The 72,089-nt window shown below is 37.4% G+C and overlaps 1 protein-coding gene across 1 annotated transcript; it reads left to right on the plus strand.

The window, feature by feature from the left end:
- Positions 1-23,190: 23,190 nt before the first annotated feature.
- On the plus strand, positions 23,191-31,015 carry dctd (dCMP deaminase). The gene is given in 6 exon segments (NM_001016265.2): positions 23,191-23,231; positions 24,358-24,469; positions 25,551-25,686; positions 26,975-27,091; positions 28,363-28,459; positions 30,566-31,015. Coding segments are annotated over 6 exon segments (573 nt in total). The 5' UTR covers positions 23,191-23,202; the 3' UTR covers positions 30,648-31,015.
- Positions 31,016-72,089: the final 41,074 nt, after the last annotated feature.

Below are 72,089 nucleotides of genomic sequence, written 5' to 3' on the forward strand. Positions count from 1 at the left end.
CCAATATACAAAGGATTCACAGTAGACTGCTAATTTGTTTTAATTGTGCTTGTAAGAACAGTAGAATGTGGCTTTCAGTTTCAGATTTTGCCATTATGGGACCTGTTATCCAGAATGCTCGAAACCTAGAATTTTCTGGATAAGGGATCTTTCTGCAATTTGGATTGCCATACCTTAAGTCTACTAAAAATTATTTAAACATTAAATAAACCCAAAAGGACTATTTTGCCTCCAAGAAGGATTCATTATATCTTAGTTGGGATCAAGTACGAGGTACTGTTTTATTCTAAAAAAGAAAAAGGAAATCATTTTTAAAAATTAGAATAATATGCTTATAATGGAGTCTACGGGTGATGGCCTTCCCGTAATTCAGAACTTTCTGGATAACGGGTAAAGTCATGACATTCCTAAAAAAGACCTCACCTGGAACAGACTACACAGCAACTCAACAAAGTCTGACTTTGGCATAAGCAGACTACAGGCAACTACAGGTTCACAATAAAAAAAGGGAAAGTTATCTGCTGTGTATATATATATATATATATAATTTGTCTATAGGCCAGAACCCTTCTACCAAGACATGCCACCCAGGATATTTTAATAAAACCTTGAGATATAAACTAAAATGTTCTTATGGATAATTCATGGCATTCTTTTGCACTGCACATATTTACTGAGGACTAGATCCCCTCAATCATATGAATTGTGATACACAGAGCATACTGATCATGGTGGTATTTCTACACCTTTTAGTCACAATTTTTAATGAAATCATTATGTTTTGAGCCATAAAGGATTTTTGTTGTAAGGCTTTGGAAAATGACTGATTGATATATGTACGTCAAATTGATCGCTGACTTCAGAGAACAGATGATAGAAATGTAATTGAGAACGTGTGCAGTAATGACGAGCAGTGCAGAATTTTGACAAGATTATTGTAATGATTTGTCAAAACTGCTTATTAAATCTCCAGAAAAAACTATAATAAAAACAAGAAACAGATGTTCATATGTTAGCTATTTGTTAACTGTTCTTACTTTGAGAAGTGTTTTTTTTGCCCGTGTATAGCACAAGGCAAGCCTTCTTTTCTATTCAACAAGCAGTGATTAAAAATGAACATGAATTGCAAGATTTTTTTTTTATAATTTTTCTCTCTATTCAGTTATAAAGGTTTGTGAGACTTGAGTGTCAGGGGGCCGGTGCATTATTCCCTAACCATGGTTATTAGGGACACCTGCCAAATGTCATCTAACAATTGCTTTTAAGTAGTTGGTTAGTATAGTCATAGGCATCACAAAGGTCAACATTTTGTATAACAGCATGACACACCATGAGAACAATTTTTTATATAAACTTTGTCATTAAAGGGTTCAGTATACCAGATTACTCAGTATATAGTGCAACAAAGTGCCCTTTGTGATCAGCAACTTCAAAATATAGTCAGATGGATCTGTATTCCTATATAATGACATATATAACATAGCCACTATATTATGTTTAATTAAAAGGATACTATCATGATTTTTATGGGATACTTTTTATTTCTAAATTACACTGTTTACATAGCAAATAATTCACTCTACCATTTAAAATATTATTCTTGAACCAACAAATGTATTTTTTTAATTATAATATTGGTGTGTAGGCGCCATCTCAGTGCATTGTGCCTGAGTCTGAGCTTTCAGAAGGAGCCAGCGCTACACATTAGAACTGCTTTCAGGTAACCTACTGTTTCTCCTACTCCCATGTAACTGGAGGAGTCCCAAGCCGGACTTGGATTTATTACTATTGAGTGCTGTTCTGATATCTACTGGGAGCTGCTATCTTGCTACATTCCCATTGTTCTGCTGATCGGCTGCTGGGGTTGGGGGTTATCACCCAACTTGCAGCACAGCAGTAAAGTGTGACTGAAGTTTATCAGAGCACAGGTCACATGGCTGTGGCACCCTGGGAAATGAAGAATATGGCTAGCCCCATGTGAAATTTCAAAATTAAATATAAAAAAAAATCTGTTTGTGTTTTTGAGTACCTAATGCGTTTTGAAAAAAACAAGTTTTCCCATGACAGTATTCCTTTAAATTCAAGTTAAATTTATGTCATTTGAGAGAATTCTTTTTTCTGGAATCAGTTTCTATTCATTTCATTCATTAAGCCTACACCTAACTCAATCCCCGTGTATATATTTTCAAGAACTTAAACAGCTGCAAGGTTTGCACGCTGGGTGAAAGCCATATTTATTAAGCAGTGAGATGTTTTTACAAGATCATAGTTAGGTGGAGCGTCATTATTTTTTTTAACTCACCCCATATGGAGTTATATAGTGGGCAATATACCCTATATTGCCTGGGTGCCAGAATGAAAAAAACTATATAACATCATATAAAACTGCAAAAGTGATAATTTATCGAACCAATGTTAGGTCTCAGCAATGTTGGTTCAATAAATTACAACTTTTTTCACGTTACAAGACCTCTGAGTGCAGTTTAATATGATGTTATATATAAGTGTGATATTACAATTTATTCATTTTTCCAGTACATTATACAATATATAACATGTAACAGTAACAAACTGATAATATGAAATAAAAAGCCAAAATAATATAGTGCTTTATAGATACATTTATCTGCCTAATGGACTGATAGGATAATATTACATGTAGAGAAAAACCTTATGAGGGGCAGGAACACTCATTTTGTTTATGAACAACTTACATTCTAGCATTGTTTATGACCAAAAGTGCAAGTTAGATATTGCTAAAATCAATGCAAATGTTGAACATATTAATGTCATTTATTAAATATACTTGCATTTAAGTACACACCATGCACTTCTCAATATATATATATGCATTCGTCCTGCCTTATCTGAAGAATCACCAAATGACACAGGGAACCCAAGAGCCACCACCACCTTTGGATGTGCAACTAATTCCCACAGAAGGTGGGTGGGAAGGTGGGTTCCCACAGAAGGTTGTGTGAATAGGTGCAGCAGCCTTATGCCAAAATAATCACCCCCTAATAGCATCCCACTCTGCCAATTTTGACCACAAAACATGTGGTCATAACATGCACAGTTGTGTCCATTTGTGTAGACACTTTGTGCTCATTTACTATTACAGTAAAATTGTGGGTGAAAAAAAATCTGCATTATGGGACTAAACATGGTGATTTGTGGCCAAAATTTGCACTTAGTATACTGCACTGCTTTTTTGAATGAGCCTTTCAGTGTTAAAGGGGCATTATACCTGTCAGGATCAGGAACCCTGGAACTGCTTAAAAGACTGCACTCATTAATGAACAGGAGTAAGGGTTGGGTAGTGGGGATGGGACAACCCTTTAAACCAAAAAGGGCAGCAAAAGAGAGTAAGAAAACAGTGCTGGTATAACAGTGTGGCATCATGATGTTTGCAAATGACCCTCGGAACCCTCATGTTACAGACAGAGGCACCCTGGTCTCCCAGGGCACTACCCCCTTGTTTAAAATGAGTTCAATAAATAGGACTTTTGCAAAAGGGATTTTAATCACTAAAAACACTGAAACACTCCACGTTTGGTCCTTGCAAGGGATAATCCCCTGCATAATGGACTCCTACAAACAAAACATGATTAAAAGAAAAGTGTGTTTATCACAAGCCATATTCATTGGACTCATGTCAAACATGGAGGCATACTGCTCCTTTTAACTGCTGTATACTGCTGAAAAAAAATTGTATGGTGAAAATTCCATTATCAGTTGGCAGTCTTTCTTTTTATTAGAATGGAAACATGATACAGATGGCACAACACAGTAGCACTGAGGTGAGTAGCCAAAAACAGTAGCTGTCTCAAGTTAAAACACCATAAACCCACTTCCATATGAAAACTCATGCAGGGATGAAAAATATTACATTAGTCATTGTTATGGATGTGTGTTTTTTTCAGTTACAGTAGCAGACAATGGTGCCATTAAATTAAACAATAAACAATATATATTTCTATGGGAATACTCAATTCTCCTAGTGAATAATATTTTGTTCTTTTCAAATAATGAATTAAGTTGTATGCCTTTAAATGGGGGAATGAAATACCATATGCAAAGTTTGTAGCAAGCAATCAAGTTTTTTTCAAAATCCTAGCATCTGTCTGACTTGGTCAAAAGTACATTCTGTTTTACTGCCATTGACTAGGAATATATTCTCTATGTAGCCTAAAACAGAATTATACCGTTTTCTATGTTTATGTCTGATATTCTCCGACTCCGCTCGATACATCCTTTGGGCACATGATCCTATCAGCTCCTAGCATGGCCTTATCCAGGCATATGTAAAATATCCGCTGATTTCTACTACTGATCCTGTTGGAACTGAACCACAGGTACAGGCACCTGACTAAAATATAACAAAGCACAAGGCGAGTTTAGAGAATGTATCTGCAGAAATGCTAAGGATCGGTACTTCAAAAGATTTATTGAGAAATCTTTGTTCAGGCAAGAGCTAAAGAAAAGTAGAAAGGCAATGTGTAGGTGGTGATAATGAGCCCAGCAACATTTGATCTCTTCCATCTAGAAGGAGCACCATTAGTGTATTGGCAAAGCAGATATCATTCTTATGTTTCTGTTGTAAGTGAAACAGAAAACTTTTCTTATTCTGTAACCTAGCTTTAACAGTGTGAAGAAACCCACAACGGTGACACATATTCATTTCTGACCATCTGGGATCAATTTATCAAGCTCTGAATTCTCTTAATGATATAAAGTCTCACAGCTTGACTTTTATTGGTACATTGCAAAATGGTAGACCTGTGGCAAGGATTTCCATATTAGCACAAGCTCTTATGGTGATAATTAATTTGCTTTACAACTTTTTACCCTTCCGCAGAACAATGTGAATGAAATGTGCAGTAAAGTTTCAGAAGGAAGAAAAAATCACAGAAAGCAACACTTTTGCCTGTGTGCAATGCTCTGCAGTTATATCTCTCTACAAACACTAAGGTGCAGATTTACCAAAATGTAAAATTAGAACTCACCACAGTAAAATTTACCCACTCTCTAATCATTGCTATGGTATTGTATTGCATCGGTTTGTTTATGTGGTCCCCGAACCGACAGAACGCCTATACTTGTTGTCCTAATTTGATTGTTTGGCCCCAGGGCCAAACGACCAAATTAGCCCGATATCACCCACCCATAGGTGGGGATATCAGGAGAAGATCTTAGCATGTATGGCCACCGTACGAGTTCACAAATTTATTAATACACTTCCTAAAAATTCCATAGGAATGAATAGAGAATGGACAGATTTTACTGTGGTGAGCTCTAATTTTATACTTTGATTAATCTGCCCCTTTGAACTTAATGAACTCATGGACCCAGGTCCTTCTTCTTTCTCTAATATACTTACAGTGTATTTGCTTGGCATGTTTCATTAATTATTTTTCACACACACACACACACACACACACACACACACACACACACACACACACACACACAATGTCATCTCTCCATCACCAAAACTGCAGAGAATTTTGGTCTATAGTTTTGGCTTTAGATTTTTGGCAGAGATGATGCCAGATGTTCTACAAAGTAGTTGCTCACACTGCCAGCCGCATTAGACAGTTCACAATACAACCACCACAAAACTGAACTGAAGGAGTGGTTCAATTTTTATCTCTCTTACCATCTTTGTCACTACTGTAAGCCCTCTGGGTGCCAGGGCTACATTGGAGATTACTTTACTTCATCCACATTATAAGTTCAGGATTGGTGTGAGCAACTAGAACATCTAGAATCATCTGTTCCAAAAGTGTAAAGCCAAAACTCTATGGAGTTATAGTGATGGAGAAATGATACATTATATATGGTAAAAAGGGCCAGTGATAGGACTCAAAGAGAGCTATGCATTCTTTTTTTTTTTTTTTTACAAATCATTGCAAAGTTCTTTATAACTTGCTGGTGCTATATAAATAAATGATGATATTAATTAGAAATAGATGTCCTGGAGTCAGTATCAGACATGTAGACTTCAAATAAGTGTCTATATTCACAGGTATGGTTGCTACCTCCTGACGAAGGGAAACTTGGGCAGGGCAGTCATGTCATAAGGGTTTGATGATTGACGTTGGGGATGGCGTTATGGTGTGTTGATTGGCCAATCGTCCCTTCAATCTAAGAGAGTTTTGACTGGAAAAAAACGGGCTGTCCGGGTCAAAACCGGATAGGTGGCAACCCTACTCACAGGGCTTTAATGGTGTACAGTTGCTTCTGAATAAACGAAGAAGTCAATGCCCAGGTTCCTGGATTCTGTCCACTAGATAAGGATGGACCATCTCTGTCTCTGCTGTAAGCCCTCTGGGCACAGGTATAAGGGTAAAAGACCTCTGGGTGCAGCTCCTGGGATAACCTCGTAAAAGGACCAATGAGAAGTCACTGCTTATGTGCTGGCTACCCAGGGCTATATTGGAAATAACTTTACTCCATTCACATCATTAGTTCAGGATCCATTGCAAGAGAAGAAAGCATACACAAAACCTCTTCCCAAAAACAAATTAGAGGTGATAGATAACAACCAAGTAAATAGCATTAATGTTGTGGAGAACTTTGCCCTAATTTTAATAACAACAGAGCAAGGGAATACTGTCATGGAAATACTGACTTATGGTCAGCCTCTTCAAAATACTGCTTTTACTTTGGTACCTGCTTGCAATATGTTTCTCACTTCAGCTACTGAGCTTGTCACTGGTGTCAATGAGTCTGCCAAAAGTCAATGTGTGTTCACTGAATGCCAAAGCAGATTAGCTGCTTGCTTGGTTTTGTTGTTTTTGGCTGGAAGGCAGCACACTGCAATTACAGGAGGAAAGGAGTGAAAGAGTGTGTAGTACATCTACCTAACATTTCTCTAAAATCCACCATTGCAAGAGTAAATTCAGTTTACAATGTACAATGATGCTTTTCTTGCCAGAAGATATCAACTTGAAGGATCAGGCCCTAATATTTTTTAACCATGTGCCATTTCTCTATGGGTGCACAAATGTATATTATATATATATGTTCTTCTGAAATACATTTTGTACAATTCATATAATTATCTCTTTTTCATAAGAAAATGCCGCTAGTTTTCATAATGATGCTCTGCATGTTTCTTCATTATGGAAAATACATGTGACCCCTGGTGCTTAGCTGTAAACAATGATAGTTACTAGCCTCATTAGAACTACAGCAGATGGCCTATTAAGTTATCGCTGACGTTTTCATCCATTTTTGGCTTGCTGAGTAAAATTGTCACCTTTACACATCATGCAAACATTTCAAAAGAAGCAAGAGCAATCTACATTTTATTGAAATCCATGATCAGAATATTTTCTTTGTTGTTAGGTTCATATTAAATATTCACACGTTTGATTTTGTCCCCAATTTATGTTCTTTATAAACACAAATGGCTCAGGCGAATTAACCTGGGATTTCCAATTACAGCATGAAGGAAGATTTGTTTTTCAGAATGTATCTGGCTCTACTTTGTTATATTGCACTTTGTTTTAGGACCAATCTTCATTCATCTTTGTCTTGGCAGCACATTTACAACTCATGCAGTTTGACCACAGGAAATAAAAATAGAGTTGCCTTTAATAAATATATATATATAACTATAAGTCAGCCTGGTCCAACTTTTATATACATTTGAAAAATCTCTATTGACATCTTTCTGTGTATAGAATTGTGTAAGTATCACTAGTAAAGAATGGATGTACTTCTATGGGCTGGAGTACAAATGTAAACAGATGTTTGGCCTTTAGAAGATTTTACAAAATAATAGTATGTCCCTTTTTTACTAGTGACAGTGACACAAACATATAAATTAGAGAACTGTGTAATACAAAGAAGTTAGTAGAGTTCTTGGGAAGGACGTACCCAACCATTACACCAACAGAATGAGGGTCTGTTGGTATCTAACAATTCCTGGAAGGCCATTGTCCTGCCACTAGCAATACACAGGCAAACTGGAGTTAAATTGTATGTATAAATGTATTTATTTAGCACTATTAGAATATGCAGCATTGTAATTCCAAATAACTGAAATCCAAGGGGTCTGTTAAAACTGCCACCAAATGACATATGCCACAGGGCTAGCGCTATAATGGACAAGTCCAGTTTGTAAACATTAGTGATGAGCGAATCTCTTCTATTTCACTTCACCAAAAAAATCACAAAACTTTGCAAAGATTCGCAAAACAGAGAAAAATTGGCAAAACGCTGAAAATGTTGCACATCAAAAAAGAAAAGCACGCGTCTAATGCATATATCGCATCTGTCACTGACCTATAACTTATGACATAAGCCCTGATTATTGGGTTATTTAGTATTCATTCTTCATTTATCTTTCATGCATCAATGCCCTAGGCTTTTTTCAGAATGCAGTCCTATGCAAGCAAACAGGTTTAGAGTGCCAGCCAACAGAGAGGGGGTGCCCAATCACATGCAAAGGCACTAAAATGGCTAAAATGGGCATAATGTCAGAAACAGCAGGAGTACAGAGGGCAAGTAAAAGGTATGACCAAGATGAGCCATGACCCAGAGGGATAGAATGTTTAATGAAAAAGTTTGCAGTTTATATGGGATAGTGCACAGCAACCCTATGCAGCTAAACACACATACACATTTTTAGTTCAGTTCTTTACCTGTTACGAGTCTTTAAATATGCGTGTTGCCATTACATAAGAGCAATCAACATCCTATTTAAATATACATAGCAATGATGTGATCATTTGCCAGTGAGCCTCTATGCTGCTGAACAAGCTAATTTTCTTCCTAAATTAGTAATTAAAACACATTAAACTTGGAAAACGCAGTGTTTTTAAATGACTAATCCTCCTGGCAGTATGAAACATGTTTTTCTGAAAAAAAAGAAAAATATGTTCGATAACTGAAGTAATGGTTTACAATTCTTGTGTGGTTAACAAGGAGAAAAACTGGTATGTTCTTTGAGAAACAGGATATAAGCATACCACGACTATCAGTAAATCAGGACTAGATAGAGAAAACTATAAGGCAATAAATGTTCTGTTTTATTTTATCACGTTGAACACAGCACAGCTCATGAAATTATGCAGCAATATTCCAGGGCTTGGATGTCAGGAGCACACATGCTGTTTTGGGACCAGATCAACATTCACTGCGTGCCTATTACCAAGCTTGTTAGGGATTTTTTTTGTATCGTATTATTACGTTGAATTCGATAGATCATTCAGTCAAGCACATAATTGGTGATTTAAAATGCAAACATGTTCTATTATACAAACACTGAGTTATAAGTGACTAAATATAATCTAATCATGCTACCACAATAGGACCAATTATCTAAAACACTGTGGTAAAATAAAAATGTTGCAATATTCCAGTGTTTGTAGATCAAAACCAAGTTATTTAAAAACAAAAAAGTTACTGTGAATGTGGGCACATTTCACAGCATGTTGTGTGCCATGCTATATAGAAACAAAGCTTATTTCTGGGGGATCTGTAATAAAAAACAGGGGTTTCATTTGATGATTGACCACGCAATGTTTAGTGCCATAATTTCAATCTATGATTACTATATCACCCTCATAATGTTTTGGCTTTGTATTAAGTGCACTTAATGCCCACTGTGCACCAAAAGTCATGTAAAATGTTACATATAATATCCTTGTATTTTACAATAGGGTTGATGTTATTCACTATATATTCACTACTTAATATTTCCATTTGATATATACAAAGGGGAAATAAAAATAAAGGTATTGGGCCCCTTTAGAGCTGATACCTACTAAGTATTTTAATCAAAACACATTGTTCTGCTCTTGTTGCCACTGGGGCTAGCGAGTTATGATTATCAATTTTTTTTCCTTAGACTTGGGTCAGGGTCAGGTGGGCAAATGTAATCAATGGGTTTTACCAAGAATCCGCTATTTGTGTATGTTTAGATTCTATAGGGTTTATTTACTACAGCAACATTAGTGGAATTTGCAAAAAATCAATGCAATCCAACATTCTTTCCCAACATTATAGACAGTGGCATACACCGTGCCAGCCCCCCCCCTACAATAAATATATTTGGAGGGGTTTGGCGCATTCTGCAACCATATCCCCCACCCACCTGCTACTGTCCCCCAACCCCAGCTGCTCACTCTAGGGTGGGGGGGGGGGGCGTTTCTCTACAGCTACAGAGGAATCAGACCCCTATGTCTTTAGTTATGCCATTGACTACAGGGTAATTTGTAATTTAGTGGACCACAAAAGGCGGAACAGAACAAGGCTCCTTTGTGGCCTTATGCATCAAAGCAGGTGTAACAAGCAGATTACTAGAAATGCAACAAATCCAGGATTCGGTTCGGGATTCAGCCAAGATTCTGCCTTTTTTGGCAGGATTTGGATTCGGCCAAATCCACAATCCTGGCCGAACCGAATCCAAGTCCTAAAAATGGCATGACTTTTTGTCATGTAAACAAGGAAGTTGCAAAATTTTCAAGCTAGTGTAGTATAATTTGCTTGTAAATGGGGTCTAACTGACCAAAATTTCTGCACCCATTTTTATATGCAGCGTATCTAACAATTGTAATTGAGCCATTATATCTCAATCAAAATTAAGAGTGAATAAGAAAATTTTATGAGTAGCAAGAAATGTACTCTTCCCCTCCCAAAATCGACTATACATTTCCCACACTTTAGCTTATGATTGTTGTAATATGATATAGTTATAGTTACATATTTTTTCCAGCCATAAATAAAACATTTCATTTTTATGACAGTAAATAAATATTACAGACAATAAATATTAAGTAAAATCTCAATTCATACTGAGAAAGAAAATAAGAATATATTTCTTCCACTGCAGCAAAGCCTTGGGTATAATCAAAGAAATAAGCAAGAACATACAGTTCTGCAGGTAACGTGGGAAGCGGCAACCTGCAAGGAGAGAATATTTTCTGCATCTTTCTCTGACTATGTTTCCTACCGAATAAATACTAATTGCAATGGACGTCTGCAGTGAAGACGAATTTGGATTTGGATATGATCTCTTATCCATGGAAACAAAATTGGTGGATGATTTTGATGTCTTAATGACATATAATTACTTGATTCATTTATCCGTGCACTTAAGAGATTTAGTAAAGAATATGCTAGTGTGGTTTCCTTGGGTTTTCAATAGATGGGGAAGAAAATAGAGGCAGAAAATGTGGCAAGGTAAACAAATTATTTGGAGCAGGATGATATAGTCTGAACTATATTGTTCTAACATATTTGGTTCTGTTAAAAGAGCCAGATTTCAGAACCCCAGGCATCTAACTAATAAAGCTGCTATCAGGTTACAACTGGCAGAAGTTTAAGTTTTGTTTCACTTATGTTGGAGTTGCTACTATTTAGCAAAGAATTGGTACTTTAGGGAGAAACGGTAGAGGCAGTATATTGTAAATAGTGGATATAATTTGTATATCAGTTGCCATTTTTACTTCCAATCACTAGTTGGCAGTGTGAGGCAGAGAATTCCTTTCAGAAGGTTCTTAAACAGGTCTTAAAAAGGGATTGTGCTAGTTAGGATATAGAAGGGATGAGAGCAGTGGGCCACTTTCTTTCTGGCTGATGTAACAAGGTAAGAGTGGATGATGCCAAACAGCCTGAGGTCAGTCACCTTAGATAGTTGCCAAGATGAGCCCTATAGCTAGGTTAGCTAGTGGCAGATCAGATCTGTGGAGTTCATTGTAGCTTGGAGATATAGGCCATATAGGTCATGTGTGGAGCTTCAGTTTAATCAATACTAAGGGGCACATTTATCAAAGTACAATTGTACAAAAAAAAAAATTTTTTTCTGTTTTCGTACTGTGCTTTTTTTGTGTGACTTTTTAGGTAATTTTACTTTTTCGTACTTTGTGACAATTTGCGCAGCAAAATTGTATTTGTCGTGCCGAGTACGAAAGTTTCGGATTCATTAAAGCTTCGTTATCGTGACTTTCCTTGGGCCAGGTTGGAGCTGCAGAGTGCCATTGAGTTCAGAAAGGTTTTCCCGCCGTTTACGATCATTCGGATACGAAAATTTAGTGACTTTCAGATCGCCAATACAATATTATGGTGACTATTCCGATTTTTTTTGTAAGCATATTCGTGACATTTCCGATCATCAGAAATTATCGTATCTAATACGAATTTTACTCATTTCGGGATTCAAATTCGTATTTTGATGAATCTGCCCCTAAGTCATGGTACACCATGTTACACAATGTCTCGCCAGACCACCACATAAATCTCTCACCTGACAGCCAGCAGATTTCTAGGAGTATAATCACATTTACAAAAGGTTTACAAAAATATGCTTCCTTCGACCAAGTAGAATATTCCATGTTCACAGTCCAAAAACCTATTAGCTTTATATGATGGAAACATAATATTGCCTCCATACATCAATGCTCCCATATTAATGTATGGTCTCCCTGAAGGCCCCTTTTGTCAATGAATGCTGGTAGCTGGAGATACCATATATATAGTTGCAATTGCTTAGACAGGTAGGCTCTGGAAGCTTTAAAACGTTTCCCTTAAAATACTGCTAAGTTCACTTTTGATATCTTTTAGGGCTCTTGCACACGGGGAGATCTCCCTTGTCTCGGACGACTAATCTCCCTGAAATGCCATCCCACTAGCGAAAATGTAAATCGCAGGTGAGATGGCATACGCGGAGCCGCAATTTCCACGAAAAGTTGCGAGAAAATCGCGGCACCGCATATGTCATCCCAACGCCAATTTACATTCTCGCCGGTGGGAAGGCATTTCGGCGAGATTAGTCGCCCGTAACATGGGAGATTTGTCGCAGGCGACTAGTCTCCCTGCGTGCCAGAGCCCTTAAGGGATTTAAGGTTTAAAGTTTTGCACAGAGGAAGCCTGATTTGGCCAAATAATTTGTTGAGTTTGCACGAGGGTGGAAAAATTACTTAACTAAAAGTCCTGCTTATTAAAAATAAGTCCTTTATAAATATAAAAATCTAAGCATCATAAACCTAAGCAACTTATCATTAATTGTATAGTAATTATTATAGTTATTTGTATATGTATATCAACTACTGAAAGCAGCATTTCTATGTGCCTTTTCTTTTCTTTGCCGTAGTGGTTCTGTGGTTTTTAAACAATGCAGCAGAAGCCAGCTGATTAACAAGACCTGGTTCAAAAGACAGAGCCAGCAGTGCAGAGAGGGACAATCAACTGCTTTCAATTGCAATTACAAATAACTCAATAAACCATTGAGAGTTTTTAATGAATGTATATTGAAAAGTTGCTTAGAATTACAGTTTCTTTAAGGCAAAATGTTATTTTTGGTGTGACATACTATTTAATGGATTTTATGGCCCCAGCTTGCCAAAGGTTTTATAGATTTCAATGTTTGTCAATCTTTGTGGACAAAAAAGCTGCAAAATATTGATCTACACCAAAAACTGTTTCTGGAGATTCCTTCAACCTCTGACTTCAAACTCTCTTTTAACCTGTTGTTTCCAGCGGCCTTTTCTTGTTATACAGATATGGGATCCATTATCCGCAAACTCATTATCCAGAAAGTTACGAATTACAGGGAGGCTATCTTCCATAGACTCCATTATAAGCAAATAATTCTAATTTTGAAGCAGATTTCCTGCTACCTCCAAGTGTACATGCGCAAGCAGGTTCATATCGGCGAAGAGACCCAAAGTGTCTTCAGTTGGTAAAAAGATGTCGGCCAGGTATGCTGCTGCGCTACTCTGCATTTTTAGCTAGGGGTTAGCTATAGGGACAGTGTTTAAACTTAGGAACTATGCGATAAGGGAGAGGTAAGAAGGGTCAAGGCAGTGATAGTTTCTCTTTTAAGGTATGGAGATACAAACTATGGAAAGATCCCTTATTCAGAAAACCCCAGGTCCCAAATATTCTGGATAACAGGTGCCATACCTGTACTCTCTCTTATTTCTTTACTCCTGTTAAACAAGACCCCTCTGATTGTTATGATCATTAAATACTTTTAGGAGAACCACACTACTCTAAAAAGATCATGAAGATGCATCTACTTATCTGACACAGAGGGATTATAACCCCAGAAATCCCCTGAGCCCCTTAATACCATTACTTGGTGGTTCTCTATAAACCACCCATACAACATGAACATGAGTTTACCCCTATATTTATAGCAAGATCACCTGAAGAAGAAGTGAAACCAACTAATTGATCAGTTCTACCTAGATAGTACCTGTATATGAAGTGTATATGAAATATAAAGATATAAGCTCACTTTAATTTTAGTTTAAACAGCAAAGGAACAGCCCTTCAATTAAAGTACACAGCACCTCTCTAGAAACAATTAGTCATTACTAATGGAGAGTACAGTATTCTACAAATAGCCCCATATTTTATAGAGAGAATTTTATATACGTCTTTGTAAACTGCATACTGCTTTTACTGTAAGCAGACATATATAAATCTGCTAACTGGAAGATATTTTGGTTCTTCAGTCAATCAGCTATAACATCTTCCCAGCACTGATATATTGATCACTCATAGTGCTCAGCAAACTACACCCTGGGTTAAAACACAGAACTAAATTATGCTAAAAGTTGTCAGCTCTGACAATGCTGAGTGATAAGTGGTTTTTACAATAAAACATTTACTGCAAAATACTGGGTCACACAGTACAGATATGGGACCTATTATCCAGAATGCTTTGGGACCCCTGGATAAAGTTGCCTTGAAAGGACCTTTCTGTAATTTGGATCTTCATACTTTGTCCACTAAAAAAAATCATTTTTAGGATTGTTTTGTTTGTAATTATCATTAATTATATCTTAGCTAAGATCAAATACAAGGCACTCTATTATTATTATTATCGAAAAAAAGAAATCATTTCTAAAAAGCTGAATTATTTGCACGTCTGAATGAGTAGTCTGATGGTTTTATACAGCCTTGTGCTTTTATATGGTTATATGGTCACATAACTTCTTGGTGACTTATAATATGTTTTTGAATTGCAGTAGGGGGTACATTATATAAACCTTGTCCCTGAGGAAGAGCACTGTTAGTGCTCGAAACTTTGTTTCACTTTTTGCAAAGCCTCTGTGTGTAGATCTCTGCCTTTATGTATATATATATATATATATATATATATTATATTTCCTTGCTTTTGCCAGCACCCATTTGAACTACAATAGGGTGTGCTCCGTTCATTCTTGTGTGGTTCTTTCTTTCTTTCTTTCTCTCTCTCTCTCTCTCTCTCTCTCAAACATGTTTATTGATAAGCTAAAGTATATAAAAAGTTGTAGAGAATATATAAAATATATCAAAATAATCTTTGTCAAATATCAATGCTTATTTTGTGGTATTATTTATAAAATGACATTTTTCAAATGCTCTGTATATATTATATACATGATTTAATACAGTAAAAATACAGAATTAGAAGAAATTAATATTCATTTTTATTTTTGCAGGAACAGCTGTTTTAGTTTAAATAAGGTAATTTATACATTTTTTACAGACAGGCCTCATAAAGGAGGACAAATTAATGTTGTGCATGAGGTGGCACAATTGGCGGTCACTGCAGTAGAAGAGCCGAAATTCTGATTTAAAAATTTGAATTTTGGCTCTTAAAGTTACCAGGAGGAGCTTTTTGCCACACCTGGTAACCCTCTGGGCACTGCCATCTTAGACAAGAATCTCACAGCAGCAGAGCCCTGTCTGGGAAAAAAGGTAAATGAACTCATCATAGGCATGCCAAAGGGGCATCACCAAATGTGGGAGCTTGTGTGGATATGTTCCTTAGAAGCAACTGTAAAGTGCAAGTGCTCCATGTCCTTGCAAACACTTGCTTTCATTCTGAATATTAAGTCAGAACTACTGCAGTTGTTAAAAGGCAGTGCTAAATGAGGCCTTACAGTACAGATAATTTCAAAACCTGACAGACTGACCACAGATCAATGCAAATATTTGTCTGCACATACAGCCCAATGCCTGTAACTACCTGCCACCTTAAGAGCTAAGATTCAGGGTATTCACCTCCATTATCCCTGTATGCACTGTTGTTTAGATTATCATGGGCTCTCTTTCTGTGTATATACCGCATTAATAATGAATGAAAAGTTAAACGTACATGTCTTTTTTTTTCTTCTAAATGAGATCTCAGTGGTTTCAATTTAACCTTCAGGTCCAACATTGGACGACTAAGCTAATGTGCATTATGGGGTCAAGCACTATCCGGCTTTGTTTTTTTTTCATGTTTTAAGGACAATCGAAAGTTGAAGCAAGTATGGCTTATTTGCAAACTCTTCAACTCTGACCCCCTTGACTTTGTAAACTCAGTATTCTATTTCACCAGTAAATTGTACAACAAAATGATTGAAGGCTCACCTTTAAGCCTTAGAGAGAGGAAATCGTCTGCTTCATACAGAGCCGTTGGCTCACAAACACATCTTAGTTCCTATGCTTTTTATCTGCTTCCTTAGAGTCATTTCTGTAAGAATAAAGACTGATCACTATGTGTATGTGAATTACTACTGTGATATGGTGCTGAGAGTCAAATATGGATCACCAAGGGAATGGACCTAATCACTGATCAAGGGGAAGAGAATAGAAGCACAGTGCTGCTGTGTGACTCCATTTTAAAACTCCTTCATGTGTGAAAAAAAAACCCTTTGGTAGCAGTACTTACATATGATCTGAAATGGCATCCCAGGGTCTGTATAATCTTTTGAGATGTACCATGTGGTTATAATGGCGAATAAAGTCAGAAGTGAAGGTTTTAAACAATAAGAACTGGAGGGCATTTACTACTAGGATAATGACTACAGCAGCGCTATATGCCAGAGACATGTAGAATAAAGCAGCGTTTCCAAGGTCACTTTTCATCTTGTAGCCTACATGCGCCGGGTAAGACTGAAATTACTAGATACAGAAGGAAGGCATAATGAATGGAAAATAGTTTTCAATACTTTGCAACACCATGGGACCTAACAAAACATAAAAGTATTGTGATGTTTTCTATGGATTTCTGCTTAATAACTTCCCTATTGCTATGCCTTCTCTGCTGTTCCTCTTATACTGTGCATTGTGCCCCCCTTACCCACCCCCTATTACTATCATCACCACAGCACTTTCCCACTGGGAGGAAATGGCTTCTCTAAAGCTTGTTTGTGATGTGTGGCAGGGATGCTGCAGCTATACAATTTAATAACTTCTGCAGTTAAATGGGAAACAGACAGTAATTATACACAGATTTATTTTCAGTAGTCTCAGTAAGGTATACACAGTCATGGATTAAATTAACTTTAATCCCCCCCTACTCCTCCAGGTCCTAACGTGTTTTGACTTTGCACATGTTATACACTTTGCACACTCCTCCTGTAGCACTGATTGGTCATTAAAAGATTAATGGCAGCAACAAAAGCAGGAAAGTGCAGGGCCCGTTGCTTACTTTTAGGAGGGTATTAATGCAGTGCAATTATCAGATAAATATCATTTAGATTGTTGGGGGGTAATGTTAATGCTGTGCAGGCATCATTAAATATTCATTAAGAAGGTGGCTACAGATATCGGTCAGATATCGATCAGACAGGTTTAAAAATCCAGCCAGGCTGCATCAACCGTATCAGTTCAGTATCAAAGAGCCAACACATTCCTCGTCTTGACAGCCTGAGTTGTGATCCGATATTGCACATTGGCATATTGGTAAGAGATTGACGAGTGCCAAACAACCGGATCTTTAAATGTATGACCAGCTTTAGATGCTAGTGTAATTCAGCACTTGATATAGGGATACAGGGACTACTGGCATCTCCATCATATTACACAATATGGGAAGGAGGAATGGCATCTTTAGCAAATTATACAATAAAAAAAATCAAAAGCAACCTGAGAACATTGGACAATGGAATGGCATCCTCCTATGCATGATTTAGTTACAGCACTAGGTAATAGCATTCAAAAACATTATTTTTATCTAGTGTCATTGTTTCCCTCAAAGCTTTACATAGTAAAGGGATACAAATACAAGACAGATGTGCAGACCGATGGCTAAATCTGGGGTGTAGTTGGTGCTTAGGGTGTTATATATCAAGGTGTGGCACATTATACAGTAAAAGCAATTGAAAACAAGATAGTATGCCAAAAACCCAATTTACAAGAAATTGAAAAAAATATTCAGTGAGAAATATGTCATCAGATCTATATTATATGATCAGAGAAGTGTGTCCGGCAAGAACAATATGCAGTATATGTCATTATATACTGAGAAGCAGTGGACACCCCAAACTCACTGTAAAGTGAGTGCTTCTAGCACTCCAAGAAAATTGTATAATGAAAGGTAGTGGCTACTGGCATCCCAAGTACATTATAAGAGCAGTTGCTATAGTGAGAACCATTGAACACTGGCACCCAAATACATAGTAAATGATAGATTCTGGCATCCTAAGCATACTATACAGCACAAGGTAGAGGATACAGTGAAAGCCACTGGTTATGGGCACTTCAAGCATTATATACATGGAGAATTAGTTGGGTATTAGCACCTAACAACATTATGTATTAAAGAGACAATGTTAATACAGCAAACACATTTTAAAGTTCTGGTGCCTAAAATGCATTCAGCAATGACAGGCAGTGGGTACTGACAACCTATGTTAAGTATTATACACTAGAGGCCAAGAGTTTTAAGACACCTGCCTGTCCAACATCTCGTTCCCAAACTAAAGGTATTAATATAAAGTTAATCATTTTCTTTGCCATTAAAGCCTCTACTCTTCTAGGAAGGCTTTTTCACCAGAATTTGGAACACTGTTAGTGGGATTTGCTTCCATTCATTGACAAGAGCATTCATGAGGTTCGCCACTGATATAAGGGGCCAGACCGGTTTACTGACGTCTTTCAGTTCATCTGACTGCCTTTGTGGCCTCCTGCTGGAGAAAAAATGCCAGTAACAGCTTCCACTGGCTCCCTTTGACTTCAACTGGAATTGGGTGGTGAAAGAGTGAAAACATTCTGATGCATTCCCTTATTTGTGTGCATTTATTTGCAGGGGTACTGACACCCCATTCTCATTATACAGTTAAAGGCAGTGGACACTGACACTCTAAGCACATTATATAGTAAGCGGTAGTGGGTTCTGGGAGAGGCAGTAGTTACTGGCATATCAAAAAAATCCAAAACTTTTTTGATATGGTGGTTTGATTTGGCCTTTAATCTGGGGGCTATATCCCATTAACTCTGGCCCTGACAGTACATTTAGGACCATTGTGTACCAACATATATTATTGTTCTTATTATATTAGAGTCTACTTCCTCCATGTCTTTTTTTGATCCTCTTTTCCCACTTTTTGTGCCAGTCTGTGATTTCAGGGCTTACTGAAGTTTCAGACTCATGCAGTGCTTATGTATTGTTCCTTGGATAACCTTGTGAGCCAGTTCAACAAAGTTGGACAGCTGGCATTCACTTGGCATTAAATTGCAGCATGACAAGTGCCTAAATATAAGGGCAATTGTGTTCTGTGAGGTAGTAATGTGCAGAGCAGGGCTACAAACTGGCCAGGGGGTCAAAAAACTGCAAAGGAGACTAGTGTAGTTTATTTACCTAGACACTAGACACATCTTCACCTGACCAACCAATCAAATGTATGCTTTCATTGTTCTACCTGCACTCGACTGCAACCTATTTGAATGGATGTTCCCAATCACTGCTCAGTGTACTTTACAATCCATTCCCTTAGCAAGCAAATTACTTTGTATTGAAGGTTTAGTTTTTTTATTGCACGTGATTGAGCAAGAAGCTAGAAAAAGCAAATCACTGCGGATTTCTAGTTACCAGTCTGGCTTTCTCTGCACTCATTCAATGCTTTGCAGCTCTATGTACAAAGTTGTTGCTGTCCTGCACCTTATCAATAGGGTGGATTTGCAGATTGAATAGTAGGGTTGAAACTTTATATACATTACTATTATGTAATACTATGCAATAAACTGTAGGTATAAAAACTTCATTAATGATGTGTGTTTGGAAATGCTGGCACCGGTATTTGAGAAACACTTAGTGGGATCAAACAATAAACTAAAGAAATAACCTGCATTATAATAAGCATAATGTTATGGAAAGAATAAATGGACTGAAAAGGCAGCTAAATAGATTTTGTCAACTCTATAAAGCTTTGATTATTTTTGTTATCTCAGACGAGTCTTCTACTACAAATAAAGGGCGTCATATTTTATGAGGTCATTCTGCTGTAAACCCGAAAATCTCATTTGAAAATTAATGAGGATTTGTTCCAGACAACACCGAAAAGGTGCTTTAAAGAATGCAGAGATGATTTGCTTCACACGCAGGAGGAAAAACAGAAATGCAGTAGGTGGCAGTGCGTGACTTCTCTGTTCCGAAGAACGCAAGCCTCTCACTGAGATTTCTGTGGCTTAAAAGTATTCCGGTGTTCTCTCTCAGAGAATGACAAGTGGCCTAAAAGAACTACAGGGTTAACAAACTAAAGCTAAATAGGGTCTGGTCAGGGTAAACAGAACAGACATATTTTAACATTAACACTTCTATTATTGTCCAAATCTATACCTTTTTCATTCTTCTTTCTCATATCTCCTTTCTCTTTTTTATCCCCAACTAGGGGGCTGATTTACTAAGACACGAATTCGAATCCGAATTGGAAAAATTCAGATTGGAAAACGAACATTTTGCGACTTTTTCGTATTTTTTGCGATTTTTTCGGCGCCTTTACGACTTTTCGGAAATTATCGCGACTTTTTCGTTACCAATACGATTTGCGCGAAAAACGCGACTTTTTCGTAGCCATTACGACTTGCGCAAAAAAACGTGAGTTTTTCGTAGCCATTCCGAAAGTTGCGCAAAATCTGGCGATTTTTTCGTAGCGTTAAAACTTGCGCCCCTAAGTACCAACATATTGCACAGTGCTGTACAATAGAAGGGCGTGTACAGTATATTAAACAGGGATGGACTGGGCCAATGGGACACTGGGAGAAATCCTGGTAGGGGTTGCTGCCTACCCAGGCACAGGGGGAATGTCTCGCTTTGCAGCAGCTGCAAGAGGTGGTACACGGTCGGTTGGTGGGGTTTCATCGCTGGGGTGGTAGACCATTGGGTAAGGTCCAGTGGGCCACAAACACCCTAGTCTTACACTGATATCAGACATACAAATTCTGATCATTAAAGGAGAAAAAGAGGGCCCTGCATATGTGAGCTTATTGTTTTATTTGTTACTTTGTTTGTTAATTTGTAACTCAAACATGTGCTCTGGTTGACTATAAGAATTAAAAGGACGTATTGACTCTTTTGGTGTTATGGTCGGGCGCCATAGAAGGCGCCTGACCAAAATCTGCCTTCAGCGCTGAATCGGCAGAAGGAGGTAGAAATCCTATTGTTTCTACCTCCTTATCTGCCTGTTTTAGCCCTAAAGGTTAGTGACGGATCTGACGATCTTTCGTGCGACCGATGGTCACATGAAAGATCGTCAGATCGCCACATGTGTGGCCACCTTTAGTGTCTGCCAACTATTTTATGTTCAGAACATTATCTCATTTGTATTTTAAGGGCTTTATCCTACAATTTCAGTAAATGTTCAGTTTCAGATTGTTGCATTTAAACGTACGGCGAATATCTGAATGCTTATGGGAAGAAGGCTAAAATCTGAATGTGTATGGCCACCTTTACACTAGCCCCAGCAGTGTGCAGCACAAACAGACCCCTACACAGAAGTGCAAAATCCACACCCCCCAACTGTCCTGCTTTTCGCGGGACAGTCCCGATTTTTATGGCGCGTCCCGCTGTCCCGGATAGTTCCATGAATGTCCCGCATTGCCCAGCACAGCGGGATGCGCTGGCTGGAGCTGGACGTTCCGACTTCTCCTGCGGCTTCTCTCCATATGCGGCTCCTTATACAGCGCGACAGGCCCTTTTATAAGGTTGCGTCCCTGGGTATGTGTGACGTCATTACGCACGGGCGCAACCTTATAAAAGGGCCTGTCACCGCTGCACAAGGAGCTGCATAAGGAGAGAAGACGAAGGCGGAGCCCTATGGGGGGTACTGTGTATAGGGGGCTACTGTGTATGGGGGCTACTGTGTATAGGTGGTACTGTGTATAGGGGGCTACTGTGTATAGGGGTACTGTGTATAGGGGGCTACTGTGTATGGGGGGCTACTGTGTGTGGGGGGCACTGTGTATGGGGGGGCTACTGTGTATGGGGGGGCTACTGTGTATGGGGGGTACTGTGTATGGGGGGGTACTGTGTATGGGGGCACTGTGTATGGGGGGGTACTGTGTATGGGGGCACTGTGTATGAGGGGGGCAAAACTGGTACTTAGTTATAACTCACTTATAACTGACTGCCTTCTCTCTATATTTGTATTTTAATGTAGGAGTTGCTATATTGTTTTCCTTAGGTCGTTCAGTATGAGGGTATAGCACATTTGCGTCTGATCCTGCCATTTCATCTATATAAAAGGAGTATTTTTTTTAAAATGGGGTGTGGTAATTGGGGCGTGGCCACAAAAGTGGGCGTGGTAACAAATTGCTGCGCTGCGTGCACCAAATCTTTTTGTCCCTCTTTTCATTTTTCAAATGTTGGGAGGTATGAAAATCACACACAGGACTCAGCAGCTATCAGAGAGGGAGAGCCCTGTATTGCTGGGCCCAGGGGCTGGGCAGCAGCTGCACATTGAAGCCATGTTCACTAAATACATTCCAGCTTCACTCACATGCACCACCCGGTTCCACTGCATGCTGGTATCGTAATCTTATTTAACAAGTGGGGCACACAAAAGCTAAAAGAACTACGTTACCCAGCAAGCAATAGGCCATTCGGCTGGGAAAGGGCAGAGGAGGGGCTGCTAAGGCTGAGCACAAGTTGTCCACTTGCAGTTTGCGTAAATTATTTTTGGCGCGCTTTTAAAGTCGAAACCAGCAGCAACTTCCAAAACTATCCCAAATATGTACACCGGCTCATTTGGACTTTCAAAACCCGCCACCCGATTTGAAAAGCTGCCCAATTGGGCTGGAAACCCACCCACCTGGCGAGCCAGCGTCTGGGATTAACGGGTGGGAGGGGCCCCGTCTGTGGAGCGAAACAGCAGCCAATCAGCATTAACCCGGGATAAAGTGAGGAAGTCAAGTTGCTGCTGGTTCCCTGGGTGCGAGGTTGTGCGGATACTGACAGAGCCCGGAACACTACAATTCCTTAGCGGCAGGATGAGCGAAGATTGCGCTTCAACCAATGGGTAACGGGACCGTGCGCCTCTCTTACCCACCTGAGCGCTTTGTAAATTGGTGATTTTGCGCATGCCAGTGGTTATTCAGGAGTCAGTAGATGTTGTGGCTATTGATATAGTCAAACGATCAGCCGCCCCTAAGAGGACTGGTGTCTCATAATAAAAGACAATTGACATTATGACCCAAGGCTCATAATAAGAGCCTAGGGTTGTTTGCCAATACAGCCATCATAGTGCATTGTGCCTGATTCTGAGCTTTCAGAAGGCTACACATTAGAACTGCTTTCAGCTAACCTATTGTTTCACCTACTCCAATGTAACTGGAGGAGTCCCAAGTCTGACATAGATTTCTTAAGCTGGCCAAACACATTAAGATCCGCTTGCTTAGCAAGGTTGGTCCCAATATCCAGCTTATTCGGTTGTTTGGGCCTAGAGCCAAACAGTTGAATTAAAATGGTGGGTATAGGCGCCGTGGCTGATGCGGTCCCCAATCCGACGGAGAAATCAAACCTGCCCGATCAATATCTGGGCGATTTTAGGCCAGATGCTCGTTGGGAAGCACTTTGTTTGTGCCTATACACGTCAGATGAACTACCAAATCGGTCTGAAGGACTGATATTGGCAGGTAAAATCGGCCTGTGTATGACTACCTTTACTATTGAGTGCTATTATCATATCTGGTGGATGCTACCTTCCCATTGTTCTGATCAGGAAGGGAGGGGTGATATCACTTCAACATGCAGCTCAGCAGTAAAGTGTGACTGAAGTTTATCAGAACACAGGTCACATGGCTGTAGCATGGCTCTATTTATTAAGGGCAATAACATATCATTTATATGCCCTTTTATTTTTTGGTTATTGGGCTCCAATATGGAGAAAAGTAATAATAACAAGGACCAATAGTGTTTTGGCTGCCAGTGTCTTCGACCCCAATCTGAAAGCTGAAAAGAGGCATAAGAGGCAGGCAGATAAAGCAAACTATAAAAGAAATAAGACCAATTTAAATTGCTTAAGGTAGGCTGCTCTATAACATACGAAAAGTTAACTTAAAGATAAACTATCCCTTTAAGAGAGTGGTGCAAGGAAGTGCTGGTAATGTGTGTTCGTGTAAATTTCTTTTCCTATTTGTTTTTAGAATGGCAGCTAATTCTCTGTCTAAGAAGCGAGAAGACTATTTGGAATGGTGTGAATATTTTATGGCTGTAGCATTTTTAGCAGCTCAGAGATCTAAAGACCCAAACTCACAGGTAAGAAGATACCAAAGGCTTTTATTTTTTTGCTGCCTCTATCAAGAGTGCAAACTGGCAAACATTTTGGATGTTTTAAACTATTCACACTCTTAAAGGACAAGGAAAGGCAAAGTCACCCCCAAGTGACTTTAATCGCTTACCTCGTACCCCGGGCTGGTGCCCCTGTACGGAGAAAACAGCACCGGGGTACCTGGAGCGCAGCACTTCCTGCTTCCTTTCTGAAAATGCCAGCGGTTGGCGCATGCGCAGTAGAGTTAAATGCCGACTTTTCTGTTAAAAGTTTGGCTTTTCACTCTACTGCGCATGCACGCGCAGGGAACCCGGAAGGAGGAAGCGATCGCTGCTACCCTGGGCTGGTGCGGTTTTCTCCGTACAGGGGCACCAGCCCGGGGTATGGGGTAAGCGATTAAAGTCACTTGGGGGTGCCTAATATTTTGTCACCCCCAAGTGACTTTACCTTTCTTTCTCCTTTAAGAACATGCCCACTCGTGTTAATGGCTGCCTGCCATCAAAACAAAGCTACCTCTTGTTGTTTTGTCAAGCGCCACATCTGGCATCTTTAGATTTTTTCTTTGATTTTAGTGTAGAGGGGAGCACAAGCAGAGGGCTATTATGACAGCTGGTCACATGGTTGGAGCAGGCTGTGGTTTTGAGGACATGTTTTGGTTTTGGTCATAAAGCAAAGATATTTCACCTTTTGAGACCTCCTCAGTAGCCAGACAAGCAAGCTCCTCTCTGACTACTAATAAAATTCTATTTTATATTAATCCCCCATGAACATATATTCTCTCTCTCTCTCATATAAAGTGTGTGTGCCTGTATAATATAGATACTCAGTAGAATAAACAACATGGCACTTTTTATTCATATGCATCAATACACATGCAAAAATATAAATGTTTGCAGTCTATCTACATGTAAATTCTTTTTGAACATATCTTACACATAGATTATATTTTTCCTTACAATGAGAAATTTCTGTCATATGAAAGAGTGGCTAGTATATGACCTTCCCTAGCTTTAATTAATTATACCTACATGTTAAGTTTTGTAGTATAGCCAGTTCTATTTATTTCAGGTCGGTGCATGCATTGTGAACTCCGAGAACAAGATAGTTGGAATTGGATACAACGGTATGCCTAATGGCTGTCACGACGATGTGCTCCCATGGGCCAGGACTGCAGAGGATAGGCTTGATACAAAATACCCTTATGGTAAGTACAGCTAGCACCTAATTGTCCTTGTGGCTCTCTTTGCCATCTATTAAAGAATATGCGCTAACCTATAGTATTAGAATAGTATGCAATGCTATTTGTCTTTCATGTTCTATACCTTTTATTGAAAAAGGCACAGAATATAGGTTTGCTGTAATTTTTATTCCAAAGAAATACATTTCCTGCCAAAATGATGGTTTATAGAAAAAGGGAGAAAGTCCCAAATAGATGTACCTTGTAGGTACCAAGCTACATGGTCATACTTTCACTATTTGTAGGCTTACCAATAGGCATTTGAACACAGTCACAGCTGGGTGACATTTTTAAACATTTGAAACCTGGAAAGACTTTAACGAAGTTTGATTTTGTCCACAGAAATTACAGTAAGTGATTATCTTACATAATTTTTATCTTGCACAAATTTTCAGGAGATAGCACAGGCTTTCTGGTTCTGCTTTAATGTCATCTTGATGACTAGAAACATGTAGCTCTTTGCCTATATACATTTTTGGCATATGTATCTTTTTATTTATTTTAAGTAAATCTCAGGTTTGTTTCCATACATTGGGCTAATAATAATAACACAATGTATAAGGCAGCATTTAAAGAGGTACATAATAATGCTTCTGGTGAAGTATTAGAATTGTTTGGATAGGGACCACTCAATGTACTATGCATAGTAATAATATAGACACTGATTTTCAGTTTAAGTATAAATTGTGTTTTGTTTTTATTTGTCTTTCAATTATACCTCTTACCTAAAATGTAATACACTCTGTTTTGCAATTTCTGAAGCAGAATTTTTTTTTCTAACTACTACTATATAATACTGGTCCTTTTATAGAACTGGTACTACCCATTAATCCTGTCTCCTGCAAAATTATTTGTACTTTTAATATATGTATCATTGGCCTTAGAAGGATCTTGCAAGAAAATGCTTTCCTCCTAAAATACAGGTAACTCGAAGCACACCCTTGTGATTGGGGCTCAATCAAGTGCAAATATTCGCTTCTAAGTTGGTCATTCTTGGCAGCCCATTCATTGAGAAAAAATGGGCAAAATATCCCATCGGCCATGAATTAGATGTGCTCCTCATCTGAGATGCCTCCTTTCTTGTGGCTCCAGCCTATCTGGAATTTGCCTTTCTAAGCAACATCCTTGCTTGTTGACTTCCAAAGATATTTGCCATGTCAGAGTATATGAGTTGTTACATATATAATTTCATTAGTTTAAATGCTCTTGAATTGTCACAAATTTTACTCTTTAAAATGTCTTTCCTTTGTTTTAGTTTGCCATGCTGAGCTGAATGCCATAATGAACAAAAACACTGCTGACGTGAAAGGCTGCACCATGTATGTTGCTTTGTTTCCTTGCAATGAGTGTGCCAAACTTGTCATTCAGGCTGGTAGGTGCCACTCTATTCTAGTCTACATTATTTGCAGTCATATTTATAAAATGTATCCATTCGCACATCACTTAAAATGTAAGATTGTAAAGCTGTATTTAGTTTGCATTAAAGTATTATTTGTGATATGGTTTCTTTAAAGGGATAAGGTCTTGAAGCAAGAAGTTTTGTGCCTTGTCCCCTAAACATTAGACTCAAGTTAAATATGAGTGATTGCCCCTTTATATCTTAAGTTTAAGAAAGTAAGTTCAACAGGAAATTCAGCCAGAAACGTTGCACATTATGCTATGGGCTTTTGTACCAGACTCTGCAGCCTTTAGATTTGGAGATCTGTGGCTATGAATGTAGCTCTGCCTTCTGCTTATTTACAGTGTGTGCCTCAAAGACCGACCTGCAAGTTACAGAAATATACAAAATTAGAATCCCTACAAGGCTGATCAGTTATTAATTTAAATTCATATTACATGGCATCATAGAAACAAATCGGCTGATTTAAGTTCAGTCCTGTAGCATCCGGTCCAGACGGGCAATCTGTGGATTCTGGCGGATGCCCCAAAGGGGCTGCTGTAAGATGCCATGGACAGTCACTATTAATTGGGCAGGTGGGGGATGTTTGGCCTTTGTTTGCTTGAAATGCCAGGGCCTATCTTGAATCCCATTTCAGACCTGGTAGTTTGTGCTTTTATTACAGATATAGCTGCACATTCTGCTAATCTTTTGAAGATTTCCGAAAACACCCAAGATTAGCTTCTCAACAGCAGCCCAGAGCACACTAAAGAGTAGCACTGATGCTCAACAGATGGCTTTACAAGACATAGGGAGCCCCTAATGTGCAACTTTGAAGACATGGGTCATTACTGTCGTAGGGATGTTAGGGAAATTTACTGTTGCCCTGTACTGGTGAAAGTTGCGTGTGTGCTTCAGAAAGACTACTTATATAAATAAGATGCTGTGTAGTCACAGGGAAGCCACTCCAGTTGAGGAAAAAGGAGAAAAGGCGCGGGTTACATAACAGATAAGCTCTGTAGAATACAGTGGTGTTTTTACTAAGCTTTAGCCCTATTTCAATTTTGAATTGGGTGATTTTAAATGATCTGCTACTTGATACACAGAACTTCTGTATTCTGTAGCTAGGTTAAAGAAATTCTAATGAGCAGGAAGCTGAATTTTATGCGAACACTGTTTTCATTATCTGAGAGACTGAATTGATGTACATACAAAATACAAAACTTTTGCTGTACTTTGCTTATGTAGATATTTGTTTTCTTTAGGTATAAAAGAAGTTATTTTTATGTCTGACAAGTATCACGACAGCCCAGATATGAAAGCTGCAAGACACATGTTTGATCTGGCTGGTATCAAATACACGTAAGGCCAGGAAATCAGATTTTAATAGTGTTTTATTTGGCAAAACTTTATTTGATACATTCTAATAGGGTCTGTGCATAGATTGTGTTGTGATAAACATTATGGGATAAAAATAATGAACTGGGATTAAGTGTTTTCATAGAAGTTTGCACTGCCTGGGTTTAACCAGCTGCTACAAAGGTAGTTTCTGCAGTATCGGCCAACCTTACATGTAGGCAGTGTTTCCGGTCTCATGTCCAGCTGTTTGTGTTTAATATATAATACACATACACCGCTAGACGTACACAATATATATATATATATATATATATATATATATATATATATATATATATATATATATATAATATAATATAATATAATATAATTATATAGACTATACTTTTAATAGTCAAATACAGCTCATTGTCTCTGGCTGGACATTACTGAAATAAAATATACCAGCAATACATTTTTGGGGAGTACTGGCTTTGCCATTTGCTTGTCTGTTGACTAAAAAAAGCTGCTCTGGTTCTTTTTCGACCAAAAGAACTGTAGCTAATGGACATCATGACATGTTTTTCCAAATAAAACTATGGATAACTTTTAAATAAAATAATCATGCTTTTTAGAGACTGTTGAAAAAGTCTAGGCAATGGTTAGAGGAGAAGGAAAGGTTAAAAACTAAGTAAGCTTTAACAGAAAGGTCTATATAAATACTACTGCTCAGTCCTCCGTGGGGAAAAAAAGACTGCATTTCTTTACTTCTATTCTGTATGCATAATCTTCTTTGCCAGACTTCCTTCTGCAGGAAGTGAAATCAGACCAAGCTAAAATGGCAGCTGCTTTCTAAAAGGAAAAGTAACACTAAATTTAGGGTTTGTTTGTTTTTTTGTAAGGAAAAAATGTATTCTACCCTGCACAAAGTTTTTTATTTTCAATGTTTTTAAAAAAACCCTTCTAAAACACCACCATGCGATGCTCCACATCTCCTCCTAGCCTTCTGCTTACTGCCAAAAAATGGAAGTCAATTGCTGCTGTACAAAGATATATATATATATAATATATATATATATATATATATATATATATATATATATATATATATATATATATATATATATATATATATATATAATTTTTTTTAGCCTGCCTTTTAATGTTCTCTATCTTAATATAATAGCCAGAGCACTTCTCTTTACAGCTCTCTAAGCTGTTGGTAGTCCGCAACCAATTAGGAACTTATGGGACATAACTTTTCATTTAGTTTGCATTTGAATCTGACTTGAGTGCTCACAAGCTGTGTGACCCCCCCCCAAATTCACTGACTGACTAATAGCTTAGAAAGCTGTAAATGAGGAAGTATTGTTCTGGCTATTATGTTAGACATCTGTCCACTCCAGCCTTTATATTACATTTTTGCCTAAATATGAGAAATATTTATTTTGCGCAGTCTATATATTTTAGCCAGTTTCATTTTGTACACTAAACTGTCCCTTTAAATATTCTTGAGTATATTCACATTCGTGTATTTTGCTGTGTTTTTTCTTGAATTGTGAAAAAAAGCTAACTCAAATTTTGATATGTATGCTCCTCTTTAACAGTACTTTACATTTAAATGCATATGAAAACTTTTTGGATGTTGCCGGCCCTTGTGAACATTTTGTTTTGAGAAATGCCAAATTTTTATTTTGCGTGCATAATTTCAAATCTAAACAAATCGTTTCTATGGCAGGGAAGCATTAGTCCTGCAAATTTCTACATGTAAAATTTTTCAAACATCAGTAAAGAAAAAGTGAGAGAGGGAGAGAATACATTTAACACAAAGGGAAAAACTTTAGCAATGAAACCAGCTCCTGGTGCTAAGTTGTTTAAAAAAAATCTTCCATTCCTGATGATAATTTATGATGTCTGTTAGCTGAAAAACACACAGCCTCAGCAGCTCCATGTGTCTTTTTGTTTCAGTCTATCCCTTCTAAAGATTCTCTCTGCATGGGGCACTGTAATTGGCTCCTCCAGAGAGCGCTTGAATCCTTGAAAAATATATCCATTTTTTTCCAGATTCTACTGTTTTAAAATGAGTTCTGCAACATATTCTAACATTTTCCCCTCTGTTTTTTTTTAAAGGAAATTCATCCCCAAACACAGAAAAATTGTCATTGACTTTGATTCTATCAACAGCAGCGGGCCGAGTCCGAAGCCACTGTGAACTGAAGTCTCTTGCATCTCTGAGTTGCTTTTTGCAGAAATAGGTGGAAATTGTATTAAATGGTTTATTGCTTTCTTATGCAGGGACGCTTATACTTCAAAAGGATGCTTTAGAAAGTATTTCGGGTACTGTCCTCCTGTAGATCTTAGTTTATACTTGTGGCTCACTCTGCTGGGGGGCTTCTGTATCCTGTTGATTAGTATCCTTTTTTTAATATGGGAACAATATTATAAAAACTTGTTAAGTTTGTGCGTTATGCTTCCAAAAATAGAAGTAGGAAGTAACTTGTACAGTTTTTAATGTATTAAAGATGTGCTGTAAAGTGCTCTTTGCAACCTATGCTGCTATTAAACATAGTTTTAAATTGAGTCCACAAGTGCTCCCTCATTATTATACAATATACCATTTTCTCAGTTTTTATTAATCATCTTGGTGGCCAGTTGGTGATTAATGCAATTTGGCTACCCATGTATAATAGTAATATTCAACCAATTGGATGTCCTGAAATGAGGGTTGCCGCCTTTAACAGGGAAGATATCTCCTGGGGAGGATCCATAAAGGGGTGGGTTGTGACATAAATGGGTTGCGTTTTGGTTTTGGGGCATTGTTATGACATCAAGGGGCAGAGCTGTGGTGTCGACACTTAATCAGAAGTGGATTTTGTGGGAGATAACAAGGGGGGAATAGGGCAGATCAGAGGAGGGTGGGGTGGATTAACAAGTTATTACAAATTTACTGGCATCTACATTGCTGGTAAATTTATTCAGTATCCCATAAAGGAGGTAATCGGCAATCATTCAAAGACTCAACAAAGATATGTTTTTAATAAAGCAAGATTTCACTTAATTTATGGATACATAGAAAGAACCTATATGAAATGATGCCATCAAAATATACTTGGCTAGCTATATTAAAAGTGAAGTTGGAGGCGATCCTGCTGTTTACTATCATCGGAATGAGGTGTTACAAGGGCAAAAATGTTTCTTGACCACATCTTTACCCTCTGCATCCATGCAACAAAATGTAAATGCCTAGTCACATTTTGGATTAATAAACTGATATTTTGCTTGAACTTGCAGCAGTTTATTTTCTATAGGTTGGAATGGTTTGCTCTAAGTTGCAGGAGCTGCCAGTACAATGTGCTTTTTCTAATAGATACTTTATTACTCTGTATAAGGAACAGACAATGCTCAAATATATACAGTAACTGCATTACAACAATAAGCACATTCAAGTCAGGCGCATAGGGTTTTTAAATGATAAATAACGCTGTGGCTTTCTTAACCACTACCTGTAATCCGAAGAGTGTGCACCTGATTTGAATGTGCTAATTGAGTTCTCCCCTTGCTGCAGGTTTGGTTTAATTTATTAGGAATCATTGCAGTTGATTTCAAATGATTGAGGTGCTTGGGCACCCAAACTAATACTGTAATCTGGTGAGCATTGGTTTAGAACACCCCCTTTTGTTTAAACAAATTTCTCTAGTTGCGATGTGATTATGCAATTGTTCAAATAATATTTGAGCTGGAAGTACCCAAAACTGACCCAAAACTAGCATTGAAATGTTCAGTAATATAAACATTATATACAATAAGCTGCTGCCTTGACCACTTATTTTTTCAAAATTCATTAATCGATTTCTAAATTCATTAATGATTTTCTAGAGCTGGTTCAGAAGACATTATTAGTTCTTATAACTGAAGTGCATAGTGCATTTTTAGCAATAACAATGTTACACCTTGTTCAACTAAGACGGGCCCACTTACCCACATTCTTCTTCTTTTTTTTGAAACCACAAAAAAACTCATTTTCTCTAAAACCACAAATGCCAAGTGATTGGTTAAAGTAGCCTTCTAAAAAAAAAAAAAAAAAGCACGAATGGAAAAACAATTTTTTTCCTTTTGACGCACAATGAAGGTGTAAAAAAAACCCCCAAAAACCTCTAAAATGAAGAAGCAAAGAAAGATTAGCCAATTGAAAAAGGAAAACTACCATTGACTTCTACATGACATCAACAGTTTATAGATTTGTTGCAGTTTTGATGCATAATGCTTTTTTGCAAAAAAATACTAATTGTGAAGAAAAATAACATTCACACGTTAGCAAATGCCCCCATAGTTCTTGCAGAGTGAGATAGTTCAACAATTAAATGCAACTGCTTAAACTCAAAGGTCAACAACCACAGATGCTAACCCAAAAGTGATAAGATGCTCACAGAGATTTTTCTGGTGGAGAGGCACAAACTTACAATAATGTGTTATAGATTCTGATATCCAAAACATGCAGTTTTTTACTTTTTACAGTTTATTTAACTTGCCATCTTTGTAGGTAACAAATGTGTGTCCAGCATTATATTTAGTGGGAAGTTACATGTGCTCTTTAAGAAATTCCCTTGGACCTGGGCTCAAAATTGTGCTGGATGATAAGGGGGTAATCTAACAAATGGTCTTAAACTTGCTACTTGTATTGTAACTTATAGTAACCAATCGAAAGGCAGAATTTACTGGACAGCTGAACCGTTCCCCCATATCTGGCACCTTGATAACAGTGCAATAGAATAGAGGCAAGCCCCCTGGCATTTCAACAGTGAGGAAGGAGACACACTACACACATGGTGGACCTAATCACTGATATCCATAATGTTGAAAGAAATATTTGGATTTATGAACACACTATTACAAAAGATATTCCTCTAGACCCTTGGCTAGCATTACTATTCCCCAAACCTGAGGGAGAGAAAATATGGTGAATTTCCTCCATGGAAAGACTTTCTGCTTTACTTCATCACAAACTGGATAACTATGATGAGATTAGATCTGCATGTACAATCTGGTGTGAAAGTCACCCTGTTCTGTTCTGCATCATATCTCAATGGTATTATATGTGTATCTGGATATACAGTGAATACTGGACAGGAGCCCCCCTCCCTCCCCACCTTGGCTTTCACGGTGCACAGAAACAAATCAAGGGCACACATACATATTAGATATATCTTAGACATGCCTCAACTGAGGGCAAAAGTATGGCTTCTTCTAAGTTCTTAATTGTCTACTTGAGAGTAAATACATTTAAGGTGATATTATTTATATTTCCTTTTAAAGATTTCAAAGTCTCAAGAGAAAATTGAAAGGTGAGGAAGTTTTTGTTCAGATTAAAGAAGAAAGCATGTATTGGGGATACAGTGATGATTTCTGGTCCCTCAAGCTAAGCTACATTTTTAATCCTATAACTGTGATATGATAAGTCTTAAGAAGCTTAAAAAAGGGCAGCTCAGAAGTGATACACATTTTTATTAACCATTCAGGAAAAGTTGGCTTTACTGATCTCTCTTTCTTTCTGTTGATGTATACTGTCTTCACAGCCTGGCTCTTTTCACTGAAGGATCTGTAGATTTAAAGAATAAGCTTAACAGAAAAAGGCTAATCAAAGAAAATTATTTAGACTTTATAGCGCTCAGAAGCAGATGCAACACTAAGAATTTATTAAAGAACCCTGAATATATTTATCAGGGCTTAAGAAGAGGAACCTTTGAGCCCCCTGTCCAAAGCTCAAATAATGCATTTTTTATCAAGGGTGAATTAAAAATCTTCAGACAATGTCTACAGTAAAAGTGTAACAATCTTCAGGTTGGCACCAAACAGCTACTGTTGTCCACAGGAGCTAGATAGTATGGCATCTACTAAGTGGCCAATAGTGAACAAGGATTGCGCTGGGAGGCCTGCCCCAGGATGTCACAGCTGGGACCCTGACTAAACACAGCAGGCTACACTTAACTATTACATGGCAGACCAATTGCCATTTCTCTTGGCCCCACAGTTCAACAACTGAAAACACATTGGGGCACATTCAACAAGTACGAGTTCAAATCCCGAAATGGGTAGAAATCGGATTGGATATGATCATTTCTGATGATCGCAAATATCACGAAAATGCTTACGAAAAAATCGCATTAGTCACGCTAATATCGCATTGGCAATCCGAAAGTCACAAAATTTTCATATCCAAATGATCCTAAATGGCGGGAAAACCTTTCTGACTTTGAACCTTCAGTGCATGATTTTGGAAGCCTCCCATAGGACTCAATGGCACTCTGCAGTTCCAACCTGGCCCAAGGAAAGTCACGATACCGAAGCTTGAATGAATCCGTAACTTTCGCACTCTACGCAGCAATATGATTTAGTCACGTAATTTTTGACTCACAGTACGAAAAAGTGCAAATTAGTGAAAAAATCGGCAAAAATACGCAAGGTAGGAAAAAGTCAGAGTTGGACCGATCATACTTAATATAATACTTAATAAATCTGCCCCAATGTGTATCCTTGTCAGAGAGCTTCCCTATGTTTCTAGATAATATGCAAGGTCCATGGTGAATTCCATTCAGATGATTACACTTATTAATTGGAATGGAAGTTTTTCTTCTAAGCAAGAGGTTGTTGATCAAGCTCTTATAAAAAAATGTTTCCCATGTTTACTTTACCATGCCTGCTCATTTTTAAGGGGGATGTATATTTCTTTCTAGTATTTCTACTAACAAATATATGAATGTCTAATACAAACAAAATATTCATGTTGGGAAAAAAGAACTTTTTATTCTCTGGCTGTTCCATGTGGTTAGTCTTTGGTGTGTGGAACTAAATGTTTCATTCTTTGTGTGGATTTTGTTTTTCACCTCATTAGAAGTTTTTGCCTAGTGCACAATAGCATTCAAAATATTCTGTATTGTTTTAGTCTGTTTCACCCCACTGCCTGCAAAAGCTACAACCTTGACTTTTTACATTTTTTTTATCTAATATTCTTTAAAAGTCTCTGTAGTCTTCACCTTTGAAAAATCCTTGTATTTCGGTTTCAGTCCACTGCATCTGAACAATTGCAAACATACAACTCTAAGTCTCCTTTTTCAGAGTCCTCAGTGGTGATTTCTATTGATTTTGGGAAGTCTGATCACCTCAGAATCCCCACTGATAGGCTGACTGAAGCTTCAACATAAATCCTCCATGTCACTCCAATGCCAGTGCTGTCGACAGAAGTCTTTTTTTTGTAGCAGATACAAAGATCTTTAAAAAACATATAAAGCAACCAACACTAACAAGGATACTGAAGATCATACCACCTTATAGCACTGGTGTATTAACATCTGCTTATCTTTGATGGAAATGATCAAATATGGCAATGCCATTTGCTATAGAGTCTTTTTTGAGCTAACAATTCTTTATCTTCGTTTGATTTGCTTGCTTTATTGGATTCTAGCACATGTTTTAGTAGCTTAAACGTTTGCTGCTCCAAATTATAGAAAGATCCAGAAAACCAGTCCAGTTTCTTATTCCAGTTGGTCCTCCCTTTGAGACTTATTTCTTATGAAAAGACTTCTCTCTAGATTTTGGTACATTATAGGAACATTAAAATTTGTTCTCACAGAAACCAGGGGATTTAGCCAGCCCATGAAATTTGTTCTCACAGAAACCAGGGGATTTAGCCCAGCCAATGAAAAATTGATGAAACTATTATTCCTCCTCCACCAAAATTACAGTTGTCATTACATAGATAGGTAGTGTTCCCATCATGTACCAACCCCAGACTTGTCTGATGGAGAAATGTAACCCAGGAAAAAAAAGATATTTTATCCACTGAGGGTGCCTAACATATTGCCACCTCACAGTGAATTAGCATTTCCTTGTTTTTCAGTATCACTCTTTGCAATTAACTATATGTTTTTATGTTAGTTTGATATTAAGTCTTGAATTAATTTGGTGGGGGTGCCTAACATGTGCCTAGTGTTTTCTTGTCCTTTAAACTGATAAAGGCTGGAGACCCAGACGAAGCATCAGTCTCTTCAGTAAACATATTTTGTGTGTATATATATATATATATATATATTTTGTGTATAACTCCTGCAAGTGTGGATTATATTGTTCTGACATATGCACATACATTGGCCAATCTTTCTTATTTAGATGATCAGAATTGCTTTATTATACCTTAAAATTGCTGTTTTGGTAAGAAAACATCTTTTTCACAGAAAAGAACAACTCTTGGAAGCATATTATTCATACATAAAGGTAAAGCTCTATTGGCATTTCAGGTCAAACAAGCTGATGTAAGACATCTAAGCTTGAGAGAACGTGAAGGTATGAATGACTGATATATCAACTGATCCATATCGGAGAAATACAGTAAATGCTTCTCTGTCCTTTAGCAAAGTAAAGAGATTTTGATGGTTCAGCAATGTACTTGCAGGGATAAATAATAACTGGGGTGGAGGTACATAAAGGGAACTAATAAGGACACTGTAATACTGTATTTAAATTAAAATGTAATGAGCAGGAGTATAACAAGTACATTTTCTGAAGTTTCTTGAAATTCCTTCAGATACTTGAAAGAATATAATATTCAGTGATGGAAACTACATTTTATTTTTATTCCATGGGAATACTGTGTTGCTCAATTCCCTCTAGTCTTCCCCATCTGAGAAAGTAATTGTGTTAAACACTGGGGTTTTGTTCTGTAATAATTTCTGTAAATTGTACAACCTAAACCTTTTGATTGGATTTAACACTATTTTCTGTATTCATGTGTTTGTTAAACTGTTTTCCCATGGGCTAATTGCAGAAGGTCCGGTGTAATATTATGTATTGTATTCCCACTCTGCCATGCAATTGGTTATAGGAAGAATATAGAAGAGTTATAAAGAGATGTGTGTTTTCTACTACATGCTAATTGGATTTTATTTGTGCTGGGATTTCTACTCAACACCTCTCACTCTAAAGGTCTTTTACTCATAACACAAGCAATTGATTCTGCTGCTTACTCTAGCATTCAGAATTGACAGGCCTGACTATTGAGTTGAATCTCTTGTACTCACTAAAGTAGAGTTGTTCATGAGTTACAAGGTTTATTTATTAGTGTTGATTCCATTGATATTACACAATTGCTGACCCCTTTATTACTTGACATGTTAACAGATTTTTTTTTTCTTTTACCTCCCATGTCCTCCAAACTTCCCCACCACCATTTCTGTTGCTGAAGGAAGGAATAAAATTATTTTGGAGCTTTTCTAGGGAAATAAATTAAGATGATATGTGGCTTGGATGTCGAGTGGGTGTATGACAATAGGGGAGTGGCCAAAAGTGGACGTGGCATATAAACATTTTGTGCAGCTTACTGTGTGCACCACAGCCCTTTCCTGTCCCCAGATTTTACATTGGAAATCTGGTAGCCTTATATTATTTTAGCAAGATGCCCCAGTAACTTTGATGAAAAGCATCCATACAGTGCTACCACCAGTATGCATCACTTGTGTATGGTTTAACTACATCAGCTCTGCATAACACTGGTCTGTATTGGGGAAGGGGGGGGGGTGACACAGAAGAAGCTATTATTATCAAAAACAACCATGCCAAAAAGCATGTTAAAAAGGTTTTGCTGCCTTTTGAGACCTAGACAAAGCTTTCTGTCAAAGTTCAAAGCAATATCTTTTTATTGTTGTTGTTTTTGTAGAGACAAATGGAAATGACCTTGCTATAAATTAAATTCCATATACACTGTAACCTCTAGTCATTCCCTTATTTCTGCCTCATGTTCTAGATAAATAAATGAATATATTTCTCCACACAAAAGAAGAATGGCTATTTAATGGGCAAACAATGTAAATGACATGTTTCTCTTTCTCCCGGTGGACAAATCACTTTCTATGAACATCAGAGTCCTGTCATTGTTATAATTATTTACACATGTTGTAAGGCAATAAGAAGCCACTCAAAAAATGCAAATCATAGTGCTCCAAGGGCATCTTCTCCGCTGCTCCAAGCCTTCCGTTATTTAGTGTAAATGCAAATGATTAGGTCTTTATATGAATGTAGATGGTGTAAGTGTGTATTCACAACACAAAGAAGCACTTTCACAAATAGAACCACTTCACCTGCAAGCAAATTCATGTGTATCACTCAGTTACTTATAATACAGATCGGCACAGCAGTAGGATGTCATTTAATTTCATATCCTATAAATTGGTTTGGCTGGTCACAGATTGATACAACACCAAACCAAGATAAAGACATTTTTTTTTACTCCTAACTTGGCAAAGCCAATTTCTGAATTGTACTTCTTGTTATACCCCCAGCCCCAGAAGCTCCCCTAGGAAAATTATATACTAAGGGGCACATTTATCAAAGTACGAATGATTCCGAATACAAAAAAATCTTATTTTTTTCATTTATAGAACTGTGCGTATTTTCTGCTTTTTTTTTTTGTAAATTTGCGCAACTTTTTAATACTTTGTGACAATTTTTATGCGACAAAATTGTATCTGTCACAACGAGTATGAAAGTTTTGGAATCATTAAGCTTCGTTATCGTGACTTTCCTTGGGCCAGGTTGGAGCTGCAGAGTGCCATTGAGCCCTATGGGAGACTTTCCTTGGGCCAGGTTGGAGCTGCAGAGTGCCATTGAGCCCTATGGGAGACTTTCCTTGGGCCAGGTGGGAGCTGCAGAGTGCCATTGAGTGCTATGGGAGGCTTTCCTTGGGCCAGGTTGGAGCTGCAGAGTGCCATTGAGCCCTATGGGAGACTTTCCTTGGGCCAGGTTGGAGCTGCAGAGTGCCATTGAGCCCTATGGGAGACTTTCCTTGGGCCAGGTTGGAGCTGCAGAGTGCCATTGAGCCCTATGGGAGACTTTCCTTGGGCCAGGTTGGAGCTGCAGAGTGCCATTGAGCCCTATGGGAGACTTTCCTTGGGCCAGGTTGGAGCTGCAGAGTGCCATTGAGCCCTATGGGAGACTTTCCTTGGGCCGGGTTGGAGCTGCAGAGTGCCATTGAGCCCTATGGGAGACTTTCCTTGGGCCAGGTTGGAGCTGCAGAGTGCCATTGAGCCCTATGGGAGACTTTCCTTGGGCCGGGTTGGAGCTGCAGAGTGCCATTGAGCCCTATGGGAGACTTTCCTTGGGCCAGGTTGGAGCTGCAGAGTGCCATTGAGTCCTATGGGAGGCTTCCAAAATCATGCACAGAAGGATCAAAGTCAGAAAGGTTTTCCCGCCGTTTACGATTGTTCGGATACGAAAATTTCATGACTTTCGGATCGCCAATATGATATTATCGTGACTATTGCGTTTTTTTTCGTAAGCATTTTCGTGACATTTCCGATCATCAGAAATTATCATATCTAATCCGAATTTTACCCATTTCGGGATTCGAACTCGTACTGTGATGAATCTGCCTCTAAATGGTCCAGGGACATCCCTGCCCTTGAACTCTGGAAGGATATTGTGTGGCCCACAAATTGGGTAATAACGCAAGAACACCACCTAGACTTTGTTCTTCAGATATCAGATGAGATTTACTTTTACATCAATGGGGAGACAATGTACAAATGAAATATTGTGCATGAAACCTCCAAGTTGTTTACATTCTATCATGCCTTTTTATACCCTTCAGTGGGGGATTTCCAGAAGCCCCCACTGTCCCCATATCTTGTCCAATCAGAGTCCAATATTCTTCTGTTATCTGTACATCGTTCGCGAAGCTTCTCCTAATGTTTGACCATCCATGATAGCAGAAGTTTCTGGACTTTCCAAACCAACATGTGACATCTGGGGCCCTTCGATAGCTTGGGGTGACGATATATGATTCAGCATGTAGCAGTTAATCATTCCTTATCTGTAAACAACTTACATAAAATGTTCAAACAACTTATATTAAATGTCTAAACATTTGCTGCAATTTCTTGCCAGTTTTAGGCCTTAGATTTACTAGTAGGCCTAAAGCCTAAATACCTAAAATTAAACCTGTCCTTACAATATTTTGAAGACTCACCTTGATTTCCGGATAAGTGTCAAAGACAAAATGATCCAATTCTGCTATATTTACAGATTTTATTTAACACCACCCAACATATATATAGTCACGGTGGTGGTTTCTTTCCTTGTTGCTCCATCCCATTCCCTTCCCCCAACCCCCTCCCCTTGGTAAGGCAAGAGGGAAAAAACAGTTTACCCTATAAATTAACATATTCATTGCATTGGGATGTTATACCATATATATTATTTTCATTAACAGTTGGTAGCAAACCCATCACCGAACTGGAACTTTAAAAAAAAAAAAAGATTCAATCTAATATTGGTCTTATTGTGACTGTCTTGAATTTCTTCACCAGATCAAGGGTTAATGACCTATTTGGAACTAACTTGAACTTACTCTATCCTCCAGAGATATTTACTTGTGTTCCTCAAGGGCCCATTCATGACATTCACAAAATTATGGTTTTTGGAAGAAATGGCAGCTTGCACTCCCAACTCCAAGTTACAGGGATCTCACAGAGATTCTAAGGGATCTCTGCACTTTATTTATTGATGCTAACATTACTGACAAGTGTACAGTTTGCATAAACCATGGCTGAAGAGAAAGATGCAGCTCCTTCCATGTTCGTATGGACCTCGACAAGATGAAAATAAGGGGAATGAAGACTAAAGTTAATTCACTATAAACCTATATGTTTATTATACAGTAATATTCAGAGTTAATGGTATTGTTACATTAGACAGACACTGTATGGACCACAGAAAACAGATAAAGCAGTGGTTCACAACTACCAGGCATGCCCAATTTAAAAAAACATTATAAAGCTTTAAATATGTTTACACGTGTCCACAAACACTATATATACATGTTTACATTGGTTTTACTGAGGTCTCCACCAAAGTTTATGGCAAGCCCATAAAAGACAGAATGGGGTTGCATACAAGCTGATTGGTAGCTTCCATCTTGTTAGTGACCAACAAGATTTTGGATGACACTGGGTTATTAGCAAAAATAGAATAATGAACTGTTGTTGATCAAAGATAAAGATCAAAGCTCCTCTTTTGCACTACTGGCTTTCATAACCAGTCAGCTTGTCATTCTGATTATAGAAATGAAACTGTCTCTCCTTTTTGTAACTAAGAATTTTAAAGATCTCTTTCAAAAAGCTGCAGATTTGGTCCAACCTGAACCGTCAGATCATTATGTCCCCATTCATCTCTGGGCAAGCTCATACAACTGAATGCTGTTACATTAGATGGACATGATCAAAGAATCTTTGTTCATCCTAATACAGATTAAAGCACAGCAAAGATTCATGACTTGTTTTGCTTTGTGTTGGGCATGACTGTATTATGCCATTCCAAAATCTTCATTAACATGCTTATATGACTTTTACTTTGACTCTGGGTTCCTCTGATTGAAGAGGTTTCATTTTGGTCCTTTTTGGAAAACTGCACCAAACACAACATGATTGAAGAGATAAAAGAATTGTGGTTAAAGTGAAACTTAACCCAAATAATGAAATAAAATGGAATTCTAAGCAACTATTAAGTTAGATCATTTTAAATTTGTGATGGGTGAATCTGTCCTGTTTTGTTGAAAATTCACAAAATGGCTCAAATTTGTGGAATGCATTGAAAATAGACATTTATTTTTTTGCTGCGACTTATTCCAAGCCGCACGCTATTTTTTACAATATGGGCATTTGGTCTATGTGCATTTTTTTGCAGCAAAACTTGGCAAAAAAATTGACGAATCACCAATTTGAATACTTTTACAATTATTTGTTAATGTTATTGTGATTTCAACTGTAACTGTTTATCCCTTCTCATGAACCATGTCCACCCAGTTCTCATTATGCTTTGCATGACTTGCTATTAGCAGCTCTGTGAAGAAGCAGGCAAGATTTTTTTTGAATTTTATTCTTGGCTGAGAAGAGCTGGTTTTGCTGCATTGTCCCAATAGCCACTACAGACTGTACAATGCTCTGTTGTGAACCATAAAGTCCCAATAGAGCCTGTTCCATTTCTGTTCACATATAAAGGGTATACACTGCCTAATAATAAAAAAAATCCACAAACACTACTAAGGGATAGGGAATACTCCTGTGTTTGTTACTATTGACACAATATACACGAGGGACAAGCCAATATACATGTGGGACTGCCGTGTTGAATAGCCTTGAGTGCCAGTATGTTCAATTTTTCTGCTAATATGGCTGGGGAGTACCATATCCCCAGAAATCTGTGCACCAGGCTTATCTATCTATGCAAAGGCCTGGGTATGCCCATGTATATTGTTACTACAATACTTCTAGAGAACATCCTAAAACAGTGGGTCCCTAATTATAGGGCTGCCCCCACCCAGGGGTGCCTGGAGCACTGGTGGGCCCCAAATTAAAAGCAAGTTATGCTAAGATTTGTGGATAATTTCTACTTCTGCTCATAGCCACAGGTCAGTTAGGTTGAGATTTGGTGTTAAAACTTATTTGCTGTCCTGCTGGAACTATGGCCAGTATATTACTGCCTATAGTCACTGGCAAATGTTCTTATTTGCCCCATTTTCACAGATCCTGTGCCAGTGAGGACCATCTAAGCTTTGTACTTCTCAGTCCCCAGCTCAGGAAGAGATCAGTGCCAACTGAAATTTTTCATTGCCCCCATACCTTTGGATATTCTGTAATGTATAAATCATTTTACAAGAATATTTATGAATATTACCGATTGTCAGTTACATTTGAGCTGTTTGTATTGCAAGTGTAATTTTACTTTCTTTACTTACTATAAAATTGCATACTATATATACACTGCACATCATATAAACAGTTTTTTTCTGCAAGACCAACATTAATAGCTTTTTTGGAGAAACACCACTAAAAGCCACAACCTGCGTATATGGGTAGAAGTCCCAGTGCACACTCTGCAATGTTACAATAATCACAGTTTAGCAATCCGTGTAGGGAAAACTGGCTGTTGGAAACATATTCTGCAAATGAGCTTCAAACCACACAGGATAAATATAAAGCTATCACACGGATGAGTTAGTGTTGCTTAGGTAACTATCAAAATGGGCAGAATAGATGACACAACTCATTTTTTTTCTACTGACACATTTTTTGTTTTACTTTTGCCAAAATCATTTCAGCCCATGACAGCTTTTAGTTCCTTTTATCTAAAGAACTGAGAATAAATTAATCACTTACTCAAATAGAGATAGATGATAGAATGTTATAGAATAATGGGATCAAACTTTAAATAAGGTTACAACCTTATTGCACCCTCTCCTAATGGTTTAAAATTTAATGGTGACACCGACTTTGCCTTTTTGGCTATAGTTTAAACAGAAGCAGTGACCAGCTCCATGTTGTAGCTCCCACCCTTCCCAGCTACAGTCAGGTGATCCCTGTGGTGGCCAATAAGAGCAACCATTTGGGGGTTTTAACTTTGAAAGCAAGCAAGTTCTAGGTAAAACTCAGTCCCTTTGTAAAATTTATATTGAAGCAGTAGAATTGTTAATGAATCAGATGAACGTGAGTGTAGGACTGGCCAGGCTAGGGATGACTTTGACGTAGTTGGCCAGCTTGAATATATTGCAATATATGGACAAACAAAGGGCATTTCTTGGTAGCTTAATGCACAGAATGTCTTATATACAGTATATACTGATAATGGGTGAGTGCAGAGGACCTCGTATTTGTCTGTATGAATTTTGTGGTTCAGCCTCATTGCACCCCTGCCTAATGGTTTAAAATTTAGTGGCAAGCACAATTTTGTCTTTTTTTTACTCTAATAAGAATGAATATATTAGTGCTAGGACTTTTAATAAACAGTGGGAATGAGTACATTATTTTGTTTATCATGAATCAGTTATAAGTCATTTTTACACAAATGACATCATGAGCATAGCCTATAAGGATATATATTATAGGTACTCAATATTCTGCCTAGAATGGGATCTCCTATCGGAAAAACCCATTATCCAAAAAACTCTCAGTGATAGAAAGGCAATCTTCCATTTTAAACAAATGATTCTAATTTTCTCAAATGATTTCCTTTTTCTCTATAATCATAAAACATTACCTTGTACTCCCAACTAAGCTGCATGAATCCATATTGGTGGCAAAAAAAAAAATCAGTTGGGTTTATAAAATATTTTTAGCAGGCTCAAAGTATGATAATCCAAATTATGGAAACACCCTTTATCTGAAAACCCCAAGTACTAAGATAACTCTAAAAGAAAGTAAATCAAGTAAAATAAATGTTACATGGCCAAATACAGTACATTAAGTTGGTATTTATTGACAGCAGGAATAGAATAATCTCTCTACTTTACAATTTGTCTTGGGATATTCCTGCAAACTGAGGTAATGATTTCTGGGCTATACTTATTTTAATATCTGATTTTATTTTATATGTTTATGTTTCAGTAGATGCCATAGACTGGTCAACTCCAGATATTTTAAATATTAAACAATGTACTATCTGCCTGGCTACATGGACTCCTGATATTCTAAACTGTCTTTTTAAAATATTGATTCTTTAAAGTAATATGCAGATAAATAGTTTTTGATAATGTCATTTTCTAATGAGACCTATAACCTATTTTGCTGAAATCATGCTTAGATAATATTTTAGATAAAAGAAGTTAAACTGCTTTGTTTCTGTGCTTTGAGGTAAGGCATTTTACACTTAGGTATATTGGGAGATGTTAGGATTGCATTAATGGATCCCTTATCATTTGCATATAAAAGGTCCTTCTTTGAGGCTCTGTTTCCTTTCGCCGTCTCATCATGATACCGTGATGTACTGTATAATGTTTCCCTTCATTTCCTTTAGTAATGAATATACCTTACATTCTATATTAATACAGCTTTGCAAAGAGCCAGCTCATTTCTTTATCTATGTCCCCTGCTGCTTTTCTTTTAGTCTTTAAGTTTCTTCTGAACAACAATTATGCTCAAACTTTTCCGCACCTTTAACCTTAATATAAAGAAGACTACCTCTTGGGTTCTTTGAATAGAATATTCATTTTCCATGTCAATTTGAATGAGAGAGAAAAGAGACACCAAGGGTGGAATGGAGGAAGATATGCATAATAGGAAAGAGGCCATTTTGAGCATAGGCATCTGTCACAATTGTCACTTACATCATACCCCAGTAGATGGTAGAACTGTTATGGATGAAAGATCTGGGTCGTATTATTAAAAGCATAGTTACATTAAATGAGTCATCATAGGAGAATGACTGTGTAGCCATAGTTAATTTATACTTCAGTAACATCATGTCAGTTCTTTGGTTTATATATTGTGTTGTTCTTGAAGTGAGAAAGGACACTGAACACCAAGGGGCAGATTTATTATCCTGTGTAAGAATCGGGAACAAAATTTGACACACATTGGCAAGCTTCGCCATGTAAAAAAATGGTGTAAAATCATCGTCATTTTTTTACATAAAATCTGGCATTCGGACGGCGAACTTCTCCATTTATTTTACATAGCTTTTACACCATTTTTTGGCGAATTTCATTTTACACAGCATAATAAATAGGCCCCATAGATACAGTGTCTTGCAAAAGTATTGAGGCCTTTGAACAATTTACTTATGGTACTGAATACATTATTTTACCCTGTAAATAGTTTGCCATAACTGGAATTCAAAACAGGCCCTGGCATCTCCAGTTTTCATTGGGCCCAAACAGCCCAATAAATATTGACTGTCTATGGCATTTTACAGCAGCATCTTTGGCATTTACCAGAATCCACAGATTATTAGTCCGGGTCTAACCGTGATGGCAGAAAAAAACCCCTCAGTGATTAAATTGCTGAATTTTTTTTTTTACTAACTGATCTTATAACCTGTGGAAAAAATGGTGAACATAAAAATGAATAACAAATAAGAAAATCTAAATTGGTGGATAAACTTACAGACACAAATAGGAAAGTAAGAAGTTCTATGGTTTACATTTTTGCAGCATTGCCTTATATGTGCCATGACTGTATCAGATATAATGCCAATAGTCCAAGAAGTAGTCCTTTAATTTAGCTTTGAAGAGACTCAGTGAGCCAATGCAGCAAATAATTTCAAAATGCAAATATCAAACATCCTGATTCAGGATTTGTCTTGTTGCTAGAGGTTCCAGAACTTAACTGCTAGTTAAAAATCCCCTGTTGGTTCAGCTGGAAGATCTCCTCAACATGATCAGACACCCTTTCCAGACCTGTCCTAGTTATATGAGATGAGGAGGCTTTCAGGTGTGGTTTTCTGTCTCTGAGATGTTATAGCTACATTTGCTGTAAAAATACCAAAAATATTAATCCACAATGCTTAAGATTTTCAAGGTAAAATGAGCTTGAAGCACACTAGTTGTTCAGTTGCTTTAAACCACGGTGTTTATTGTTTTTTGGTATACAATAGATAAAGAACATTTTACAGAAAGGTGTTTGACATCAGCAACCAATAGGATTCATTACTATGTGAGGTCTAAAATAATATTACAATATAGTGGCATATTTATTGTGTGTAAGTCAACATCACTGGTGATGTCACTCATAGCAACCAATCAGCAAAGATCTGATTGGCGCTAAGGGCAGCATCACAGGTGATGTTGGCTTACACACTATAATAAATATGCCCCCAAATGTAATATTTTCCTTCATTTATTTCACCTTACGGTAAACATTATCTTTAGTACAAAAGCCCATATAATATACAAATGGTCTATCTATCTGTTCTGTGTTGAAGTGGCTCTACAAAGGATCTTTAGTTCTCCCTACCCAGATCCCTGTAACATTCTGTATGTTTATTAGCTTTTTTTTTAACCACAGACAATCTACTGAAAGTGTCAAACTGCAACAACTCAGCCTGCTAAGACAATTTCAATAAATACCTAAACATTTATATTTTTATTTTATATAAGTTACAGTTTAAATAATCATGTACAGAAAGATTACATTTTCTTGTTGGCAGTCAGGCCTCAAATACATTGTTTTTTGGGTCCTGGCAGACTCTTTGCAATAGGAGAGCAATTAATCTGTTGGCTTACACTTTGGCCTCTGAGCCTTTTCTACTGGCAGAACCTTTCAGACAAGATGCAGATCCAACTGTCCTAGATAATAGCTGACACAGACCCCATTTCATTGCTCCTCTGACTGCAATTTGTCCCACATTGTAGGACCACAGACAACTCCATTAGTGCGTTTTTGAAACACACTGGTATATAACGTTTTCCAAATTGTTTCAGAGTGAAAAATAACTGTTTAACTCCTTTTTCCTGCATTCTGCTGCTGAGTAGCAGAATGGCTCCATAGATCAGAGTGTATGACTGCTCAAAGAATTCTGGCAAACTGAAGCAGGTATCAGCTTTGATAAATATGTCAATTTGTTAAAAACTTTGCTGATCAGCCCAATAATGTTTTTATGGGTTCTTTATAGAAAAGGAAGTAATGACTGAAATCATTGTTAAAATAGCTTAAACAAATGCTAATACAGTGAATTTGTATAGTCTTTGTAATATAATATTGTATATGATATTAAAGAAGACACATTACATGTTTGTTTTTAATGAAGATTCCATATATTTTTATAGGTAAATGTCATTTCAAATTTCAGATAGCATATGTTTCTAGATAGAAATGAATTTTGAGACAAAAACAACTGGTCTACATATATCAAACTGAAACTGGATTTATGATCTTGTGAATGGGCAAACGTTATATATGAGAAGCAGGTTTAATACATTTACACACACAGTAAATCTGCTCATGTAAAGTAACATGTTATTATGTACAGGAATAGGACCTGTTATCCAGAGTTCCGAATTACAGGAAGGCCATCTCCCATAGACTCCATTTACAAAAAATAAGGCATGGAGATCCAAGTTACGGAAAGATCACTTATCCGGAAGACCCCAGGTCCCAAACATTCTGGATAACCCATACCTGTGTTATAAACAACCTAATGCTAAAATACCAGATCCAAGGTGCACATCAGTTGCATCAAAGAAATATAAATGTCCAAATTAGGTAAGTTATTTCCTAGAAATCCATGCAGTATTAAATGTATAGGTAACCATGGAACAGTTGCATGTGCTTTAGACAACAGCTAGGAGGCTATCAAGGACCATTCAGGTTATTAAAGTTCTTGTAGTCAATTCCAGTTAATAACCATTGCTCTATTTATTTTCTATTTCTGTAATAGATTGGTTTAAGGCTAAGAATCGTAATTTAATGGCCATGCTAATGGAAGTGATGTACAGGGGTACCAGAAGTACAGGGTTAGAAACCTGATAAAGCTGGGCACTTCATGGTATTGTTTTACACATTTGTTTTGTGCTTTTTTACATCTGAACTGTGTTAGTGCTGACAGAATTTAGCCACTGTACCTCCAGAACTGGTGTAAACACTTCCATAGCGTTAATCTGATGTGGTGATGTGAATTATTTTATTTAATGTATGTTCACATCACAATTTTGTATATGTGCACTATGGCTGTAGCAGCCTGACTCTTGACTGCTAGATGGGGTTTCCCATTTCTTCAAAAGTTTGTTTTAACTGGGATTTGTCTGTTTGATCAATTACCTTTGGGTTTTTAGCATACATTGTATAATGCTATTCATAGGAGGTCTTGCTGTAGGTAACATAGTATGGAAGGCTGCATCTATTTTCTTTTTCATCAGATATAACTAGTTTGATGCTCGATACAATTTATGTGTTGAGTAAACTGATCAAGAACAGATGCTAATTAATTATGGTAGATGAAAGCTGCTAAATTGTGAATATAAATGTTATAGTAATAAGGCTGATTCAAAGAGAACATAGATTTGCTATTTGCCCTGACTTTGAAAGATGTATTTGATTACTTTAAGGGGTCTGGAGATTTAAAAGGGTGTAGCCTTATGTTAGCATAAGGTTTTAAGCCATCTGGGTTTCTTGAATATAATTATGGGGCAGATCTATCAAATGTCAAGCTAGGAAACCCAGAAGGATTGCCAGCAGTGTGCTATTTCCCCCATTTATCAACACTATTACTATTGCAGGTGCTAGGTTAATGCTGTGCTTTATTAGTTTAATAAGGTATGTGTTGAACCCACCCCATTCCAGCCTGCCCTTGATTTGTTTTTGCCAGCTCTTGTCTTTGCTGGGTAAAAAAAAAAAAGCAATACAGAGTAAAAAAAAATAATAAATGACATTCAGGAAAAATGTGAGAAAAAAAAAAAACAGGAATGTATCACCTAAAGGGAGTTGTATTTGAAAAGAAGAAAATCATTCACTGGGAATGGCTCAAACTCAGTGGACATTTAGCTAGTGATGAGCGAATATGTCCCGTTTCGCTGCGCCATAAAGTTTGCAAAACGGCAAGAAAATTTTTGTCGCCCGCGTCTTTTTTGTCGCCGACGTCTATTTTTTTGTCACGCGTGCTTTTTGACGCAACTGCGCCCTTCTTTTACGGGACTGCGCCCCTTTTTTGTCGCTGTCACGCCCGATTTGCAGCGCCCGCACCCTTTTTTTGCCCCGACCATGCCCGATTTGATGCGACTGCACCCTTTTTGCTGCGACCGCGAATATTCATGGAAGTTTTGCAAAACAATTCGCCAGTGGCGAAATGCAGAAATTCGCTGCGAATCCATGCCTGGTGAAAAAAATTTGCTCATCACTACATTTAGCGAAATATTGGGTATATTTACACATCTGCGAAATGATGCAGAGATAAATGCAACATACAGAGCATATTAAATATTGATGGCAGTGTAATGACTGTTTAGTTATAATTGGCACCAATAATTTTATGCTGAAATATTCACAGATATGTACAAGAATGTTCTTCTTCCTGGGTTGGTGCAATTCGGCCACATTGTGTACATGTGATCTGGTGATCAGTTTGGACTACAGAATGTAGTTGATGTTATGTCAGATGCTAAGGCATCTTTAGCTCTCAGCCTACAGGTCCCTTTGGTATCCATTTAATTCTTTGTATAGCATGATCAATGGCTTGTCTTGAGAAAAATGGCTGGACATTTGAAGAAAAATGCTCTGGTCTAAGTTATAGGGCAAGAGATGTTTGGAAAGATATAAATAGAAAGGGGTGCAAGCCCATAGTGTTTACCATTCAACATTTATTAGAAAATATATTGTGCTTACAAGGTATTAGAAATAGAGTAGCTCATCACTTCACCTCCCAGATCGCAGGGATGCTTGTCCCCCTTTATAGTGACGTTATGATCTATATTCCGTGCAGGTAAGATGTAGTGCCACAAGGGGATTTTACTGAGGATTTTGATGTAATGTCTGGTGTTCGTAAAAAAAAATCTTGAATTTTTTGTGATTTACTATGCATCAAAATAGCTAAAAATCAGAATCTGACATTTTGCCAGCTAAAGCCGATATCATGTAGAACTCAGTGGCAAATGTCCCTTCCCTGGAGGATCCTTTTGCTTCAAAACTTTAGAGTTTTCAGATTTTTGACATTGGTTTATTGTGCAAAAATTCGAGTAGAGGTGCAAGAATTCGAAAATTTGACTTTTTCCCGCACTAGCTTCTTCAGTTAAGACTTATTAGTAAATGTCAGACATTCATGGAAATGAGTTTATTGGAATTTTTAAAAATAACAACGTTAGAAATGTTCATGGTGGGGGACTTTAAAGGCTGAATTGGGCTATTGGACACATTTACATAGCAGATTACAGGCTTCAGTTCTTTCACAGGATAAACAGGAGCCACATGATAATAAATAGATAAAAAACATGTAAAAAAAAGTTTTACTTTATGATGTTACTGGTCCTTTAAAAAATGCCAATTCCTATAAATCTAAAGGTGGCCATACACGCACCGATATTATCGTACGAAACCTCGTTTCGTACGATAATCGGTGCGTGTATGGCATGTCGGCGAGTCGACCGATATCGCAGGAAGCTGCCGATATCGGACGACTCGCCGATCGGACAAGTTTGAAAATTTTGATCGGGCGCCATAGAAGGCGCCTGACCAAAATTCTCCCTTCAGAGCTGAATCGGCAGAAGGAGGTAGAAATCCTATTGTTTCTACCTCCTTACCTGCCGATTCAGCCCTGAATGGTGTGTGGCGGATCTTACGATGTTTCGTGCGACCGATGGTCGTACGAAACATCGTCGGATCGCCACGTGTATGGCCACCTTTAGGCAACTGCAGTACCATTTTGAACCCTAGACTAACATAAAGTTTTGAAATCTAACCTTTCCTATTGATTTTTCAAACTGCTAATAAAATAGTCATTTAAGACTTTTGGCCAAATGTCTAAAATGTACATTAATCAGGAATAAACTTTCTTTTTGTCATTAGCATTTTCATGGAAAAACTTGATAACAAAAGTAGTGCTAATTCAGGGAAGAAAGACTTCCAAAATAAAATGAATAAAATACACCTTCCATTGACATATAGAAACTGACAATATTTTTCATTAAAATTTTCATGATTTTTTTTAATGATACATTTAAAAAATGTGAGTTAAGAAACTGCAAATTTAAAATAATTGATTGAATTTGTTACTGTGATCTTCCCAAATCCTGAAAAATCTTTAAATTTGAATAAATCTGCCCCCCTAGTATTACCATATTGCAACAGTGGAAATCACAACCATTAAAATATTCATCTGATTTACATTTCCCATAGGCAGTGGCAAATTGACTTCTTATTAAATAGCTGACATGGACAATTGCATTGCTTTGCACAAAACCCAATATCTATCATGTTCAAATTACGCCGGAACATGTGCAGAAATTATTTTGTATTTACTTCAGGCATAAGGAAAGGACCCTGCAGAATTAAAATGGTGTTGAGATGACATTTTTCCAAATGTTTGTTATTTCCGTGATGCAAAGTAAATTGCTTTCTATAAATCTTGGTTAAACAGACTAAAAATACAGTTCTGCTCCCGTCGCTTGTGTTGTCTTTGGCACCAGTACAATATAGATATTGTACGCTATGACTTTTACCAAGCTTGATAGAAACTAATCTTCAGTTCTGACAGATCTTATCTTTGTCAGAGAGAACCATTCAATTCCAGCAGGAAAAGGTCTTGATTAATTTACCGGAGAGCGAGATGGAAAGTGATCCTGGCCTGTGTACAGGTGCATTTGCTCATGTCTAAGTTAATGTTCGGAAAATAAGAGTGCCTCCTTGTTTCTGTTTTGCACTGGGAGACAAGATAGTAGTTCCTGGATGTAACATTAAATACGGTTATTTTGTGTGCGGCTTTTGCTAGGGTGAATCCCAAAGAATTGAATAGCTCTAATTGGTTTGGCTTTACTTAGATTTGTGCTATTGAGCATGGCAAAATTGGGGGCTTTGTCCAAATAACCTGGAGAAGAGGCTTAGGGAAAACTGCTAATGGCAAGGGCAATTGAAAATGTCAGCTAATTTATTTCCTCAAATCTGTGGTAAACAAAGGTTTCTGTTGTTGAAATGCAAAAGGCAGTAACAGTTGTAGCACAAGTTACTGTATCTCAGCTACAGGCAATAGATGATATGAAGGCTCTTCATTCTTAAGAAAAAGTGGCCCTTGGTAAGTACATAGGGATGTGAGATTATGCCTATGATTAAGCGCGCATGCGCATGAAATGTGTCAGATGTATTGTTTTTAAGAGAATAAGTAAAGGTCGAGCTTTTAAGGACCTCTTACAGCTTTCCAGTGTGTGACTGAAGCACCTTCCTGCTGAATTAAAATGGTAGACAACACTGCCAAGAAGAAAAAAAAAAGTAGGCACTTGTATGTTCTCCCTTTTTCTGCATGGGTTTTCTGTCAATACTCCAGCTCGCTCCAACATTCCATAAACATAAGGGCATTTTCATTGACTTTGATAAATTTGCCCATAGTAAGTGTGAATGTGATAGCGACCTTTGATTGTAAGCTCCACTGGGGCAGGGAACGATGCAAATGATACATACATCATTATAATGTACAGCAAAATATAGTGATGATATATAAATAAAGGATAATAATTGTATAATTGTATATTTTTAAAAAATATGACATTGTGACAGGTTCAGGATGGGGTTTAAATAGAAATAATGAATATGAAATATAGAGCATTTGGATGTATGTAAGATCCATATGGCACTTTTCTATCAACTCAATGGGGGGAATTTCCAAAAGTAAGGGGCTGATTTACTTACCCACGGGTCGAAATGAGTCCGATTGCGTTTTTTTCGTAATGATCGGTATTTTGCGATTTTTTCGTATGTTTTGCGATTTTTTCGGATTCTTTACGAATTTTTCGTTACCAATACGATTTTTGCGTAAAAACGCGAGTTTTTCGTATCCATTACGAAAGTTGCGTAAAAAGTTGCGCATTTTTCGTAGCGTTAAAACTTACGCGAAAAGTTGCGCATTTTTCGTAGCGTTAAAACTTACGCGAAAAGTTGCGCATTTTTCACGTAAGTTTTAACGCTACGAAAAATGCGCAACTTTTTACGCAACTTTCGTAATGGATACGAAAAACTCGCGTTTTTACGCAAAAATCGTATTGGTAACGAAAAATTCGTAAAGAATCCGAAAAAATCGCAAAACATACGAAAAAGTCGCAAAATGTTCGTTTTCAAGTTGGAACTTTTCCAATTCGGGTCGGATTCGTGGGTTAGTAAATCAGCCCCAAACTGTTGCACTGTGAAAATGGAGTTTGTGTGCCAAAAAATTTCTTTATATAGACTTAAGCCAAATCAACCTATTGACATTTTTCTCCTGATATTTTTGTTATGACTTTTGGGAATAAAAAATGTCTGTAAAAATGATGTGGGTACAACTAATTCTCAAAAAAGTCAACACAATAGCCACACATACTTTTTAACTGCATTTTTGAAGAGAAAATTGGTCTGTGAATAAGATGGAGCACAAACAGCATTTTGACGGCATTTTCCATTGCTGCATTTTTGTGAATTCCCCCCCAATGGGCTTTTTGTAATATTTCAGTGAGGTTTTTGACACATTGTTAAAATTTGAAGATTAACGTGTTAAGATTTGAGTAACGGTTATTTGACTGCCCCATTAGCACATGAGCCCTAACCCAGGTAAGTTGGAAGGGTCCTTTCACACTACAGAGAACATAAAACAAATGGATGTAAAGTAAAATTTCTGAGGAGAGTCAGTTTTTTTAAATACAACAGAGCTGTAATACTATTTTTGGAATCCAGTGATCATATAAGTTTATGGGTACCTGCATCAATGGTTTACCCACAGGCATACATTTTTCTGCCCCAGAATATGAAAAGAAAACTTTCACACCTGATAAGTTGAATTTTTAAATCTTTTTAGAACTGTTTTTTTTTACTACACAATTTCAGCAGCTTTTGGTGGCCAAAGGCTCTCAGGATCATGTGTGTTGTAGTATAACAACAATACAGTCTGTTTTGATGAAGACCTAGCCATCACTAATAACAGCCCTGGTAAAGAAAACTTGTAAAAACAATTTGTTTGTGCTATGAATGCTTGTTATTTTTCTGTATACCTTCCTGCGGAACAAGCTATTAGCAATAATGCATCTATATTTGATTGTAACTTGCACTTGCCAGGAAATGTGCACATAAATGTTAGGATATGAATAATTACAAAGAAATTCAACAGACAAATAAAGGCGTTACCACAAGCCACAGATTGCCAGTCCGGGCCTGCATGCTCAATTGCTTAGCAGCAAAATTTTTCTCCTCCCTAGACATTAAGGGGGACGTTTACTAACAAGCAACTTTTTTCGGGTTAGGGATTTTGACACCATAGAAGTTGCAAACCCCCAAAAAGTTGACTCTCGACCTGTTGAGGTCATATAGTCTATTCCCTTCCTGGAAATTTTTTCTTTGCTTTGTACTTTTCGAGTTTTTTGTTTTTTTTAAGCTGTTTTTTGTGCGACAATTCAAAAAAGTTTTGTATATCATACAACAAGCTAAGTTTTTGCGACTTTTCTGTGACTTTTTCCCACATGTGCTTTCTCACTTTGGATTTTGTGATAAATGTCTGACATTTGTGGTTTAAAAAAAATAAAATAAAATAAAACAGGATAATTTCAAGTTTTAGTAAATCTGGCCAAGTCCAGTTATTACAATCCTGGGTCAGCTAGTTATCACTCAAAAATTCACACTGTTGTGTTTTTGAACTTTATTCTTCTTACCCGTGATTGCACTAGAAGGGTCAGGGTGATTACAATAAAAGTATTGTGCCGTGTTCCATTCCCTGAAGGAAGTAGTGGAATGGAGCATAAATAGTGCAGAATGTAAAAGGTGTACATACACAAATAAAGAGCAGGTATAGTGAGTGGTGGGATGTAATGCTGAAAAAAATGAACACAGGTGGTTTAGGGGTTATCAGTACTGTAAAGTTCCCCATACACGAGCAGATCCGCTTGCTTGGTGATGTTGCCAAGCGAGCGGATCTTCACCCGAAATCCCCACCTACGGGTGGGCGATATCGGGGAGCGTTTAGTTAAAAAAAAAAAAGAATTCGATTGTTTGGCCCTGGGGCCAAACGATCGGATTATGTGGGCGGCAATGGGGCAGTCGGTTCGGGTCCCCAATCCGACTGAATTTTCTAACCTGCCCGATCGATATCTGGCCAATTTTAGGCCAGATATCGGTCAGGCAGGCCCCTCATTTCTACCTCTACACGGGCCGATAAGCTGGCGAATCGGTCCAAGGGACCGATATCGGCAGCTACTATCGGCCCGTGTATGGGGACCTTTAGTGGCAAATAGCATTGCACTCCTTGGCCACAGTAGGGGATACATTATCCTCTATATATTTTACACATTATTCGTGGCTCTTGTGTAAAAGCTAGATTCACAATGATTCGCAAAAGCATCCATCTCTCGATCAATTCTAAATACTCTGAAGTAATACTGTATGTGTGTTAAACTTAGGTATGGATTGTAAAAGTTGTTGAGGAACAAATGTAGTGCATAAAAGAGGATGATTTATCCACAGTTTTCTGAAGAGGGTAAGAAGCTAAAGTGGTTAATTCCCAAATCTTTTGGGAGATAAATGTAATTTTGTTTAATGTTAATTGTTCCACAATGTCAGGATTGACTGATAGTTGATGTTGATTGATTGCTATGAGATTTTTGTTGAATGAATAAAACAAGTTTAAAACACCAAAGAGTAAAGGCAAGGGTTGCATTAAATAAAAGCATATAAACGCATATCATACCCCAAGACGCTTACATTGCAAAATTTTCATCCATGTTAACCTCTAAGACATGTTGTGTTGCTTTCATGGGCCTCTCTGGACATAGAGCAATTAAGCCCACATCCAGTAACGATGCACCGTGCTATACCTTAAAGTGCTATCAACTCACTAGATTCATGACACTTTATGCTGCATGATTTTTTTTACCACTTTCTCAGAATGTCAGAGTTTAGCTGGGCATAATTTCCACAGCATATAATTAAATTTCCCAAGGTACTTTAAACATGAAAATTCTTATGTTTATGGATGGTTTATCAGACATCTGGTCTATCCATCACATTTAGTGCAGTCCCAAAACTGGTGTTGCTTTATTGCTGCACAATGTGCTTTTTATTTTTCAATTTTGCATTCATGCCTGCTGAGGCTATTTCATAAACCCGGAGATACTCTATCTTTCGTCTGCATTATGCTGCACCATATAAAGAAGGAATTTAAAATACAAATGGCTGGAAACTGGAAAGCAATATGAGTACAACATCAGCGCTACCTGCCATGTTGCACAGATGAATGTGCTAGACAATCTACTATCAATATATTCGTATTTCTTTGTGTTTACTATAGAACATATGTGCTGTGAAATATCCTACTGGGCATGAATCACAGACCTTTTTTTTTATTTCCCTTTCAAGAGATTTCTCTCATGGTGAATTGCAGTTCTTTGCTGAGGCACACACAATAAGGGGAAATTCATCTTCAATCTTGGGGCAATCATTAAAGGGCTATTTAGTAGACACAGGATAGGAGTTAAATAAAGAATACTAAAATTTAATTTAAAGGTACCCTTCCCCTTTAAGAAAGGAAGAAGAGGTAATTATATGCTACAGAAAAAAGGAAATCCTACTGTAAAAGTTATAATAACTGAATATCAAGTGATCCAGGCACTAAACGCCATTAGGGCATTCAACACGTAATATACACAGGCTATTTCCAAAAAATAAAAGCCTGCCATAATAGTGATTTTGACAGAAAATTGTTTATTATTCTTTCATTTGTCAGGCCTTGCTCACTGAGTGAAAGTCATGGCCATTAATGTCTGTTTTATGGCATTTTACCTTGCTGGCTTGCTATTATTGCTATCATGATTACCTTACACAGGAGAGGGTTATTTATGAGTGTTTTCCTAAAATTGTACGTGCAACATGAGCATCAGCAAAAAATATAAGCATGGCAACAGGTCTGGGTATTTTTGGAAGCCTTCTGACTACAGAAGCAAACATTCAGCTAACCACAAGCAGATACCTCATGTCTACCAGTAATCAACACTTTGACCTTTTTTTTTTGGCTTGCTATAACTCTTTCATTGTAGGTCTGTTTTTAAAAGCATTCATTGCTTAACTTACAAAGTCTCACTGTCTGTGTTTTTTCCCACTTTGATGACATTATTATGTATTATTATATTTATTCTTAGACACCTTTTCCAAGTATCCACAGAAGTGTACTGCAATGAATCCCTGCCCTACCATATGGAATCTCTCTCTATTACCGAGTACAACGTGAGATGTAACCTTTGCTCTGCACACCACAACTCCTTCTCTCCAACTTGCTCATCACTTCTTCACATTCCCATATCAAGGACATTTTACTGAAATTCCCTTCCTCAACCTATTAGGCACTCCCAGAACCTCCAGGCCTTCAAACTATATCTTAAAATCAACCTTAGCAACCTCAGCAACATGACCAGCTCACACACGTTTACCATCAGGACCTCTACAATAGGGATGCACTGAATCCACTATTTTTGGATTCGGCCAAACCCCGAATCCTTCGTGAAAGATTCATTCGAATACCGAAACAAATCCTAATTTGCATATGCGTGGATTTGGCCGAATCTGAATCCTGTTGAAAAAGGTCTAATCTTGGCTGAATCCTGGATTCGGTGCATCCCTGCTCTACAGACACACTGGTCACCCACTATTTGTCTCATTTCTTCCTTCTTTTAGATTGTGCTTACAAGCAGGGCCCTCCGTCATACATCTACTGCTGGATGTTATAGATAGGGCAACATGTTGGCACAATGGTTAGTACTGCTGCTTGCAGGGCTGGGTCCCAGGACTCCTAGGCTTGATTGAAGACAGGGCACCACCCAGAAGGGTCCTGTGTTTGCGTTCTCACCCAGTGTGTGTGGATTTCTTCTGGGTACTTTGATGTCTTCTCTCATTCCAAAGTCATACCAGCAGGTTAATTAGTTCCTGATGAAGCTGACCAGTGTGTGTGAAGGTTATAGGGATCTTAGATTGTTAGCGCCACAGGGCAGGGACTAATGTCAACGAAATGTAATCTCTGTAAAGAGCTGTTGAATATGCCAGTGCTATTTAAATAAATAATATATATATATAATGCTTACCTGCATGTCAGTAAACTGCACGCTGTGTCAATCAGAACATTATTGTTTGCCTTCTATAAATGGTAGAGTGCAGCCATTAATCTGTCTATGACTTCACTGATAACAGCCTTGCATTTTATTATTGGAAACTATTTGTTCATAATAAACTAGGATTTGGCAAAAGAAGATTTCATACCTTGTGCCGGGCATACAGGAAAATTGCAGACGGAGTGATGTTAATATTTAATATAATGATTTATTTATAAAAGAGAAGTAAGGATGCCAGGATTATCATATTCACAACAATGCATTTACCTGCTGATTTCCCGTAACTCATTATAACAAACAAAGGAGCAGGTGTGAAAGAGTAGAAACCACAAATAATGCCTATAACTGTCGTCTGGGCAAGGCAAGTAAAAAAAGACAAAATAAATGAGATTTCTGGCAATATGAATCTTTCAAAGAGAGCTTCAGACAGCTTCTTGACTCTTTATTTATATTAACTTTCTCTTTTACTTCATTTCCATCTGCACTGTGTGGTCTGTTTCCCCGAGACTCATTTGGAATGTTGTCAGAAAGCCATAAGCTCAAGCCATAAGTATAACGGATGAACCTTTATTTACATTACTGGCATTGGCAATGATTGATTTCAAAGTATTCTCACATATGTACTCTATTCTTCACGGAGCATATTCAGAAGGGAGCTGTTTGAATATATAACTCCAGATCCTCTAAAAGAATGACTTCCTAAGGCCAAATAATAGCTAGAGCAGCTTATGAACAGGACACATTTTCCATAATTTCATACCTGGCAACACAGGGAGTAACTAAAAACCTGTAGTGTTGTTACGCTCCATACTTACTAAATTAGTAACCTACATTTTGATTCAAAGTTGTATAATATATTGACTGCTCATTATTTTGCAATTCAGTTCTCTATTCAAGTGTTATTTTTTTATTGGTTATTTTACTGATCTATCTGTAAATCCTGTTTTAAACTTTCATCCGGTGATATATTTTATGGGCTAAGAAGTGAGAGTTGCATTTGGAAAACCAACTTTCTGTTACACTGTCTATAAAAAATGATGTTTGGCTCAGACTTCTTAAGGCAGTCACTCAACTTACAAATAAACTGTTGATAAAAACGTTAAGGATGAAGGACAGGCACTTGTAGGACACTCCACGAGTATTTCGCTTGACAAGGCATTAGTGATGTGGCTCTTGACTGGCAGCACCACTGTGCAGTACAATTTTGCTCCTTCTTGTCTGTATACACTTTCCCTGTACTCTTCAGACTTCACATTGACCTAAAAAATAATCCTAGTTCTTTCTGTTAAAATTATCCTCTTCTCTGTCATAATAATATCATATATATCGCTGGTCTTATTAAATGGGTGGTTCAACTTTATGTTAACTTTTATTATATTAGAGAATGGCCTATTGCTTGGTTTACATTATTTAATTTCTATAGTTATTTGAATTATTTCCTCTTCTCCATCTTTCCAGCTTTCAAATGGGGATCACTGAGCCCGGCAACCAAAAAATTATTGCTCTGTGAGTCTACAAGTTTATTATTATTGTTTTTTTTTTTATTCCTTATCTTGCTATTCAGTCCCTCTCCTTTTCATATTCCAACCACTGCCTGGTTGCTAGAGTAAATAAGACCATACCAACCAGATAGCTGCTGAAATACCAGAATGGATAGCTGCTGAACAAAAAGCGAAATAAATGAAAAACCAAAAAAATATATATCGCTGGTCTTATTAAATGGGTGGTTCACCTTTATGTTAACTTTTATTATATTAGAGAATGGCCTATTCCTAGCAACTTCATAATTGGTTTACATTATTTAATTTCTATAGTTTTTTATTTGCCTTCCTCTTCTCCCTCTTTCCTCTTTTAAATGGGGGGGGGTCACTGAGCCCAGCAGCCAAAAAATTATTGCTCTGTGAGGCTACAAGTTTATGATTATTGTTTTTTTTATTCCTTATTTTTCTATTCAGTCCCTCTCCTTTTCATATTCCAGTCACTCATTTAAATCACTGCCTGGTTGCTAGAGTAAATAACGCCATAGCTACCAGATAGCTGCTGAAATACCAGAATGGATAGCTGTTGAACAAAAAGCGAAATAAATGAAAAACAAAAAAAAAGTAAAATGAAGACCAAGGGGCTGATTTACTAACCCACGAACGGGTCGAAATGAGTCCGATTGCGTTTTTTTCGCAAAGATCGGTATTTTGCGATTTTTTCGGCGTCTTTACGAATTTTTCGTTACCAATACGATTTTTGCGTAAAAACGCGACTTTTTCGTAGCCATTACGAAAGTTGCGTAAAATCTTGCGATTTTTCGTAGCGTTAAAACTTTCGCAAAAAGTTGCGCTTTTTTCGTAGCGTTAAAACTTACGCGAAACTTCGCACCTTTTAAGTTTTAACGCTACGAAAAAGGCGCAACTTTTCGCGTAAGTTTTAACGCTACGGAAAAATCGCAAGATTTTACGCAACTTTCGTAAAGGCTACGAAAAACTTGCGTTTTTACGCAAAAATCGTATTGGTAACGAAAAATTCATAAAAGACGCCGAAAAAATCGCAAAACATACGAAAAAGTCGCAAAATGTTCGTTTTCAAGTCGGAACTTTTCCAATTCGGGTCGGATTCGTGGGTTAGTAAATCAGCCCCCAAATGTAAGTTGTCTAAATCATACTAAAAGTTACTTTAAAGGCAATCAACCCCTTTAAACACTACAATTCCGTAATAACTTTCCTGATTTACCAGACAATGCACTTACTATGGGAGGCCCTATAAATAACTGTGTATGAATGGCCAAATGTTATTTTAAGCTTTTCCCCAAAAATAACATTGTATACACTTATGGGCAGGGATTTTTGTATTTACACTCAGTCTGATCATCTCTTCCATATCATGTATTTGGGTTGTATAATAAGTGATAAATATCAATATGTTCATTTAATGTTTGCTTGCCATATATATTTCATATAATAAATGTTTATGATTATTGAAATATTGCATATTTAAAATCAATACGATATTTTAGAAATGTCTCAGTATGACAAGCTCATTTGCTCAACACAAGACGTTTGCAATCATAAGGGCAGATATTTTACAGGTATGTGTTGTTTTGCAGAACCATCATATTCTTTAACACTGACATAAGGCATACGCCGTGTGAATTGGGGCTGAATTGGCCTGCTTTTTAATATTCAAATGTTGGGAGATATTCATTCGCACCGGGTTCCATTGGGACCTGCTACACTAAAAATAATTCCAAATTTCTTTCTTTTGTGCTAGTCAGGCATAATAAACTTTACTTACATTATATTAATTATATAAATCTTGTTTCCTTAATTCAAAACAGACCCTGGCATTTCAAGTACACAGAGGCCCAAACAACCCCCACCAGCCTAATAAATAGTGACTGACTATGGCGGCTTACAGCAGCCCCTCTGGCATTTGCCACAATTCACAGATTGCCAGTCTGGGCCTACCTTCAGTCTTTCACAATCACAATAAACACTGTTATTAAGACAAGCTTTGCATCAATCCCAAAATCTTGTTAATGTGCCAGAACAGGGGGCCTGACGCCCATGCCCAGGCTATACAAACATAGGCATTTAGGAGGGAGGGAGAGTGGAAAAGTGCAGTGGTGTCACAAGGAAGTGCAAAATGGAAAGTGAAAGTAACTGTTTGCCCCACCTCTATTCCTGAGACATATAGGCAGGGAAGACAATATATGATTGACAGTTGATCCATACAGGTATAAATGTTTTAATAAAAATACTTTTATTATACAGCTTTTTATGTGTGGGAGACAGGTCCCCTTTAACACTAGATTTATTATTACTAAGAGCAATTTTACAGCAGGGCTGTTGTCTATATAAATAGGGGGGATTAGGAGTCAGCAAAGTATTATTTTACATATATTGAAATTGCAATTTCCCTTACATTGCTTTGCACATTGGTCTGCCTACACTTGAGACAATCACCTATCGCTTGACCATCAAGCAGCTCTATATCCCACACAACCATTGCAGCAGCTTCCTAGAGCCACTTTTATTGAAGAAGCCCCATGAACAAACTGAACTGAAGAAGCCACTTGGATGAGTGGTGAGATGTTTTCAAAAAAACTCAGAAGGTCCAGTTACCTTAGACTTTTACTAGATAATGCATCCCACAACATTGATAGAAAAATCAGTATACTTTTCTACTTTTTCTCATCAACTATATACAATATATATATATATATGTAGAAATCCAAAAAAAGCTTCAGCAGGTTTACTGCAAAACATTTATTGTGGGTAGTGGTAACACGACAAGTTTCGGGTCAATACCCTTTATCAAGTGTACACTTGGTTGCAGCACAGAGCAACAACTAGGAGCTAAAGCTTTTGTTCGCAAGTATTTTATACAAATTTCACCAATCATTTTTTATTATATATATATATATATATATATAATTGAACTATAATGAATATAGGAAAAAACAAATCTTTACAAGAAGCAGGGCAAGTTTTGTCTCTTTGTTTATCTCTAGAGGTGACCTTGTACCCAACTGCTATATCCAGCATGCCTTCTTTTGAACAAGAACCTTCCCTCCTCTTAAACCTGAGGACACACAATCAGTTGCCTTGAAGAGGATGGAAACATCTATGGCACAAACTGAAATGCTTTTCTGTGGTACATTTTGTATAATTTTTCATAACTATCCTAACATTTTCCATACATATAACCACTTATTTTTTTGTTGCAGCCACTTTGGATAATATATACACATCGGGTGTATTTGACAGAATGATAAATATTGTATGCTTTAACAAACAATATGACTCTGGTTTAAAAAGCACTATTGACTAGAGGCTCTATGGCCTTTCTGTCACTTTTTTTCTAATTTTCATCAGTTATAGAGAAAAGGTATTCCAAAGCTAACTTTCCTGTAGCATGGAGTTCTATATTAAGGACCAGTGTGTAAAGGCGACTCCCTCTGTTTATCTGTGCAACAATTACTAAATCTTTGTCCAGCGCCTGCAGTCTCCCTAGTACCAAACCAGCAGTTTGGAGGGTAATACAGAAAGGCATGGTGGTACCCTTATTCATTTTTTGTTGCTACTGTCTAACATACCAGGGAGACGTGGAACATCAAACTACAGACTGAGAGCTTCATTTATGCAAGTTTGGGAGAACTAGGTGTAATAGAGCCTTCAGCCACTAGAGGGAAACAGAGGGCAGAAAGTATATATGTAGGGTACCACACCCAGTTTGGGACTTTTTGCTGGCAGATTGGCACGATAGACAGAGAGGGTGTCATAGTGAGAATCACTAGGTTTTTCAGGCAGATAGGCTGTTTAGCATGAGTAGCCCACGCCCCAACCAGGAGTGAGATGGGTTTGGAGCCTTGGCTATGACACAGTAAGGGATGAAGTGTCAGTGTTAAGACTAGCAGAAAAGTCCTTTGGCAGAGGATGTCGTCAGAAAATTCCTGTTTGGAGAAGGGCAGAGGGGCGTTGGAGGAACGCTGAACTGTCAAGCGGACAGGTGGGGAGTGAGCTCCCAGCGGGGGTGACGTGGAGGAAGGCTAGTCAAAGTGATTGGATATTGTTATTTCATTATGGTGTCAGCCTGTCTGTGTTGCCCAGTAAAACTGAATGTTGGATATATGTAACCAGCTGTAATCTGAATACATTTTTTCTTAACAGCATTTAAATGTCTGGCCATTCGTCTATTTGTGCTTCATGCTGTCTCTTATTCAATCTCACTGTAACTGCAGTTTACATCAAACTTCAGTAAGTTCATTTAAAGAAGTTTCATACATGTGTTCATAGGTACATGCTTAACGTCAGAACACTGCTGTTTCACTGAGTTTTACTTTAAACTGTAAAATCAATTTCTGGATTTAGAAATGCCATTTACACTTGCTTGGCATTTTCAAGCAATAAAGAACAAGCACAGTAACAGGTTGTATTTCATCCATACTTATTATACCCAGGTGTAGCTCAGTAGAGATTTTATATGATTCAGCTTTAATGTTACCACAGATTACTGCAGCACACCCAGGCATAGCCACACAAAAGAGGTACATCTGTACATCAAATAAAGTGCAGAATAAGTTGGATGCATTGGTTAAACTGATTGTAAGGATAAATAAAACATGCTTGGGTAAAACCATACATTCCTTAATAATTCTAACAAGGATGGATTTGATTTAGATGCTAGAATAAATAAAGTCTAGAAAACAAAGTCATATTTTAATATTATAAATGGGAACAGAGGGCATAAATAGAAATAGTTCCTTTACTCAGCACAGTATGGACCTAAAGAGAAAAATAATAAATAGAAAGTAACTATAAAAATCCAATTTTTGCCTCAAAGAACAATAGTTTTTGAATGCTGGAGTCACGGACCCCGTATACAAGCAGGAAAGAGACAGAAGAAAGAGGCAAAACAAATATTCCGATTAAAATAAAGACCAGCTGAGAAGTTGAGAAAATACATTGTATAGCATCAAAATTAGATTAAAGGTGAAAACCCAACTACAGTTAGCAGAAACAAATATGCAGCTTCCAGGAGGCCTTAAGAAAGTGGTGTTCATGTGCCAATAGGCTTCAGATGGGGTTTAGGCTTCAGATGGGGTTTTTTGCCTTCCTCTGGATCAACTAGTAGTTAGGCAGGTTATATATAGGCATTATGGTTGAACGTGATGGACTTATGTCTTTTTTCAACCCAACTTACTATGTTACTATGTTACTATGTAATAGTGTGACTATTGTATGTAGCTTAACAGCATAATCATTATTTATTTATATAATACCAGCAAGATACTGCATGCAGCGCTTTACATTAATACCTATGTTCTTTTATTTCTGTTCCATCTTCCTTTCCTTACTATTTAAAATATCACTTGTATAGGATGTAGGATCTTTTTAAATGAGATTGACCAAACTAGCCATGGCTTCTTTATGTAGTACACATAGGGGCACATTTACTAAAACTCTAAACTAAACTCTAACATTTCTAATTTTTTTTATTTTTAAAAATTCAAACTCTTTTCCATGAATGTCTGCCATTTGGGGGCAAATTTACTAAAATGACTAACATTTCTAATTTTTATAATTTTAAAATTCGAATAAACTCATTTTCGCTAATGTCTGGCATGTACTAAAAAATCTGAAATTAAACAAAGCACAAAAAATCAGCTCAATAATCCGAAACCTCCAACATTTTGCAAAAAAAGAAGACCCTCCAGGGAAGGGAAGAGGCATCTGCCATTGACTTCTACACAATCTCTGCAAGTTTTAGCTGGCAAATTGTCGGATTTGGATTTATAGTCGTTTTGACTCATAGTAAAGCTTGAAAAAGTTGCAGAAATCCGAATCGGAAAATAAACGAGCACTAGAAAATCTCAAAATCTCAAATTTTTCTCACTTTTATTTTTGTGAAAATTTGAATAAACGTATTTCCACGAATGTCAGACATTTATCGAAAAATCTAAAATGGAAAAGCATGATCCAGGAAAAAGTTGCAGAATAATCGCAAAAACTGCAACTTTTTCAACTTGTTGCATGCTAACTGCAACTTTTTCATATTGTCACAAAAAATCCAGCAACAATAATTTGAAAACATCTAAAAATTCAAAGCAAAGAAAGATCTTTCAGGGAAGGAAAGGACATCTGTTATTGACTTTGATTTCAACAGGTTTTAGATGGAGTATATTCGGATTTAATAGTGTCGCAGTTTTATCACATAATACATCTCAGGATTTTTTTCAAGTTTTAGAGCAACAAAAATCAGAATTGTGAATTTTTTTTTTCCGAACATTAGCAAATGCCCCCCTTAAGATTCCTATATTATGGGTTTTTCAAGGGCACCCTTTTTGCAGTATCTAAGAAGCACATAACAAAATGATGATGTTATCCAAAGAAGTTGAGGGCCTACACCAGTTTGGCTGTGCCTCCATTGGACATTCTGTTGTATAATGTTGTTTTAATTCAGTTGAATTTGCTCCAAAAGCTCAGTGTTTTATAGCCTATTGCCAGAATGACCACAGGCATGGCTGTTGGATAAAAATGAGATCTCTCTGCATATTGTCATCTTAAAGAAGATTTGAATGTTGTTCCAGATTAGTTGGACTCTATATCTGTTTTTTAGGATTCAAAATACTTGATGGCAATCTTGAAGAGGGTCTCATTTTACAGGAATAAGCAAAACTGCTTCTAAATTTGAGATATTTTATTCTGCCCATTCATGTAATATTGATTCATATATCCTAGTTTTTAGTTTAAAAGACAGAGTGTTGTGCATGTGGGGCCTTATCCATGTTTACTTGGCTTAGCAGGTAAAAGTTTGTATGAAAATTGTTTATTTAAAAAAAATGTTTTGATAAATCAGCCAGTTTTCTGTTGCATAAATCTTGTTAATGTGAAAGTGGCATTTGTGCAAATGAACAGACATGCAACTCGCCACATGTACAAAAGGTGAATGAATTATAAAGAAAAATTTCTGTGAAAATATTTACCAAATGTGCAAGTAATTTGATAAATTGAACTCTTGTGGATTTATTACACAGCGGCAATGACCTCCTTATGGCTATGCCAAGTATTTCTTCATCTGTTCGAAGTTTTTGAATCCAACTGGCTTGAAGGTCAGTGTATGATAAAATGCTAAGTATATTGCTGTTCTGCAGAAGGAAAAAGGAAGGTGAAATCAAAGGTTGCACATTAAGTTAATTGATTCATTTTCTTTTTACATAGGGACCTTCATTAGTGCTCTTAGTTTTAGTGTCTTTTGTTTATTGTTTGTTCATGTGGAATTGCTTACACTTGGGTTTGTTTTTTGCACATACAAAATATCTGAAAATGTTACTTCTATAATGAAAGAATCCATTTAATTTAGGAAAAAATGAGGAGACTGGATAGCATATTTAGAACTTTGAGGCTATAGAAGTATAAGTTTTAAAATGTTTCTTGATTAAAGAAAGTGCACGTTCACAAAATGGAGTTGTCTTAAATAGAAGATGGGGAGGCCATAAAATACTAATATTGAAAGTTCTCTCGAGACATTTACAAACCCTCAGTAAATGTGGTATTCAGTGGCTTGTCTTTCTCTTAGTTTCCAGGGCTGATGCGGGGGAGAAGAAGCAGCCAATACTGTTGTGGACGGCCAGACAGCAATACTTTCTTCATGCAGCAACACTTCGGCCTTCTGCTTCTGTGCAGCAAAGCATTATGGTTCTCTTACACATGTTAGGGCAAGGTGCAAAGAAATATATGCTGCAATGTTTTTCACCCACAGACATAGGTTCTTGCACTCGAGAATGGAGCACAATACTGACTAGGATAGAGTGCTCTAATCACCGCAGTTGGAGGAAAGGATCCTGGGATGCAATAAATTTCCATCAGAGAAGTCAGGAAATTTTCATTGTGAGATTGAATTCTCCACAAATCCATGCTTATTCACTCAGTGACTTAACCATTGCCCGTGTTAATGTTATGAGAAGAGGTCCCATGTACTTCCATGTTCCATGCAGTTTTTGCTCAAGGGGTTGATCTAACCAAAATTTCAAAACACTTCTCTGATTAGAAGTTATATAAAAGCTGTGCCCCAAATCTGTTAATCATTAAGAAAACATTTCTTCTGCGAGAATATAAATTTAGCCCTTATTAAGCTGATCTTATACATTCAAAACAAGTTCTTATGCTGGCAGATGAATTTCTGACAGTGATCACTAGCTAAAAGTGCAAAGGAACCTAAGTCTTAGAGGTGCATGCTTTTTGCACCACCTTGTATTTCTGACTTGGCAGTCCTGAAACACTGTACATACTGTACTTTAGCTCTACTATACTCTACCTCAGACTTTACTTGACAAGTTATTTTAACCTTCTCTTTTCCAGAGCTCTAAGATGACATGGAATCTTGGTTTCTTGACATTCTCTCTCAGTTCTCCTTCAAACATCAAAGCCTCTATAAAACATGCAGTTTAAAACACAGCCATAAGAAACCATCAATGCACACTCAACAAGAGAATTAAATGCACTTTTTCAGGTAAAAAATGCTCTTAAAACAATGCGCTCTGTGGAAAACTCAAATGAAATATGTCTGAATGCTTGCTTGGCCTTACTGAGAAATACTTTCTTTACCAAATATTTCTTACTAAATGTTTAACTTTAGCTCATTCAGTTCCTGTACACAACAGCTGTCTCATGGCTGGCCAGTATAATGTCTCTTCTGAATTCCTGCTGAATCGTGCTTAGTACTTATAGCACTGTTTTATGGGTAAACTCAGAATTACTTTTTCTCCCCATGATTAAGAATTCCACCCTGTCTCCATTTCCTTTCCATATACTGGATGCACAACAAATTTTGAAGGAATCGTGTGTTGCAGTTGTGATGTTAAGGTACCCTTTAATCAGTGTTTGATGGGTTTTTGAAGATGATCTTCATGTTCTCAGAAAGAACTGACACTATCTACACAAAAACATTACAAACCATTTCACTAAATAGTCAGAGGCAAACCAATTCCCTTTGTTCTGGATCTAATGGGGTTTTTCTTACAGGTTATATTTATAAAACAGAAAGCTTGCAGGCCAATGTTTCTTTTGATTTGCTTTGAGATAAACGTTCAGGGAAAGTGTAAATAGTTGATAAAACATGGCATTTACTTGTAGCTCATAACAGTGTTTAGAGGTGATTTATGTTAAAGACTGATTCCCTTAGACCCTACTGGAAACTAAAATATGGAAGAGTTTTGGGATGAAACAGAATTCATTTTTCTTTGCCCTATTGAGGTGATGGGTTTTAAAAAGAGGAATATAAAGAAAATATTGGATAAGCTTATAAATGAGTTTAGTATCTTTAGGGCACTTAACGTTTCAAGGCTTTAAGAATCACTCCTCATTGATTTGAGATTCAGTCACCTAGAATCACAGGTGCACCCCCAGCCAATTGTTGCTTTAAAAATACTGGCTTGTTTTAGCAGGTGAGAGCCACCTTTAAGTCTTTCTGTTGGACCCTTTCAATATGACTATTCTCCAGCCCAGTATAATAATAATCAGTAGAGATTGGTGATAATCAATGGATCATCAGCAAAAAAATAAGAGAAATTTATACACTTAATATGTGTGCTGGTGAATTTGTTAAATGTTATAAAAGTGTTATTGGCTTGTTAGCTAAGGGGCATATTTATTATGCTGTGTAAAAAACGGCGAGAAAATTCGCCACACATCACCAGGCTTCGCTGTGTAAAAATGGAGTAAAAACGTTTTTTTCTTCCACCGGAACTTAAATAACGGCGTGATATCCGGCGTTCAGACGGCGATCTTTTCCATTTATTTTACACAGCTTTTTACTCCGTTTTTTCGGCGAATTAGTTTTACACAGCATAATAAATATGCCCCTAAGTGTAATTTAGACGACTGGCCACCAGAGGACACTGCAGACAGGAAGCTATAAAATGAGCAGCCACACCCAGGTTCAGGGTCTTTTGACAGGAGGTCGGGGTTGAGTTACTATCTACCAACAGGAGGTGAGTTAGGACCTGGAGCAGTAGTAGAGGAACAGCTAGAATAGGCTAGAGGTGTGTAAGAGCGAGCACTAGGTGCACAAGGCAGTCAGGGTAGATAGAACGGCCAGCCTCTGCCAAACTAGGAGAAAGGGGAACCAGGTTCCATTGGGCACCCCATTAGTCAGGGAATCCAGTGGCAGTGTAGGAACAGCTAGTGAGGAAGTGCAAGAGGCTTTCCCATGGTAAGGGAAACAGTAAGTGAGTGTGCCTAGCTGTGCAACTGGCCTATGGATATCCTTGTGAAAATAAATTACATGTGTGAAGTTTATTTGTTAACCTGCCTGCATGAATGTCTTGGTATGCTCACTTCTTAATAAAAGTTATCTGTGAAGAGTGAGAGACTGCACATTATTCCATCTGGAGTCAGGGATACCTTGTGGTAGTAAAAGGGTTGTTACTGCAGTGGAGCTGTACCTAAGAACTGTTCTGCCCTACAAACTAAGCAGAGCAACATCAAAAGACTTTACTCTTCTTCTGAATTTTTCGGTCAGGCCAGTCAGCAACACTGAACAGCAGATGGTGCTGTTGTGTGAATTTTGTTATATTAACAGTTTAAAAACTGCAAATATCTTGAAAGCTCGGCCCATGTTTCTTCACCTCTATACAGTACATACATTTTCTTTAAGCATCCTACAGGTACCTCCCCCATTTGCTAACAGGAGTACGGATTTGCAGTTTCCAGTGCAGTAACCCATAATAACCAATAAGAACGTTAAGGTGATCTACTGGAATTGCGTGGATTTGTGACTGGAGAAGTAAGAGATGTGGGGCAGAACGGGTAAAGTTATGACATTCCCAAAAAACATGTTTTCTGATAATAAATATTTGGGTTGTCAGTTTGTTAGCTGCTATCATAGCAGCAATTATTATCATTAATACATATTTTAAAACGCCAGCATATTCCTTGGAGCCGTACAATAGAAGGGTGTACATGGAAAACATAGAAATTACATTGTGATTGATACAGGAGTTACAGAGAGCCTTGTTCATTAGAGCTTACAGTCTGAAAGGAGAGGGGGGATATAAGGATTGGGAATATATCACTATTGCCTTTAGTCCCTTACCATTTTGTACAAATTGCAGTCTGTGTTATATGGTGTAACTGTTGCAGAAAGTAGCATTTTAACTATTTTTCCCCTTTTTTCACTTAAGTCTCGTCTACAAAACAGTAAGAAAGTAAGAAGTCCTGACCAAAAATTTAGTCCAGCAAGCAGGGACTTTATATAAAAATTCTAGAAATGTCTGTCTTAGAACTAAGCAGACAGTTATTGTGCTTCATCCACCTCTGAAGGCTTCTTTATCTTGCAGAGGCAGCTGCTTATTTTAAAGTGTCTGAATAGGGATGCAATATAGTATATTTCCATTTAATGACTTTGGGTGCCTGTATTCTTGCTGCAAGATGAATGATTATAGAAGCAATGGAGCAGTCATGCTTTGTAGCTAACCTGACACTAGTTCACCGTCCATTACACACAGAAGCACAGCAAACATATATAAGAAATCTTTTTTTTGGAATTGTTGTGCAGGAGAGATAATGTATGAAAGTTTTCGAATGCAGTCGCAAAGAT

The sequence above is a fragment of the Xenopus tropicalis genome, chromosome 1 (genome assembly GCF_000004195.4).
Source record: "Xenopus tropicalis strain Nigerian chromosome 1, UCB_Xtro_10.0, whole genome shotgun sequence".
NCBI lineage: Eukaryota > Metazoa > Chordata > Amphibia > Anura > Pipidae > Xenopus > Xenopus tropicalis.